The sequence below is a fragment of the Helianthus annuus genome, chromosome 9 (genome assembly GCF_002127325.2).
Source record: "Helianthus annuus cultivar XRQ/B chromosome 9, HanXRQr2.0-SUNRISE, whole genome shotgun sequence".
Taxonomy (NCBI): Eukaryota; Viridiplantae; Streptophyta; class Magnoliopsida; order Asterales; family Asteraceae; genus Helianthus; species Helianthus annuus.
The window spans coordinates 106,005,343-106,077,431 of record NC_035441.2 but is presented as its reverse complement, the minus strand read 5'-3'; the positions used below and the strand labels follow the sequence as shown (position 1 = coordinate 106,077,431).

The 72,089-nt window shown below is 36.4% G+C and overlaps 2 protein-coding genes across 2 annotated transcripts; both read right to left on the bottom strand.

Moving 5' to 3' along the window:
* Positions 1-39,379: 39,379 nt before the first annotated feature.
* Positions 39,380-43,587, bottom strand: LOC118482043 (CBL-interacting protein kinase 2-like). The gene is made up of 2 exons (XM_035977485.1): positions 43,308-43,587; positions 39,380-41,167 (listed from the first exon to the last, which is right to left on the bottom strand). Exon 2 carries the CDS (start codon positions 40,815-40,817, stop codon positions 39,528-39,530), a length of 1,290 nt encoding a protein of 429 aa, XP_035833378.1. The 5' UTR covers positions 40,818-41,167; positions 43,308-43,587; the 3' UTR covers positions 39,380-39,527.
* Positions 43,588-64,714: 21,127 nt separating this feature from the next.
* Positions 64,715-67,370, bottom strand: LOC110874457 (HMG1/2-like protein). The gene is made up of 7 exons (XM_022123102.2): positions 66,980-67,370; positions 66,715-66,864; positions 65,690-65,777; positions 65,514-65,606; positions 65,357-65,401; positions 65,195-65,267; positions 64,715-64,894 (listed from the first exon to the last, which is right to left on the bottom strand). The coding sequence occupies exons 1-6, from the start codon at positions 67,054-67,056 to the stop codon at positions 65,199-65,201; spliced, it is 522 nt and encodes a 173-aa protein (XP_021978794.1). The 5' UTR covers positions 67,057-67,370; the 3' UTR covers positions 64,715-64,894; positions 65,195-65,198.
* Between the last annotated feature and the right edge of the window lie 4,719 nt (positions 67,371-72,089).

Genomic DNA, 72,089 nt, shown 5'->3' with positions numbered 1-72,089 from the left:
GCAAAGAGCCAGGTTCTCGGTCCTAACATGATTAGATATTCTCTCATATGTGTTTTGAATTGTCATATGACTGTAAGTCAAGTTTCAGATCCTAAAAGCTGAGAGCTTAACGCAAGGGGGAGTCTGGAAAGAGAGTATGTCGAAAGGGGGAGTTGAAGCAGGAAGCAGTTCCAAGGGGAGTCTGTTAGAGCAAAGGGGAGTCAATGGTGCTGATTCTGTCAAAACTTGCTAAAGACTAAGAGAGAAGGAAAAAGCTACGAGATTGGCTGCAGCAATATCCAAGGGGGAGTCTATGAGTGCATATGTCTATCGCTTCTGTCAATCACGTATCATAGCTATCAGATGTTCAAGACAAGGTTGTTCAAAGTTATAAACATATCAAATGTGGGTTCGTATGAATGGACAATGTCCATCCTTAGTTAAGAGTCCATTTCAACGAAATGTCCATTTCCACGAAATGTCCATTTCCATGAAATGTCCAGCCTTAGTTAGGGGTTGTCCTATAAATAGAGGTGGGGTCTTGTTCATTTGTAACTTTGAGCTTTAGAGTAATGAAACTCTGCTCGTTTGATTTCACGGTTCTGTAATTCTCAATCAGTAATAGAAATCAAATTTAATTAGCTTGTTTGTGTTCGATCTACTCTCGTACTTGGATTTCGCACAAGATACGAGATATACGCAGTCAGCGGAGTTACAGAATCGGTCCTAACACAAACTCACATGTACAATGGTATGTTAAAAACTAAGGAATGATACGATAGATCATGTGCGAATAGGGTATACATAAGCACCGTTAATCTAAGTTTAGACCAAGGAACAAAGGGTTAGATCTAACGGGTTTTGGCATCCTCACTCTTGGTCCACATTGACACATACGGAAGAGTGCTTTTGGGTCACAGTCGAAGGGTAATCAACGTATAAAATCGCCTAGGTTTGGATGTTTCCTATGTCGTTACACATGTTAATGTCCTCGCGAAACATTAGTGATCTCGATTTCCTTACATTTACGATTTACAATTTACACTTACAACATACATTTTACAACTACATTTTTATAATTACATACCATGTTTCATACAAATACAACTTATACATTTTATATAATCTGCATGAATTCACACCAACTTTGTTGACGTTTTTCAAACTTACATGTATTTCAGGAAACTAGTAGAATGCTTTGCGGTTCTTTGCTTCAAGAAGTCATGTGTCGTCACTCCATGCCACTTTTGTAGGATTTATCATCATATCCTGCCTCTTCGTGGCGACATGAGGAATAAATCCTTGATCATTGAGAATTTGAAATATGTTGTAAACTTTTAAACTTGTCATCTTTTGAAGTGATGTAAATATTTTACTTAACTTATGTTTTGAAACTTGAAACTATGAATGGCATATGGAGTTTATTTTAATCATATATAATGTTTGCTAAATTCATATGCAATGCGAATCAATCACGATCACACCTCGCGCTTCCGCCTCTGAATGTGGTGTGACATTTTCTATCAGGAAAGGGACTGAAAAGATAAATACCAAAGGTGAAAAACATATTAAGTATTACATGTGTACGAGATCTGGCGTATATAAGGACAAGAAGGTTGATACATTGGACCCGAATAAAACGGAAAGGATTGTGCGATCCAACTTTTCAAAGTGGACTGGTTATGGAGCACATTTATGTGTAATATTTGACACTGGATCATGGAAGGTCTATAAGTTTGTTGAGGAGCACACCCATGATTTTTTCAACAGCCTGATAAGCATTTTCTTCCATCTGAACGACACCTTACTCAGCTCCAGAAGCATGTTATACATAGCATGTCTAAGTTGAATTTCGGACCGGTTAAGGCATTTAATGTTATGAAGACTTGTTTTGGTGGTTTTGAAGACGTGGGTGCAAGTAAAGTTGATTTTAAGAACTACAAGAGGCAAGTTAACTTATTTATAGGGGAATACGACGCTGAGATTGTTGTGAGACATTTGGATGAGAAAAAACAGTCCCAGCCTAATTTCTCGTACGATTACTTCACAGACGAAAAGAATCGTTTGAAGGGACTTTCTTAGTGTGATGACAATGCAAATGTAATTACCACGTGTTTGGTGTTGTGATTTCATTTGACGCCACGTATCGTTCCAACAAGTTTCTATTTTTTTCTTTTTTTGGTGTTTTCACTTTTTACATGCATTGGTGTTTTGTTCTCGTTTCATTTTTCAATGGCGTTTTCATATGCAGATATTCTATGGTGTTGGTACCGTTCACTGGTAAAGACAATCACCACTGCAGTGTTACATTTGGTGCTGCATTATTGGCGTCAGAAACTGCTGATACGTATATATGGTTGTTGAGAGTTTTTCTAGAAGTTGTTGGTTCTCAATCAAAAGTTATTGTCAATGACCAAGATCCAGCAATGAAGAAGGCTATTTCTGCTATATTTGTTGAAACGAGGCATCAAACGAGTTTGGTAATCAAACCACATTAATATTAAAAGACGGGTAAAGTACCGTTAGTGGTAAAAGTAACCCGGTGAATATTAGGATTTTTAAATAAATAAACCTAATATTAAATAAAGTTGTATAATGTCTTTTGTGGAAATAAAATTCATAGAAGGCTCGTGTAACGCCCAGCGTCCCTAAACTTTAGACACTTGGCAAGATCAGTCCCTGAACCTCTGTCGATTGTCAATTTTGGTCCCTGTGTTTTGTGATATTGATACTTTGGCACTTTTGGATTGATTCTTGATACATAAACTATGAGACTTGATACTTGACTCTTGATGCTTGACTCTTGATGCTTGACTCTTGATGCTTAATCTAGATACTTGATTCTTTATACTATGAAAGCTAGATTCTTATTGATTCTTGATACTTTATACTTGGACTCTTGATTCTTGAAACTTGAGAAACTATGATTCTTGACTCTTGAAACCTATTTGGTGCTTGACTCCTTAGACTCGTGAAACTTGATTTTTGGAGGAACAAGAGACTGGAGCCTTTTCATTGGCGGAATCTATGAAACTTTGAGACTTTGGTGTTTATGATGTAATCTAGATATGAGATACTTTTACCCAAACTATACGCAACGCAACGCTTAATCTAACTTGCAAAATGAATCAAAGACAAGGAACGCGGAAGGGTTGGATTGGCCAGAGTGGCAATCCGATCGGATTGCCACCCGATCGGATTGTCACCCTATCGGATGACCACCCGATCGGATGGCCATCCGATCGGACTGCCACCCGACCCGTGCACACCTTGCCTCCTTCACACACTCTCACACTATAAATAGACCTGTCACATCACCATTTTCAGTGATGTGACAGCTCTGCTCGACCAGACACGCTATCTCCTAATTTCTCCATTTTCTTGTTGATTTCGGTACGTTTTGCACAAGATCTTTGTACTTTCTCGCTCTACACATCATCCTCTACGTGATTCTCACTTGAAATCACACTTTTCACCATGAAATCTCTCGGATCTGAGTTCTTGAGGGTGATGTCATCATGGGGGTTTGTACAAACTGTCATGTGATGTCATTCTGAGTAAGATCTAGCTCAGATCTAAGATATTTCATGTGTTTTCACACTAAATCTAAGCTAAATCTAGACTTTTTCCTATAAAACTTGAGTATCTTCATCTTTTTCTCAAACTTTCACCTTAATCGGTGGAACCCGGGTCTAAACGGGTTGTGGACTGGATGAATACTCTAAAGCCGGCCTGGATCGGAGCTAATACCAGTGCAGACGAGCACGGAACAGATTCTGACATTAACTCATTACGAACAAACGACTGATCGGACAAGCGTGATTCCCACCCGATCAGAAAGGCGGTGTGCTAGTGAGTTTACTGTTGTCACGGTACGTGCCGTACCGTCACCGTTAAGCTAGAAACTTAGAATTTTTTACAAAAATGGTAAATAAGAACAAGGGTCGCCCGATCGAGCGGCAACCCGATCGGACAGCCGTCCGATCGGACAGCCACCCTATCAGGTGACACTTGTCCTTGAGCCCTGAAACTTGAAACTTTCCAACACTTAGTCACTTTTTCAGAAACTTGGAAACATTGGAAACCTTGATCAAGTGACGACCCAATCGAGCAGCCACACGATTGAGGTGACTAAGACACTTACACCCGGATCGAGTGGCAACCCGATCGAACAGCCGCCCGATCGGGCAGCCACCCTATTCTCTTCTTTGTGAATTTAAAAACTAGTGATAACCCGATCAGATGGCCATCCGATCGGGCAGCCCTCTAAACTCCTCATACGCATAAGTCACCTGACCGGCTGGCAATCCGATCGAATTGCCATCCGATTGGACAGCCATCCGATCCAGTGACTGATTTGACACTTATGCAATCTCGTTATTCTACCCGACTCTTATCCTATTGTAATCTAATCAGGCTAATTCTAAAAGAGCTCCCTTTGATCCAATAACAGTTGCGACTGTTAAAGCAATCACTGTGAGTATACTCGATCCCCTTTTACTTTAAACTTTTGGGGTGTAACATGTATTCTATGAAACTTAAACTTGAATCTTTTGAAACTTGAACTCTATCCTATGTGAACATGAAACTTGTGATTCTTGATTCTTGATTCTTTGTGCTATGTGACGTTTAATCCAGAGTGTGTAGTTCCGCCTTAACAATAGTAGCGCTATAGGAGATGCACCTCTCCCATTATTCTCAGGGGGTATTGTTAGGAGGATTCTAGTTTGCCTTGAGTCTTGGGTAAACACTAAAGCATCGGGATATTTGGGCTATCACTGTGTGGACTGCGAAACTAGCACGACTGAAACTATTTTCATTGCTTACATTGTGGATATGAGTTGTTTTTAATCTATTATTCTATTATCAAACTTGTATACTCGCCAATACTTTTGTATTGATATTTTAATACATGTTGCAGGCTAATAGGTTGCTTTGGAATGCATGGAAATCAAGCTAGGAGATGCTTAGAAACGTCGCCTAGTTAATTTAGACATTTTGGAATATCTGAAACAATGTTGTGATGTTTGATGCTTGACATTTGTGATGGTTATTTTAGACAATTACTATGAAATTTATTAATGTCTATCGAAAATATTTAGTGTTATGGAATTCTCATGAGCAATCTGAACGATTAGTGCTCGCACCCTGATGTTTCCGCCATCGGTTGGGGTGTGACAGATTGGTATCAGAGCCATAACTATAGGGAATTAGGATAAGTAGGAATACTTGCCCTAGTCTATAGTTCTAGGAATCTTGACTCTTATTTGTTGTTTAAGACTTATGTATTCTACCATATCTGCTTCCTAGCAGCACTTGTTCCTGTTAAACTTACAAGCCTTTCCTAAGGCTAACACAATATACACTTGATGCTTCGAAAGCACTGCTAATCAGTGTTTGTATTTTGCATGAGAATTGCCCTCAATGCAGGAGTGACATCCAAACCATGACGGAATTCTCCATATTAATCTAGTAGGTCTTGTATGCGGATGAGTACCAACTCTATTAGGGTATGATGTTGTCAAGCTAGAGGTGAAACTCAGATCTTGATAACTAGTCCCACTCCTTGATTTTTTATGTCTCGCCAAAGTCTCGTGACTTCCAATAAATTGAGTACGTGAAATGACTAAAAGGACGAATATCGTAGGCCTAACATCCGATCGGACTGCCACCCAACCCGTGCACACCTTGCCTCCTTCACACACTCTCACACTATAAATAGACCTGTCACATCACCATTTTCAGTGATGTGACAGCTCTGCTCGACCAGACACGCTATCTCCTCATTTCTCCATTTTCTTGCTGATTTCGGTACGTTTTGCACAAGATCTTTTTACTTTCTCGCTCTACACATCATCCTCTACGTGATTCTCACTTGAAATCACATTTTTCACTGTGAAATCTCTCGGATCTGAGTTCTTGAGGGTGATGTCATCATGGGGGTTTGTACAAACTGCCATGTGATGTCATTCTGAGCAAGATCTAGCTCATATCTAAGATATTTCATGTGTTTTCACACTAAATCTAAGCTAAATCTAGACTTTTTCCTATAAAAATTGAGTATCTTCATCTTTTTCTCAAACTCTCACCTTAATCGGTGGAACCCGGGTCTAAACGGGTTGTGGACTGGATGAATACTCTAAAGCCGGCTTGGATATGAGCTAATACCAGTGCAAACGAGCACGGAATGGATTCTGACATTAACTCATTACGAACAAACGACTGATCGGACAATGGTGATTCCCACCCGATCAGAACGGCGGTGTGCTAATGAGTTTACTGTTGTCACGGTACGTGCCGTACCATCACCTTTAAGCTAGAAACTTAGAAATTTTTACAAAAATGGTAAACAAGAACAAGGGTCGCCCGATCGAGCGGCAACCCGATCGGACAGCCGTCCGATCGGACAGCCACCCTATCAGGTGACACTTGTCCTTGAGCCCTGAAACTTGAAACTTTCCAACACTTAGTCACTTTTTCAGAAAATTGGAAACCTTGATCAAGTGGCGACCCGATCGAGCAGCCACACGATTGAGGTGACCAAGACACTTACACCCGGATCGAGTGGCAACCCGATCGAACAGCCGCCCGATCGGGCAGCCACCCTATTCTCTTCTTTGTGAATTTAAAAACTAGTGATAACCCGATCGGGCCGCTGGTACTTCCTATATATAAGTGTTTCTGGCATGTTACCAAACCTTCGTACCACGCGCTAAGTAAAATTTGTAGTTTTGTAGGCTCGGGTTTCAGTGAGTGTATCTACCTATCTATATGGTTGAATCTATCTGGTTAACCTATGTTTTGAGAAGTGGGAAATCTAATGTGGTGGTTAACGAGGCACGACACCGATGACGAGACGGACGTGGCATGATTGAAGCATGGTGGATACGCCGCTGGTACTTCCTATATATAAGTGCTTCCGTCATGTTGCCGAACTTTCGTAGCACGTGCCATGCGGGATTTCGTTGTTTGTGGATTGTTAACACGAATCTATGTGAAACTATGTGAATCTATTGGAGTCTATTGAATCTATTGAATCTATGGGAGCCTATTGAATCTATTGGAATCTATTTGAATCTATTATAAACTATGTGAATCTATGATGATGATGATGATGAGTGTGTTCTATGACACGTAACATGACACCGAGTACGAGGTGGAAGCAATGTGCCCGAAGCGTGGTGGATACGCCGCTGGTACTTCCTATATATAAGCGTTTCTGACATGTTACCAAACTTCATACAACGTGCCATGCGAAGGTCGTGGGTTTTGTGGTATTGAAATCTATGTGAAACTTGAATCTTGATCTGTGTGAATCTTGTTGATGTTTTAGTCTATTATGTGTGAATTTATATTGTGAGGCTTAGTTGATTTAGACTTATACGATCCTCTTATTGGATCTTTAGGATGTCTTCTCGAAAGCTATCCGACACTCTCAGGAAATCCAGGGAGAAGTCTCAGAAAAAGATGTTGTCGTTCATGGCTGACCAGATTGCTCGAGTCGTGCCAAAGATCGTCTCTGAGCTCCAAGGATCAAACACACCTCCATCCTCTGTGGACTCAAAGGCTGAGAAGCAAAAGCCTACTAAGTTCAACTATAAGCATTTCATCTCTTGCAACCCTAAGTCTTTCACGGGCAGTGATGGGGTGACTGCTATGCTCGAGTAGTTCGACAGCATCGAGGTTACCTTCATTAACAGCGAGTGCCCGGACCATCTCAAGACTAGGAGTGCAACTGGAATGTTCCAAGGCAGAGCGTTGGAATGGTGGTCGAATGAGAGAAACATCCGTTCTAATGAAGAAGCCTATGCTCTTCCTTGGGCCGAGGTGCGAGAACTAATGATGCTTGAGTTTTGCCCTCCTCATGAACAATTGAAGCTTGAAGAAGAGTTCTGGCACTTGAAGCAGATTGGTGATGATAATCTGGCTTATACCACCCGTTTTAAGTAGCTCAGCTTGATCGTTCCTCACTTGGTTTCTACTCCTAAGAGAATGATAACTAAGTACATTAATGGCCTACCTCCAGCTATGCGTGATTCCATTGAAGCAGCTCAACTGGAAACTATTGAAGAAGTCTATCGTTTGGCAGCAAGTTTGAACAACAACCGTGTGCGTGATAAGCAGTTTGCTACTCCTGCTCCCTCTACGTCTGCAAATCAAGTTACCCAGTAGCCAGGCGGCAGCAAGAACAAGAAAAGGAAATCTTAGGGTTCCAGATGTAATGCTATTACTCCTGCTGCAAACCCTGCTGCTAAACCCGCTCCTGCTACTGCTGCTGCTGACCCTGCTGCTCCTGAAGCTAAGAAACAGTACACTGGTTCTCATCCGAAGTGTACCACTTGCAGCTACCATCATCCTGCTACTTTCGCATGTCGTCTGTGCACCAACTGTAATCACTATGGTCACATGACTCCTTATTGCCGTCAAACTAACCCGGCCCAGCAAGCTCAACAAGCCCCAGCTCAGGCAGCGTTACCAGCACCTCCAACTCCTCTGCAAAACCCCAGGCCAGTTAATGTTGTTCGTGCATGCTACAAGTGTGGAGATACTACCCACCTTCGTAACCAGTGTCCTCAGCTGAACCAGGACTAGCAGCCAGCCGCTCGTGGATGAGCGTTCAACCTTAACGCTAATCAGGCTCGTAATGACAATGACGTTGTCAATGGTATGTTCCTTGTTAATAACCTTTATGCTTCGATTCTATTTGATACTGGTACCGGTAAAAGCTTTGTGTCCGTGGAATTTGAGTCTTTGATAAACTGTACACGCTCTAAGTTACCTAACTCGTTCTCTGTTGAGGTCGCCAATGGTAAGTCGATCCTTGTTAATTCTATCGTTCGTGATTGTTCGCTGACTCTTAATGATCACATGTTCTCTATTAATCTCATACCCATGCGTTTGGGAAGCTTTGATGTTATTATCGGTATGGACTAGTTACGTAAGAACCATGCCGAGATTGTTTGTCTTGAGAAACTCGTTCGTCTTCCTCTTCCCTCTGGTGATACTTTGATCATCTATGGAGACCGACCTTCAAAGGGACTGAGATTGATGTCATGCACACAAGCGAGCAGAAGCTTACGTAAACAGAACCCTGCCTTCTTGGCCCACTGGTGGAACAAAAAGGCAAGGGGAAGAACATAAGTGACGTTCCAGTGGTGTGTGATTTCAATGATGTCTTTCCTGAAGATCTTCCTGGTCTTCCTCCGCCTAGATCCGTTGATTTTCGTATTGATCTCGTACCCGGTGCGACTCCTGTCGCCAGGGCTCCTTACCGTCTTGCACCTTCTGAGATGCAAGAGTTATCTAGTCAACTACAGGAATTACTCGATAAGGGTTTTATTCGTCCAAGTACCTCCCCGTTGGGTGCTCCCGTATTATTTGTCAAGAAGAACGACGGTTCGTTTCGTATGTGTATCGACTACCGTGAACTTAATAAGCTTGCCGTGAAGAATCATTACCCTCTACCTCGCATTGATGATTTGTTTGACCAGCTACAAGGCGCGTCCTGCTTCTCTAAGATTGACTTACGTTCTGGATATCATCAACTACGTGTCCTCAAAGATGATATTCCGAAAACTGCGTTTCGTACTAGATATGGGCACTACGAGTTCGTGGTCATGCCTTTTGGCCTGACCAACGCACCTGCAATGTTCATGGACCTCATGAATCGTGTTTGTAAACCCTATTTGGACCGTTTTGTGATAGTTTTTATTGATGATATTCTTATTTATTCTAAAACTAAAGCCGATCATGCTCGCCATCTACGTCTTATGCTGGAAATTCTACGTGGTGAACGCTTATATGCTAAATTTTCTAAGTGTGAGTTTTGGATTGATGAAGTGCAGTTTCTTGGCCATATTGTTAGTAGCCAGGGTATTCATGTTAACCCTTCTAAGATTAAGGCAGTGAAGAATTGGTGTACGCCTAAATCTGTGTTCTAGATTCGTTCTTTTTTAGGATTGGCGGGTTATTACCGCCGGTTTATCGTAGATTTTTCAAAAATGGATGTTCCTCTTACTACGCTAACCCAAAAGGAGAAACCTTTTGTTTGGGGTCCCGAACAAGAGGAATCATTTCTAACTCTTAAGAACATTTTGTGTAATGCTCCTGTGTTAACTCTACCTGATGGCAATGATGATTTCGTGGTATATTGTGATGCCTCGAACCGTGGATTGGGCTGTGTGCTCATGCAGCGAGACAAGGTTATTGCTTATGCCTCTCGTCAGCTCAAGGTACATGAGAAAAACTATACTACTCCCGATCTGGAGCTTGGTGCGGTTATTTTTGCGTTAAAGATCTGGCGACACTACCTTTATGGTACTAAGTGTGAGGTCTTCACCGACCATAGGAGCCTTCAACATATATTTGACCAAAAAGAGGTGAACATGCGATAGAGACGTTGGGTGGAATTGCTCAACGACTACGATTGCGAAATTCGCTATCATCCTGGCAAGGCGAATGTAGTAGCCGACGCCCTTAGTCGTAAAACCCATTTCAAGGCTATTCGTAGCTCTAGTGATCTGCATGCTTGTATTCGTGAAGCTCAGTTTTCGTCAGCTAATGAAGGAAGTCTAACTGTTGAAGTTCATGGCGCTAATGTGAATCAGCTCGAAACTAAATCTGATGGTCTTCAGTATTATCTAAATCGCATCTGGGTGCCAGATCGCGATAATCTCCGTGAGCTCATTATGACTGAGGCTCACAAATCCCGTTACTCTATCCATCCAGGTGCCGATAAGATGTACCAGGACTTGTGTACGACTTATTGGTGGCCTGGCATGAAGAGGGACATTGCTGTATATGTGTCTAAGTGCCTTACTTACTCGAAGGTGAAGGCTGAACACCAGCGTCCTTCTGGACTTTTAGAGCAACCTAAGATCCTAGTTTGGAAATGGGATAGCATTGCTATGGACTTTATTACTAAACTACCTCGTACCTCTAAAGGTCACGACAGTATCTGGGTTATTTGTCACACCCCGACCACGTAAAACATCAAATCGTGGCGGAAACGTCCGGGAGTGTTGTAACAGAATTATTGTTCCACAACCATGGTAATTAAAATTTCATTTTATTCAATAACCAAAGGTGGAATACATTGTCTCAAAACAAGAACCAAGAGTACATAACATAATTAAACTAGTCTATCTTTATTTTAAGTCTCTAAGGCACAGGTCCGCCCTAGTGTCACGATCATCATCCTAAGCAACAGCTCCTGAAAACACATGTGAAAATAGGTACGTCAGCATAAAAATGCCTGTGAGATACATAGGTTTTTTGAAAATAGGATTCATGACTTAAGTTTGAGAAAATGTTTAATAAAATTCAGTCATGAACCTTGTAAAATTTGTTTTGTTTTGTAAATCATTTGAAAAGCAAAAAAATCAGATGATATGTATAAATAAAGAATAATGTATGGTTAAATGAATAACCAAGTAAAATAAGTTGTATAAAATAAACTGTTTTGTAAAACAAAGTATTGTGACAAATATGTTATTTATGTAAAATGTATAAGTCCAAATTGAATGATTTAAATAACGCTACGACATGTAATACAATACAAGCACTTATATATAGGAAGTATCAGCGGCGTATCCACCATGCTTGTATCATACTACACACGTATCGTTACTTAAGTCACTTAAACAAACCACTAATGTATAAAGTTCATGTTTAAACCAAATGTCAAAAGTTCTTGTATAAACCATGTCAAATGTTTAGAAGTCAAAATGTAGTCATGTATGTGTAACAAATGTTATGTATGGTAAGTAAAGTGTTGTCACATAAACCAAATGTAAAAATGTACAAAACAAAGTATTTTGATTATATCAAAAAGTTATGTTTTGCAAAGTAAATGCATGTTTTATTGATACAAACACTTATGTGGTAAGTTAACGCATACATTCAAGCCTTGAGACAGACGGATAACCCTAAGTCAAAGTTATCAAAAGAAATGTTATCGGATTCAGTCATTCCTTCCACCCAAACAAATCTAGGATGTCAGGAACGGGATTTGTCAAGTCCTATGGTACCATTACTTACTACCGAGCGGCGTAGCTAATGTTAATGAATGTATATGAGTCCCGTATGTACAAACCAAATGTTATACCAAATGTAAACATGTTATATGAAAACAATGTACTAAGTATGCTAAGTTAACATACAAAGCAGAAAAGTCATGTAAATTAATTGTGCTAGCATGCTCAGTCAACATACATAGCAGAAAATGTAATGTAAAACAATGTGCTAATATGCCAAGTAAACATATATAGCAAAACAATGTAATGTAAATCAATGTGCTAGCATGCTAAGTTAACATACATAGCAAAACAATGTAATGAAATCATGTACTATATGTGTACTAATGAACATAGCAAGTATATGATGTGAAAATAGGAAAGCACGAAAGTAACAAGTAGGCACATGTGTTTCACCCCAAAATGTTTGAAAAACAGTAAAAGAGGGGACTATGTACTCACTTGAGATTGCTCAATAGACTTTAGATATCCACCAAGCAAGCTAGAAGATCACGGATTCAAACGGCACCTAATATAGGTGTCTACATTAATAAACGGACCTATTCGGAGGATCGGGTAGTACGAGGGTTTGTAAACCAAATAAGTGTGGGAACTTATGTAATATGGTTTGACAAAGCCTACATACTAAAACGAAACCTATCCTAAGTGCTTTTGACCCATTACGACCCGTTTAGGTAGCTTATGCTACTTTAACTTGTTGTTCGCGTAAAACGCATTCGAAACGCCTAACTAGTCCTATGATAAGCAAGATATGCCTTAACATGTTTAATATTGTTGCTAAATCAGTTTAGATGTCAAAAATTACGTTACATAGGCTTAAAATGAATTTTGGCACGAAAAGGGTATTTTAGTAATTTTCCTAAGGCATAAGAACTACTTATCATACAACTACTTAAACGACGTGACCATAAGGTATAACCTCGGGAGGTTATTCCCTATACAACTACGGTCACCTAAAGTGTTAGGTCGGATCCTAAAGATCGACCAAATGGGTCGGATTCGAAAGTATAAGCGATCGTTTAGATCGCTTACCTTTACGACCCTAGACAAGCATAATTCTAAAAGTGACCAGCTAAACATGCTAGAACATGTTTAGTTAAGTTAGAAAAAAGGTTTGGTATTAAAACAAACGGTTTTAATACCCTAGAGTAGTTTGGTTACAAAATACGCGAGAATACGTATTTTGGCCGAAACTACGACTCGTCATTGAGCCTAGATAACATGGTAATCAGTAGGTATAGTCACTAGGGACTATAACCATCGTGATTACGCTCACGTTATGAAGTTCAAACGAACTTCGGGATGACCATAAACTGGTCAATGCAGAAAGTCAAACGCAGTTTGACTTTAATGCTAAAACGAAAGAAAAGCACGAAAGAAGACTTACAGAAGGTCCCTACAAGATTGATTCCCAAGTATTTCTCAGGTATGAAGTGTTTCACACTTCAACTTAGAGAAAATCTCAGAAATCAAGTGTGTTGGGGGTGAAAAGGGTGGGGGTATTTATAGGAAATGGACCACCGTTAGGATCTTTCATCGAATAACATGCCTCGATCTCAACCGTCCATGTGTGCCCCTTGTTTTGGGAAACCTTGGGCACCCATAGAATGGCCCCTAGTTTTCAGAAATACCATTTGCAAGAGGGTTTGGAGTGCATAACAGCTGTTAACAGTTGTTTACAGCAATTCTGCACATCTGGGAGGGCCTCGCGGCCCGCGTAAGTCATAAGCAAAACTTACGCGCCCCGCCTGGGTGTCCCAGTTCAGCAACAAGTTTGCATAATGACAGTTTCAGTCCCTGTTGGTGTTTAAAGCCATTTCCAACATGTTTAAGGCCCGTCAAGCCAACTTTAAGGCCCTAAAATGATGTCTAAATATTGTGGACATGAAACAAGCTCAAAAATATTCCGGATGTCGGTTCATTCGGTCGTACGATCGCGATGTTCGCTTAATTACGACGAAATGCGCATAAGCGCGAAAAACGATCCAAATTGCGCGACGAATGGATTTTTCTCATGCCAAACATTAAAATAAAATATTTTAATGCTTACATAAATTTTTGGATATCCGGAAGTATTCAGAACGTAAGTTATGCGCGAAAATGCAAACTTATGCACTTTTTGACGCTTTTAGTCCCTGAATGAGCATAAAGTTTATTTTAGCACACCGAACCCCTCCAAGCCTATTTCTAAGCTATGTAAAGGATATTTAGGGTGTGTTTAACTTATGATCATGTTCCAGAATGTTCGTTACAGTTCAAATTGGCAAACTTCTTCAGTTTGTCAATTTTAGTCCCTGTAAGCGAATTAACTTGATTTTGCCATACCAAAGCCTTCAAAACTTATTTCTAAGTTATGTAAAGGTTATTTAAGGTATGTTAAGCATAAATTGATGTTCCGGAGTATTTGTCGCGTTAAACTGATTACGTTCACGCACCAGTTTGCCTATAATTCTCCAGAAAGCGATATAGAGATTAAAATCGAATAAAAGTCAAAACATGAAAAACATCAAACATAAACAAACAAACACTGGGATCAAATAACTTTATTTCATTGATAACTGAATTGTTTACAATGATTACAAGCACAAATGTCACATTATTATCGATCGTTTGACCAAATCAGCCCACTTTCTTCCTATTCGTGAAGATTACAGAGTGGAGAAACTTGCTAGAATCTATACTGATGAGATTATAGGCCGTTATGGAATACCTTTAGATATAATCTCTGACCGTGATGGTCGCTTTACTTCACGTCTTTGGAAAACATTTCAGTCCGCTATGGGTTCGCACTTGAATCTTAGCACGGCCTTTCATCCTCAGACGGATGGACTGACCGAGCGTACTATTCAAACCCTAGAGGACATGCTCCGTTCTTGTGTCATCGACTTTGGTGGTAACTGGGATGTACATTTACCATTGATAGAATTCTCGTACAACAATAGCTACCATTCCAGTATTCAGATGGCTCCTATCGAAGCTTTATATGGACGAAAATGCCGATCTCCTCTCAGCTGGCATGAGGTTGGGGAAAAGCAGTTCACTGGCCCTGAGATTATTCAAGAGACAACGGATAAGATTCTTCAGATCCATGACAACTTGATCAAGGCTAGGAGCAGGCAAAAGAGCTATGCTGATAAAAGGCGCAAGCCTCTGGAATTTGTTGTTGGAGACCGAGTTCTTCTCAAGGTATCTCCCTGGAAGGGAGTAGTTCGCTTTGGTAAGAAGGGAAAGCTCGCTCCTCGCTATGTGGGTCCTTTCGTGATACTTGAAAGGATTGGCAACGTGGCGTACAAACTCGATTTGCCACAGGAACTAAACAATGTACATCCAGTGTTCCACGTATCTAACCTACGAATATGTCTAGCCGATGAGGAACTGCATGTTCCTCTTGAAGACTTGCAAATAAATGAAGTTGTCCAATTTGTGGAGAAACCGGTCGAAATCATGGATCAAACTGTCAGGCGTCTGAGGCGCAGCAAAATTCCCATTGTTAAGGTTCGATGGGAAGGAAAGCGTGGTGTCGAATTCACTTGGGAGCTGAAAAGTGATATAAAGGCCAAGTATCCGCAGCTCTTCGAGCAGTCTTCATCTAAGATTTCGGGGACGAAATCTCCTAAAGGAGGGGAGACTGTAACGCCCAGCGTCCCTAAACTTTAGAAACTTGGCAAGATCAGTCCCTAAACCTCTGTCGATTGTCAATTTTGGTCCCTGTGTTTTGTGATATTGATACTTTGGCACTTTTGGATTGATTCTTGATACATAAACTATGATACTTGATGCTTGACTCTTGATGCTTGACTCTTGATGCTTAATCTAGATACTTGATTCTTTATACTATGAAAGCTAGATTCTTATTGATTCTTGATACTTTATACTTGGACTCTTGATTCTTGAAACTTGAGAAACTATGATTCTTGACTCTTGAAACCTATTTGGTGCTTGACTCCTTAGACTCGTGAAACTTGATTTTTGGAGGAACAAGAGACTGGAGCCTTTTCATTGGCGGAATCTATGAAACTTTGAGACTTTGGTGTTTATGATGTAATCTAGATATGAGATACTTTTACCCAAACTATACGCAACGCAACGCTTAATCTAACTTGCAAAATGAATCAAAGACAAGGAACGCGGAAGGGTTGGATTGGCCAGAGTGGCAATCCGATCGGATTGCCACCCGATCGGATTGTCACCCTATCGGATGACCACCCGATCGGATGGCCATCCGATCGGACTGCCACCCGACCCGTGCACACCTTGCCTCCTTCACACACTCTCACACTATAAATAGACCTGTCACATCACCATTTTCAGTGATGTGACAGCTCTGCTCGACCAGACACGCTATCTCCTAATTTCTCCATTTTCTTGTTGATTTCGGTACGTTTTGCACAAGATCTTTGTACTTTCTCGCTCTACACATCATCCTCTACGTGATTCTCACTTGAAATCACACTTTTCACCATGAAATCTCTCGGATCTGAGTTCTTGAGGGTGATGTCATCATGGGGGTTTGTACAAACTGTCATGTGATGTCATTCTGAGTAAGATCTAGCTCAGATCTAAGATATTTCATGCGTTTTCACACTAAATCTAAGCTAAATCTAGACTTTTTCCTATAAAACTTGAGTATCTTCATCTTTTTCTCAAACTCTCACCTTAATCGGTGGAACCCGGGTCTAAACGGGTTGTGGACTGGATGAATAATCTAAAGCCGTCTTGGATCTGAGCTAATACCAGTGAAGACGAGCACGGAACGGATTCTGATATTAACTCGTTACGAACAAACGACTGATCGGACAGGGGTGATTCCCACCCGATCAAAACAGCGGTGTGCTAATGAGTTTAATGTTGTCACAGTACGTGCCGTACCGTCACCGTTAAGCTAGAAACTTAGAAATTTTTACAAAAATGGTAAACAAGAACAAGGGTCGCCCGATTGAGCGGCAACCTGATCGGACAGCCACCCTATCAGGTGACACTTGTCCTTGAGCCCTGAAACTTGAAACTTTCCAACACTTAGTCACTTTTGAAGAAACTTGGAAACATTGGAAACCTTGATCAAGTGGCGACCCGATCGAGCAGCCACCCGATTGAGGTGACCAAGACACTTACACCCGGATCGAGTGGCAACCCGATCGGACAGCCGCCCGATTGGGTAGCCAACCTATTCTCTTCTTTTGTGAATTTCAAAACTAGTGACAACCCGATCGGATGGCCATCCTATCGGGCAGCCCTCTAAACTCCTCATACACATAAGTCACCCGACCGGCTGGCAATCCGATCGGATAGCCATCTGATCCAGTGACTGATTTGACACTTATGCAATCTCGTTATTCTGCCCGACTCTTATCCTATTGTAATCTAATCAGGCTAATTCTAAAAGAGCTCCCTTTGATCCAATAACAGTTGCTACTGTTAAAGCAATCACTGTGAGTATACTCGATCCCCTTTTACTTTAAACTTTTAGGGTGTAACATGTATTCTATGAAACTTAAACTTAAATCTTTTGAAACTTGAACTCTATCCTATGTGAACATGAAACTTGTGATTCTTGATTCTTGATTCTTTGTGCTATGTGACGTTTAATCCAGAGTGTGTAGTTCCGCCTTAACAATAGTAGCGCTACAGGAGATGCACCTCTCCCATTATTCTCAGGGGGTATTGTTAGGAGGATTCTAGTTTGCCTTGGGTCTTGGGTAAACACTAAAGCATCGGGATACTTAGGTTATCACTGCGTGGACTACGACGCTAGCACGACTGAAACTATTTTCATTGCTTACATTGTGGATATGAGTTGTTTTTAATCTATTATTCTATTATCAAACTTGTATACTCGCCAATACTTTTGTATTGATATTTTAATACATGTTGCAGGCTAATAGGTTGCTTTGGAATGCATGGAAATCAAGCTAGGAGATGCTTAGAAACGTCACCTAGTTAATTTAGACATTTTGGAATATCTGAAACAATGTTGTTATGTTTGATGCTTGACATTTATGATGGTTGTTTTAGACAATTACTATGAAATTTATTAATGTCTATCGAAATATTTAGTGTTATGGAATTCTTATGAGCAATCTGAACGCTTAGTGCTCGCACCCCGATGTTTCCGTCATAGGTTGGGGTGTGACAGCCCGAGTTAACGAGACTTAAAATATACTGAGTCATAAATTCCCCAAACCCAATAAGTTAAGTAGGAATGTTTAACCTAGTTAATAAGTGGGAATATTGTTAGAAATAAGTAGGTTATGGCCTACTAATTAACTAACTAAACAAGAGGGGCTAGATTGGGACAATTTGAAAGTTATAGTATAAAAATGAATTAAACAAAAGATCAAACACACAGAGTGTGTGTTCTAGACTTCTGTTCGACCAGAAGAACTCCCCAGGAGCCAAAACCCTAACTTCTAACAAAATCATCAAATTGGAAGCTTAAACGAAGCTCAAATTCACAATTGAACGTGAATTAATGATCACCCAAGCTAGGGGATCATTAGGTATGTAAAATTTAGATGATTTGTGAAGTTGTAAAAATTGAAGAAACATCATAATCACGAATTATGGATGAATTATTAAAGCTATGGTTAAATTGTGATGTATAATTGCTTAGGAACAAAACCTTAAGTGAAAATTATACATATATTGCCATGAATTGAATGTTTAGATGATTTACCACACTAGGATAAGTGGGCTTTAATCATACGATGAAATTGATGATATAATTGTGATTGGAATCATCATACTTGATATTAATAAGATGATACTTGAACAATTTAGGTGTTTAAGTATATAAATCATACTTGCTAAGAAATGAGTTTTGTATGATATGATAAAAATTTATGATATGTTCATGTTAAATGATGTTTACTATCATCTTGTATTAATTCGGTCACTTATGATTACAAGAACTTGGTTAATAAGTGATTAAAATGGTAGCATCAGAATGATGCTTACCGGATAATTTACCAAGTAATTAAACGAGTAGTTGAGCTACTTCAAGTAATTATTTACTTTAATAGGCAGTTGACTTTAAAAAGTCAAACTGACCTTTGTTATGATTGAACGATAATTTCGATATAAAAATTGTAGGATGGAATAGTCGTGAATGATTATGACTAATCTAACTATCTTACAAATTACAATGCTAGTTTGACGCTTGACAAGCAAGGTGGAAGCTTGGGAAGGAAACGGGTCAAATAAATCAAGAATGAAGGAAAAGCAGAATCAGGATGCAAGGTAAGTAAAGCTTACACCTTTTATTGAATACCTATTTGTTTTATAGGTTATGAATAATAGAAAGTCATGTTTGAATTATGATATTCCGACGTGACATGATACGGATCAGAACAAAAGACAGTAATAATAACCATGTTTAAGCTTCAATGAGAGTTAAAAGAAGTAAAAAATGGACATTTAGTTACCTTATCAGGTAAACCCAATAATTTAAACTATAGTCATTGTGTTTTTAGAAACATAATGATTTCGAAGCAAAATTAGAGTTACAATATGGGATTTTGGTCAAACATATCAATAAAAAGTCCATCGTCATAAAAGAAGAGTTAAAGATGACCAAAATGCCCTTGTAAGCTAAATTGAGCAAATAACCCTTAAAGGTTGTTTGGAAACGAGTTTTATGATCAAATAAATACTTAGAATAAGTACAAAAAGTGAAAGGTGTGAATCTTTGGGTGAAATGACTCTATGTGAGTCTTTGCCGTAAAATGATAATCTGAGGGGTAAAACTCGGAATACATAGATTACCACATTGAATCCACCACAGATATAGTTGTGGTGGAAAATCAATTGACAAGAAATGTGGAAATATGATGCTAGAAACGAATGAAAGTGATTTGTGCTTAAAAGTACTTAAATACCCTTAACGGGTCAAAATAGGTATATAAGCAAAAACGGGTTAAATATGCATATAAACCTGTGATTTGCACCTAATACAATAGAAAATAGTTATAACATAAAGTTCATGATCATTGGCATGCAACAAACAAGTTTGCTTGATAAAATCAGGAACGGGTCAAAAGTTTCCTAAATATATATTAAGCCGAAGGCTTAAAAGTCTCAAATTTTGTTAATCCGAATATCAGATTTTAACTCAATATGATGAAAAATCAATTTACGATCACGTAGGAAGAAACATGACTTAAATCGGATAAATAATGAGCGAGTTATGTTCGTTTTTGTAAAAATTGGTTTGGCTGGAAAATGCAGGTTTCAGAATGAAACCTGCTTGAAAAATGTACCCCTCGCGCCATGCGACGGGGAAGAGGAATTCCTGCTCGACACGCGACGGGTTGTCGTGGCCTGCGAGCCGGGCAGGTCTCGTTCGCGCCCCGCGAAAGACCCAAGAGCTGGCAAAAATGTTTTTCTTGTTCGTTTTAATATCCAGACTTGATCTAAACACTTATAAACTACGAATAACTAACTCATTTCATGGTTTATGAAATGTAGGTTTGCTTTAAGGTGCCGGAAGAAGATCAAGCTCGACAAAGAACCGAACACGATCAAGAATTCAAGCTTCCGCTAAATGTGTCGCCGTCATGGTTTAAACGGCAAATATATTTACAACATGTTGAAATGTTTTATTTCTTAAAATGTTTTAACAAATTCATATTTTCAAGCGTATGTTTAACCGTAAATACACTATTATAGTTGAAATTTATATGATTATCGTATAATTTAAGTAAGGGTCTTACAAGTTTGTAATCAGAGCTCAAGGTTAAAGAGCAAAGTGTTCGGTTCGAGACTTGATCGCATAATCCGGTAAGTTATTAAGTACATAACGGTCTAGCATGTTAAAGTGCTGAAAACAACACATAGGGTTATCGTGTAAAACACGTTATCCTAAAATAAATTGATAAAAGACCGATGTAGTTAACGAATTACGTGTGTTAACACATGTCGTAAAAAGCCTTGTGGTATAGTACGAGCGCTTATTAATGTCAAACGTTAGTAATGTTTGTATACGTTTTAGTTGAAGGACCCTTGCATCTGAAGATGACGAGAGTCTAAATAACTGTCGATACGATAAAGAAATAGTCTGAAGAATGACAAGTAAGTCATACACGCCAAGGATATGAATCAAGAAAGGATCTCGAATGAGAGATCGAACAACAAAGAGAGTTTATCAGGGTTAGTATCTACAAGGTACATGTCTTAAACTTATAGTATAAACAGTGATATGCAATAAATACATAGAGAATGACAGTTGCATATAGAATAGAAACTTGGAAAAACCTAGATAGTTACCTATCCAAGATGACGTTTCCAAGAGAAATTCAGTAGAGCTACGTATTATTCACAGTCGTGAATAACAAGACAATGACTTAATTTAGTTTAAATATAAACTTGGACGAGAGTAATCATCCAAGTAAGCATTCTCAATATAAATCATATTGAGAAAAGTAATGATCACATCAACGAATGTGATTGTATAAATGGTTATAAAAAGGGACATTTTATATGTTCAAAGATAAAACGGGTAAAATTAATAATTATTAATTGACAATTAAATAAAGTTTTACTGAATGAAATCATAAATATGGAAATAAATTGAGAAGTTACTTACATGGAACGTGATGTGGTAATTATAATAAGGTCATGCATACCATGTGTTGATCGCTTACTCTGGCCAAGTAAGTAGTGAACACATGATACCATGAACTTCTTATAATGAGCTCAGTTATGTCCGATGTGGTAAGATTGAGACGAATGAAAAAGTTAAAAGAACCTTGGGGTCAAGAAATCTTATGGACATACTCGTATAAATGGTTTAGTAGGAACCATAAAAACGATATGGCGCACATAGAAATAAATGACCCAAGGGAATTCGTGAAATAAGTCATTATGAACGAAAGAGCCATGGTTGACAAAAAGGACATGTAAAACCAAAGTATAAATGACCCGTGGGGTCATAAAAACGAAGGTATTGCCCATATAAAAAGACGATCAAAGTCGTTGTCTTTGGTCGTAGTAAAGCAAGGATGATGATGATAATCATCATTTGGAATTTATAAGACCGTCAAGGATGGTCAAATAAATAATAAAAGTTTGGTTGAATAAATCAATGGATTTCGCTAAGACAACCAAACAAGTTAAAACGAAGTATTAATGCATACCGGAATGGATGCATCGACGATGACTTCAATAAATTACCTGGATGATGGGTAGGAATTTAAATACATGCGTAAACCGAGAAACAGGAACGCGGATTGAAAGTCAAGAGACTCGGATTATGAGTTATGACTAAAAGGATGATAAAATTTCACAATTAGAAATTGTGATTTATTTGTTCAACCATTTCAAGGTTGAACGGGTTAAATAAAGAATAAAGTTTGACTGTTCAAAAGTGATGGATTTCACACTAACAAGTCAAACGAGTTAAGTAAAGCATAATGCGTAATAGTATAATGAACCGATGTAATGGGTTGTGAATAAATATGAAAGAAAAATTCAAACCAGGTAATGGGTTGCAAGGAAATATATATGTAAACCGGATAACGGTAAGCATAAGACAAACCGACACATAAATGACGTGAGAAGTCATAGAGTCAGGAGGATGGTCCAAAATAAAACGATTGTAGTCACGAACTACAGTCAAAGTTAACGGATTTTAAACGTAAAAACAAATGATTTTCAAACATAAACAGTGTGTTTTGACACCAAACATGTATTTTAAAAATGACATGAGTAAAAGAAATGATCTACGGGATCATCATAACCTCTGGGTTATAAACAGTGTAAAGGTCTACGGGACCAAAATGACACTCGGGTCATGATTGAAAAGAAAAGAACTATAGAGGCCTCGCCTTGAAAAGGTGAAAGCATAAAGAAATAGCCACGAGGCTAAGTGAAAGAACCTACAGGTTACTTAGACAAAACGAAGAAAATATTTGAGAATTCTCGCGTAAAACAAGGACTGTAAAGAAATATTTTCAATAATGAAAGAATGATATAAACTTAAACAAGAAGTGACGCGATCACGATCAAGAAAAGTAATGTGAAGTATAATCACATGGTAGCCTGAGCAATGGGTATAAAGTAACTGGACTAATAAGTCTAGTCGGTGAGACCGGTTAAGGTCAAAATTTAAATTAAGAATTTGTTTAATACGCTATTTATTATGAGGTTAGCGTGGAATAAACATAATCAATAGACTTATATGACCAAGTGGCCAAATTGGTGACTCGGTCAAATAAAACAATAAAGGAAAAAGGGGTACAAAACAAGAGTGACGGCCCATGAGGCCTTACTAACGAAGAATATTGATCACTCATACTAAGCGATCATAAGGCAGCACAAGTAAAGTGTCGGGAAGTCAAATCGAGCAAAAGCACGATTGAAGGATAAAGCTATAAGGTATGTGGTTATATGCTTTGTAGAATTTCGTTAATAGTACATACTGATAGTGTTATATAAATAAGATAAAATCAGGAAATTCGGCTTGTTCTTAAGCGGTGGATTCCGTATGAATGAACCGAATGAATAAATTCGTAATTAAAAGAGTTTGTTTGTCAAAAGTGAAAGATATCACTAAAACATTCAAACAGGTTAAAACAACGGATTCATGAAGAGTTCAAACGAATAAAAGCGATGGATTTCGCTAAGTTAACCAAGCTGGTTGGAATAACGGGATTACGTTGTTATGATATGTTCATGTTAAATGATGTTTACTATCATCATGTATTAATTCGGTCACTTATGGTTACAAGAACTTGGTTAATAAGTGATTAAAACGGTAGCATCAGAATGACGCTTACCGGATAATTTACCAAGTAATTAAACGAGTAGTTGAGCTACTTCGTGTAATTATATACGTTAATAGGCAGTTGACTTTAAAAAGTCAAACTAACCCTTGTTATGATCGAATGATAATTTCGATATAAAAATCGTAGGATGGAATAGTCGTGAATGATTATGACTAATCTAACCATCTTACAAATTGCAATGATAGTTTGACGCTTGACAAGCTAGGTGAAAGCTTGGGAAGGAAGCGGGTCAAATAAATCAAGAATGAAGGAAAAACATAATCAGGATGCAAGGTAAGTAAAGCTTACACCTTTTATTGAATACCTATTTGTTTTATAGGTTATGAATAATAGAAAGTCATGTTTGAATTATGATGTTCCGACGCGACATGATACGAGTCGGAACAAAAGACAATAATAATAACCATGTTTAATGGTTAAAAAGGACTAATACGATTATTTAGTCATGCAATGACTAATAGATAATGAGTTTTGAATGGTTACCTTATAGGGTAAACCAACATAAATAATAAGGGTAACACGGTAATTCAGTCACTCGTTGACGCTAACCTTTAGTTTTTGAAAGTCACTTTATGACGTAAGCCTTAATGGGTCAAAAGAATTAAGAAGTGGTTTATAAGTAAAATGACCGTACGGTGTCAACCGGAGCGAGTCATGTAGATGAGATGGTAATAAATATCATCTCGCAAAGATAAATAGTCACTTAGACCAAACAGGTCAAAGGTGAAGATATCACCCCTTGACAATATCGACTAATGATTATTTGTCGAGTTATATGCTTAGAGGAGTAGATATCTAATGGATATTAGCATCACTATTAATTAGCGGTTATTCAAGCAAAGTATTAAAACGGGTCAATATATTGATCCGAGCCAGGTATGCGTAATAGGTTAACTACTCATTTAGAACTTAAGGTTCAATGCGAGTTAAAAGAAGTCAAAAATGGACATTTGGTTAGCATAATAGGTAAACCCAATAATTTAAACTATAGTCATTGTGTTTTTAGAAACATAATGATTTCGAAGCAAAATTAGAGTTATAATATGGGATTTTGGTCTAACATATCAATAAAAAGTCCTTCGTCGTAAAAAAGGGTTAAAGATGACCAAAACGCCCTTGTAAGCTAAATTGAGCAAACGACCCTTAAAGGTTGTTTGGAAACGAGTTTTATGATCAAATAAATACTTAGAATAAGTATAAAAAGCGAAAGGTGTGAATCTTTGGGTCAAATGACTCTATGTGAGTCTTTGCCGTAAAATAATAATCCGAGGGGTAAAACTCGGAATAAATAGATTACCACATTGAATCCACCACAAATATGGTTGTGGTGGAAGATCATTTGATAAGAAATGTGGAAATATGATGCTAGAAACGAATGAAAGTGATTTGTGCTTAAAAGTACTTAAATACCCTTAACAAGTCAAAATAGGTATATAAGCAAAACGGGTTAAATATGCATATAAACCCGTGATTTGGTCCTAATACAATATAAAACAGTTATAACATTAAGTTCATGATCATTGGAATGCAACAAATAAGTTTGTTTGATAAAATCATGAACAGATCAAAAGTTTCGTAAATATATATTAAGCCCAAGGCCTAAAAGTCTCAAATTTTTTTAATCCGGATATCGAATTTTAACTCCATATGATGGAAAATCAATTTACGATCACGCATGAAGAAACGTGACTTAAATCGGATAAATAATGAGCGAGTTATGTTCGTTTTCGTAAAAATTCGTTTGGCTAGAAAATGTAAGTTTCAGAATGAAACCTGCTGGAAAAATGTACCCCTCGCGCCACGCAACGGGGAAGAGTAATTCCTGCGCGACACGCGACTGGTTGTTGCGGCCCGCGAGAGCCGGGAAGGTCTCGGTCGCGCCCCGCGAGAGACCTAAGAGCTGGCAAAAATGTTTTTCTTGTTTGTTTTAATATCCGGACTTGATCTAAACACTTATAAACTGCGAATAGCTAACTCATTTCATGGTTTATGAAATGTAGATTTGCTTTAAGGTGCCGGAAGACGATCAAGCTCGACAAAGAACCGAACACGATCAAGAATTCAAGCTTCCGCTAAATTTGTCGTCGTCATGTTTTAAACGGCGAATATATTTACAAAATGTTGAAATGTTTTATTTTTTAAAATGTTTTAACAAATTCATATTTTCAAGTGTATGTTTAACCATAAATACACTATTATAGTTGAAATTTATATGATAATCGTATAATTTAAGTAAGGGTCTTACAGGTTATGCATGTGGCACGTGATTCATAAACTTCTCTAAATGTTGATTTTCTTATTTTCATGTGTTTGGCGTTTTAAGATATATGGCGTTTTGTCATTCATAACTGTTTTTCATGTTATTTTGTTATTTCTAATGCATATATTTGCATGGCGTTTTCGTGTTATATATAGGTTGGTGTTAGGATATGCAATTCCACCAATTTTAAAGAACGTATTTATGGTGTTGTGTGGACGGATATTCTTACACCCGAAGAGTTTGAATCAAGATGGGAAGATGTTATTAGAGAGTTCAATTTAGATGATAATGTCTGGCTTTCTGATATTTTTGCACTTAGGGAATCTTGGATCCCTGCATACTATAGAATGGAGGAACTGTCGGGCCTTATGCGTTCGACATCAAGGTCGGAGAGTGAGAACCATTTTTTTAGTCAAGTGTGCAATTCAAAATCTACTCTTGTTGAGTTCATGATTCATTACGAAACTGCAATAGAAGCACAATGTCACACGCACCAAAAAAATGATCATGAATCTTGATACAAACACCCCTAGTTGAAAAGTAATTATAAAGTGTTGGAGGGCCAAGCTGCTGACATATACACAAAAAATATTTTTTGTGACGTTCAAACTTAGCTAATCGGGATTGAGGATTGCTTAAATCAATGTTATAAAGAGCAGCCTGATGGGTTTTTTGTGTAATTTGTAATTTAACATTAACTAGTATTAAGCCCCCTGGGTTGCTGCGAGGGCCTAAAACCGTGTCAAGTTGCACCAATATCACACTATAGCCAGCGACCAGCAACACCGGAACAACTCATATTAAAAAAAATTAACAAAAAAAATAAAATAAAACATAATGAAAAGAAAAGTAGACGTAAAAACTTTGAACCACACACATGAAATGTAAAACACAGAAAACTATAAATAAGTCGATTTAAGACCTGCGCATTGCAACGGGGTTGTTAAACAGGAAAATTAGGCGTAAAAACGTTGAACCACAAACATGAAATGTAAAACATAGAAAACTATAACTAAGTCGATCTAAGACCTGCGCATTGCAACGGGGTTGTTAAACGGGAAAATTAGGCGTAAAAACGTTGAACCACACACGCACGTTGTGATGTGCTAACTCGCAAAATTTAGACCCAAACGTTCAACGAAAAATTTGTAAATGGTGAAAAGTAGAGGGACCAAAGTTAAAAATAAAAAATATTGGTATTAAATTGTAAAAAATGTAAAAGTACCGGGTTAAAGTAAAATAAAAGTAAATCAAGTAGGGTACAACTATTTATGCCAAAATTACAACCAACAATGCAACAAAACGTTGCAAATTAATATATAGTTATGCCAAAGAGTAAATTGCCATTTTAGTCCATTTTAGTCCCTAAGGTTTAGTCCAAATTGTCATTTTAGTCCAAATTGTCATTTTAGTTCAAATAGTTTTTTTTTTCTCCTCTAGGTCCCTGACTTTTCCATTTTCTTGTCATTTTGATCACATTGCTAAGTTAGTCTAAAAATTTGGTTATAACCAGGGTAGTGTTTGGTATGAAGGAATGAGAGGTGGAATGGAATGAATGATTACGAGGGAATGAAGAAAAGAGTGTTTGGTTGGTCAATAGAATGGAATCACCCATTCCAAAAGGCATTCCATTCCCTCAAAATCATTCCTTCCAACCCCCATGTTTTTTTCCATTCCATCCCCTCTTGCACAATTCATCAACAACACCACAACCCACGGCCTTCGCCACAACCCACCACCACCACCACCCACCACCGACGCCATCGCCGCCACCCGCCACCACCTCACCCCGACAGCCACCGCCGCCGCTGCCACCCACTCGCCACCGTTATCACCTACAGTTGCGACCAACCGCCAACGCCACTCGCCGCCGCCGCCCACCACTATTGTTGACGCCACCACCACCGCCACCATCAACCGCAGCTGCCGCCACCAACCGCCACCTTTGCTGCCACCCACCACCAACAGCCACCTTGTCTCCACCACCACTCGTCATCACCGCCGCACCACCACTCGTCATCACCGCCGCACCACCACTCGCCGCCACCACCACCACCTATCGCCGCCGCCGACACCCACCACCGCCACCTATAACCACCCACAATCACTATCACGGACCACCACCACCACTCACCGCTAATTTTATTACTCCATTTTTCTTGCCTACCGAACAATACACAATAATAATTAATTTCATTCACATGGTAACCAAACAAGACATGGAATGGTAATGGTTCATTGCATTCCCTCGTCCACTCCATTACCTCGTTCATTTCATTCCTTCGTCCATTCCATTACCGCATACCAAACAGACCCCAGGGGTATTTTTGGCATAACTGTTGTGTAGTGATAACCAGAGGTATTTTTGGCATAACTGTTGTGTAGTGATAACTAGGGGTAGTTTACAACATAATTTATAAACCTCATAATAATTTAATGCCAAAAATACCCCTGATTATAACCTGGTTTTAGACTAAGTTAGACAATGTGATCAAAATGACAAGAAAAAAGAAAACTCTGGGACCCAGAGAAGAAAAAAAAACTATTTGAATTAAAATGGCAATTTGGATAAAAAACTCAAAGACTAAAATGGTAATTTACTCTATGCCAAAAGTAAAATAAAAGTAAATCAAGTATGATACAATTATTTATACTAAAATTACAACCAACAACAACGCAACAAAATGTTCCAAATTAATATATAGTTAATAATTTACTAAAGTATATAAACTTAAAGATAAGATACTAAGAATCCTTTAGGAACACACCATTGAATTCAACGTATTTAATGGTAACAACAACATCAAACAACCCACCATTGACGGATCATATTCACGTTTCATGCCAATTTATTTCTCCATTTGGGCAAACAATTTGACTTTTTACCATTTGACTTTTCATCCATATGTAAAGTTTGTATTCGTACACTTAAAAACATTTTTCTTTTTTTCTTAAATTTTGGTTTATTTCTATAGATAATTTTCGATTTCATTTTCTAAGGTGTAACTTATGAAGAAGATAATTATTCTTACTTCTATCTTCTTTATATAGTAAACTTCAAAAGTTATATTTTACTATATCATACTTTTAAAAGTTACATGTCAAAATTGCAAGAAATCTAAAAATGTCGCATTTAGCGTTCTCATTTAAACTTTCCCCGTTTAAGAAATAAAATAGTTATTTGATATGGATTTAAGAGATTCTTAACACTTGTTTACTGAAAATGATCGCAATTGTTGAAGTTTAACAAATATCGAGAGCCAAATTGGTGAGGAACATGTGTTCTTCAATGATGGTGTTATTGACAAGTGTGATCTTTTTGACATATTTTCTGCGATACATAAAAGAAAACTCTTGTATTTATCTACTTTTAACAATCACTATATTTTATATTAAGTTTGAAACATATGTTATAGCCTTTCTTTACAGCAAACAATCATAACAAAAAAATAAAACAAAAAAATTATCATATCCATAATACTATACATTGTTAGTTTGAATTTTACGATCAAATGTGTTGTTCTTTCAATTTTATTAGTATAAGGTGCTACTTTTTTAACACTTACTTATGCTCCTTTTTATTTGTTTCTATTATTGCCTTATGCATTTGTCAAGAACAATGCTTCTTAAAGATGAAACAAGGAATTAGTTGTTAATGAAGTCTACTCAAAACGAGTGAAGATCACTAAAGTGGGGAAACATTATGCAGTTGCGTTCTTGGAGATGAATAGAAGAAAACAATAGATGAGAAATACAAATTTGCATATCTTATGTGCCTATTTAACATTATGAATTGTAATACATACTTAACTTTTTCTGTATATAATATAATATAATATGTAAATATGTCCGTCTTTGTATTAATTCATTTATGTCTATTTGGTATCTAAATGTGTAAATGAATGTTTTCGTATTTAATAATATATAAATGTGTAAATGAATGTTTTCGTATTTAATAATATATAAATGTGTCCATCTTTTGTTTGCAACTAAAAGAAATATTTAGAGACTTAACTATTGTGTAGCTTATATTATTCAATTCATGTAACACATGACACAGGTTGTTCATATATTATTTTTTTATATACATAAGAGAGAGGAGAAAGAAAGTTTATAAGAAGTAAATAAAATTATCAATATTGGTCGGTTTGGATCTATAGGTTATACTTTATCTTTATGCATAAGCATAATGCTACCAAATAAATCAAATTTGTTTCCATTCGTTCATTTCATCCAAAGCCTATATTTAATAAACACACTTTTGTGTTGTAATTAACCTCCTTTTGACTTTAATATGAGAAAAGTAAAAAATACAAAATAGGGGGAACAGGCCAAAGTGGATAATCCCATAATCCTGTGTTGTATGATTTTAAAAATACAAGGAAAAAAAACGAGATGTTGGTTCATATGATTTTTCTAACTTTTCTAAGTTGAAATAGAATTATGGGGATTTGAATGTATTTCTTTGGTGGGCAGTTTTGGTTGTTTTAACTTTCAAATATCAAATGATGTGTATATATTTTTATATAGTATAATTTGGAATTCTAGTTATTATAATAAATGTTGGGCCATATATGTCAAAGTTTTATTTGGTCTACGTGATGTGTATGTTTCATTACGAATAGAGATGTGGATGTATTTAATATACCAAAATTATAACAAGGTTGAAAGTGGCTTTATATATTTAATTTATTGTTAACTAAAGCCAGTTTTCAATAGTTAGAAACTATGCATTTGCTAACATATTAATATACTACTCGTGTATCATTTTTTTAATACATAATAACATATATGGGATAACGAATAAACAAAAAAGAATCTCAAGTATTAAAAATTATGAATCACAGTTATAATTTATTATGGGATCTTGTCATGTGAAGATAAATAAGTGCCCTAAATATCCAATATGTTTATGCCTGGTTTGTTTCATAATGACATCAAAAATGAGCAAGCAATAAGGATTGGTACATATATGTCATGTTTCCCTTCTAATGTTTTAACAAATAAATATGTTAATAATCAATCTTAAGCCTATAATTAATGGTTTAATTAACTAATACCAATTGGATCAAAGGAAATCAAACCATGTTCCATATACCATCAAGAAATATAATAGGACATGTTTCATATACCATCAAGAAATATAATAGAAAAAGGCAATTGGTTTTCGGAGACAACATTATTTGGGATGAAAAAAATTTAATATTGAAGAACCATCATAGGATGCTTTCTTGTACTTGTGAATGTCAACCTTTTGGTTGACCACCATCAAATAATTGGCAAGTTGAATTTGATAAAACTAGTAGTGCTACATGAATGTGTGTGTATAGCCCCATACCCATGTGTTACTTATTTATTTACTTATTTATTTATTTATTTTGAATGGCAAACTGCATTTTCATTCAACATCAAAATTTACAAGACAAAACAAACCAAAAATTGTTAGTAAGCTACTAAGCCAACCATCAAAAATTTGCTCTTCACCTAGACAAGAAACATGAATTAAATTAACAAAATAGTCCCTATTCCGACACCTCAAACCTCACACATTTGTTCCATTCCAAATTTATAAGCTTCGCCCAATATCTGATCCACAAGTATGTTGTCACTTGCATCTCTCCAAATATTGCATCGATTTTAACTCGTTTTCCCCCGAAAACGCATTCATTCCTCGCCTTCCATATTCCCCAACATTTTGCTAGAATTATAGTTCGTAGGAAGTTACGTTTATATGGTTCAATCATTGGATGTTTATGAAGCTCCAACAAATCTTTCATAATGAATGCGTGGAGTTGCGGAATTTTACACCACCCACTTACGTTGTGCCATAAGATCGACGCCACATAGCATGTCGTGAATAAGTGATCTGCATACTCCTCTTGTTCTTCACATAATTTACAAATTGTTTAGCCTTGAATCATGCCTCGTTTTTTAATCCATTCAACGTTGCTAACCGATTCTGAACCCCACGCCACCCAAAAACATTTACCTTTTTTGGTACCCATTTATCCCAATCTAATGGATAATACGGCACTACGAATCTGGATATAGCATTATGGGTTGCTGATACCGAAAACAAACCGTCATTTGCCTGCATCCAATTCCATTTATCGGTCCGATCTTGAAACGAGACTAAGTGAACCAGGTCTAAAAGATTCCGCAGCTGACTCGCTCTTCCGTTGAACTAGGCGGTTGTCTCCAATTCTATTCAATCAATCTTTCTTCGACTATAGCTCTTTTGTGTTTTTCAAGCTTGAATAACTCCAGAAATTGATCCCTTAGAGGCACATCTCCAACCCACCAATCCAACCAGAACCGTATATCTCTACCATTCCCCAACACACCGTGTATCATTGTTCTGAAATTGAGATTGTATGATTCGAGCTCCTTACCCATTTTGACGATCCCGGTCCATGTGCCTGAGCTACCTTCCTTAACCGAGATATAAGAAACCGAGTTTATATTAGTGTGAATGGCCGTTATTGTTCTCCCCTAAAGGCTTTCTTTCTTGTGCTTGAACCGCCACCACCACTTCAATAATAAACTCACGTTCATATCTCTAAGCGAGCCCAACCCTAAGCCCCCTTTTTTTTCTAGCAGACCAATTACTCGTTCCCAACATATCCATGCAGTTTTAGATTTCTCATCATTACCCCCCCCCCAAAAAAAAAAAGAACCTTCGTCTAAGTGCCTCTAAATTGCCCAAAACGCCGTGTGGAGCTTTGAACAATAAGAAGAAATATAGAGGTAGACTATCCAAGGTTGCTTTCAATAAAGTTACCCCCCCCCCCACCGATAACATCTTGGACTTCCACATAGATAGCCGGTTTTAAAATAGTCTATGATACTTTTCCAGTGTTTAATTTGGTTCATATTTACCCTCACAAGAATCCCAAGATATTTGCATGGGAATTTCCCCACCTTGCATTTGCGATGCCATCTGATTCACCACATTTTCCCCCACCCCAATCCCAAAAGGTTTTGATTTTTTATAGCTGATTTTCAGCCCTGAAATGTAATAAAAACATCCCATAAGCCGGATGATATTACGAATAGAATTTTCCTCCCAACCCCCCATAAAAACTACATCGTTCGCGTACATCAAATGTGTTAAGACCGGACCGTTATTTGGTAGAGAAATGCTTTTTTATCTTGCCATGTGATGATGCTTTGATCATGAAGCCAGTTAGTGCTTCCATGGCGATTATGAAAATAAATGGGGATAAGGGATCACCTTGGCGAACTCCTCTATAGCGTTGGAATTCTAAGGTCGGAGACCCATTCATTAATACCGATGCTCGGGAAGAAACCAAAATACCCCTTATCCACATCCTCCAAACATTCGGAAACCCCATTTGTTAAAGTACCCGATCTATAAAATCCCAATTAATGGTGTCGTAAGCCTTTTCAATATCAATTTTTTAAACAAAAGCGTTCTTTTTTTATTTTTTTATCCCATGAAATCACTTCGTTTAAAATTAAAGGCCCATTAAGAATATTTCGACTAGATAAAAAATCGGACTGATATTCTGAAATAACCGACCCCACAATCACTTTAAGTCTATTGGCTAGAATCTTGGAAATAATTTTCGAGATATACCCAATAAGACTAATAGGTCTATAATCACTAAAAGAAGTAGGATCCGTACCTTTCGGGATTAACGCCAAGAAAGATTACCCGCAACCTCGATTAATGGTGCCATCAGTGTAAAAAGCTTCCATGATTTTTGCCAAATCCTCCATAAATGTCTCCCAAAAATGTTTTATGAATCCAAAGTTGAAACCATCCGGGCCTGGGGTCCGATCGCTATCACAATCCCAAACCGCCATTTTGATTTCTTGAATCGTGAATGGCACCACCAGCCTGTTGGCCTCATCGGGTGATAATTGTTTTATGTTGGGGATGAGAAAATTAGGTCTTTGAAGCCTAGGCTCTTGAAATTTAAATGCAAAAAACTTTCTAACTTCCATTTTTATTTTTCCCAAAGCAGTTACCCAATCCCTATTATCCACGTTATTTTTATTTATAAGACCATAAAAAAAAGTCGAGTTCTCACCACCTTCCATCACCCACTTTTAACTCTAGATATATAAATTATTGGTTTAAGACTGTCCCTAAAGTATATTTATTTTTAAATATATAAGGTTTGATAATAAGCAAGACAATTTTGAGCTCTTTCTCTATACATAGGTGACTTTATAAATATTTTCTAACGAATAAAATGGATTAACTTCAAGAAAACTTTAGCAAAGATCCTTAAAATTTTGAATACGAATGAGTCAAAATAAGGGCTCAATACATTTAACTAGTTGATACCCCGTCCGCGTTGCGGAGCGATGGCCGAATAGTTCTCAATCAATTAAAAAAAACACTATTATAATTTTGCTAGGAAAAAAACTAAAACAATGATAAGATCGTAATTTTGGGCTCAGGGCAAAACTGTAATTTTTCAGGACTAATGAGTGAGTGTTAAACAACTCATTCAGACGGAAAAAAAATTGAGTCAACCAATTAAAACAAAAAACTTTTATAGTTTTACTAGAAAAATTAAAACGATGGGGAAGATGTAACTTTGAACTGAGGAGGAAATCATAATTTTGTTTCAGGGATAAAATCGTAAATTAAATGGACCAATGGGGAAGTGACAGGCAGCTACCGGCATAACTATAATTTTACAATGGGGGCAAAATTGTAATTTAACCAGGAGAACAAACAAAAACGATGGAGAAAATGTAAATTTAAGTTGAGGGCAAAATTGTAACTTGGCTGTGAGAGAAAAAAACTAATGGCAAAACTGTAAATTTAAACGGGGCAAAATCGTAAATTTGAACCGAGGGCAAAATTGGAATTTTTAGCTGGGAGCAAAAGCGTAAATTTATTTTTACATGGGGGGAAAACATAATTTTGAACAGATGGCAAGATCGTTATTATAAGGAAATTGAGGGCAAAATTGTAACTTGACTGTGAGAGGGAAAAACTAATGGCAAAACTGTAAATTTAAACGGGGCAAAATTGTAATTTTGAACCGAAGGCAAAATAGAAAATTTTTAGCTGGGAGCAAAAGCGTAAATTTATTTTTAAGTGGGGGTAAAAGCATAATTTTGAACTGATGGTAAAATCGTAATTTTAAAACGGGATAAAATCATAAATTTGTTGAGCCAATAGAAGAGTGTAATGCATGAGTATAAATATAAACAGGACAAAAGCGTAATTTAAAAAAGAAAAAAAAAAGTTGTGGGTGAGAGTAGCCGCCCAACTCAACCAATCCCACAAACACACTATTCCCGGATACCCTTTTTGTATATGTTGAATAATATATTTGATAATATTTTTATACAAGTTAAAACGTTTCATGTTACACTAATCAAAACCAACATGACCCATTTTAGTTCGTGATCTTTTTTATTAAGTTTAACTCATTTGTCCATTTACTTCCACATCTACTTTAAGTAGAAAACAATTTTAATAATTCTTGACAGAAAATGATGTTAGTGATATGTTTGCAATCACAAGGGTAAATCATTTAGAAGGTATTTTTGTTTAAGGAAATGCAATAGATTAGTTATATAGTTAAAGAAACTTAGGTTTTTGACTCCGGCAAAGTTATCGATTTGAATTTAAGTTTATGACGGAACTAGACGGGTCAGGTATGTTAACCTTTCGACCGACTAAATTTCCATCGATGGAGATATCCAGCGTTGTTTTTAATATAGTTTTCACTCCTGAAATTATTGTTAGGAGAGTAATTAAAGCGAACATAAAAAATATTATTGTGGCCCCTCTTCCACTAATAATCTAATATAAGCCTAGTATCAAATATTAATTTTCGAGCTACTCAAACTTTATAGCCTTGCCGACTTAGAATACACAATAAGAATACTCGCGTAGCTATTAATCGAGTTCAAATTTCACATAACATCATCAAGCTCGATCTCAAATTCCGCTCAAAACATTCTTGATAGTTATGACATAAGGCTGGAGGGTGTGGTTGGAGCCCCCTAGGGGCTTTATCAGGCCACCTAAGCGACACGTAGGATCCACGTCAGCCAGGGAGCTTTATCACGCCCCCTTTTAACTTGCAGGGTGTGGGATGGAGCCCCCTATTAAACAAAATTAAAAAAAAATTCATTGGATTAAATCAAGTGGGCCCCACCTGAACATCTAATTCTTGGCGTTAACATGATGGAGCCCCCTCCTATAACGCCCCTTGTTAACATGGTGGATGTGGGTGTATGGCGCCCGTAGACGCTATAAGTGATGAGGTGGCACGGTAGAGCCCCCTACACCCTCCGGCCTAATGAGTACATAGTATATTTGAACTAAAAACCATTTTATATTCTAACCATGAAACAAGCCAACTAAACCGTTCACAAAAAATCTAGAGTTAATTTTTATTTTGCTCACTGTGATTTGGTTATTTTAACGGTTTTGCCTCAATAGTTTAAAAATAGTCATTTTCCTCCCTGATTTTTCTAACTTATTGTCATTTTGCTCCCTACCTCTAACTCCATCCAAAAAATCCATTAACTAGAAGGGTATTTGGGTAATTTTGTAGATAAAAGCAAGGGCATGTAAGTCTTTTCACCTAAATAAACATATAACATGTTTATTTACATGTATATAAGTAATTCTTTACGGATCCCCCATCTTTCCAACCACTCTTTCTACCGGCTACCACCATCCACAACCGTCCACCACCACCTGCCAACCACGACTACCGCGACTTTTAACTAAATGTTTTAACTGAGTTAAAGCCAGGGAGTAAACTACCGAAATACCCCTACTTTTAATTGAACGTTTTAACTGAGTTAGAGCCAGAGAGCAAACTGGCAACAAACTCGAAAGATCAGGGAGAAAAATGACTATTTTTAAACTATTGAAGCAAAACCGTTAAAATGACTAAACCACTAGGAGCAAAACAAAAGTTAACTCAAAAATCTCTAAACTCATACTAGTTAACTATGGTTTTATTAACTGACCCTCCGGTGTCCTGATAGTCTAATCAAAGCCTGAAGTTGCCTAGACAAAAAGGAAAATTGTTCCAAAATGATGGGCCAAACAATGTTATTTCAATCAATAGAGACCATTGGGTTGGGTCAACACTTCTCCTATGGTGGGATATGAATGGTTCTCAAGTAATGAAAGCTACTTTTGTTGCTTTTTAACATTGTATGTGTTAAGGGAAAGCTATTTCTTTTGTCTTCTTTCCTTTATAGTTCATAAAGATGTTAAACTCTTTATTTTAAATCTTTTGTGTATCCGGACCCTAGACGTTGATTCATAGGCGATGCTACATCTATGTCTATACGACCAGATGGATAAGAAGCGTATATCCATCACTAAATTTTTGGCGAACATTTGTCATCGCATGTTATGGTCAATAAATATTTATTATAGTTATATAGTTTTGGATTTTTATGATATTGGGATGTGAAAGATGAGATATCTTTGAATATAAGTGATGCTCCATGGGTAACAAGCCCTTACCACTTGTCCAAAACTTGTCATGAATCTTGTGAATATATTTGTACTTTTCAAATGCTTTTTCCATCTTTTATTTTCATGGGGCACTTTCCTCACTTGTGAATGAGTTTATGAATAGAATAGTGTTGAGTGTAGGATGGGGTGGGGTAGGGGGGTGGGTAAACAAAGCCTTCTCCTTTATTCTTTGTTGGTGTGTGAGAGGGCATAGCTTTTAAGAAAAATGAATGGCCTAACTTGGCCCACATCATGAATAATGGTAATGCAAATGAGAATCAATTAGTGCCACAAAGGGTCCAAAATTAGGCATTGCTTCATATTGTATGTCAAAAGAGTTTTAGTTCATATATCACAATCATTTGCTATAAAGAGAGTTTAAATTTGAGATTAGGTTCCATGTAACGACTTGTCAATTTTAGAATAATGCCAACCGCACTTTAAGACTAGTTTTTAGTAATCAACTTCACCAACCAACTTGTATTACGTTACACCACTTGTAATATACTTATATACCATAAAGCGTTTAAATTGCCACTTGGAAAGTTACATAGAGACGATGCCCCTACGCAAGGGAAAAATTCCTCACAAAACTATAAACCTCATAGTTAGACCGGAACAAGGTCACACCAAACAAAAAAAGGCATACTCAATCTAGTTCGGATAGCGTAGAACAGCTTTAAGATTTTTAAGTGATATTGGTTAAGTCTAACAAAAATATTTTTTTTTCTTTAAATTTTAATGAAACGTTGTCTTTTAGACAGTAAATTTCGCTTGAATCACTGGCGAAGGGTACTATATAATCAATCATATTCTATGTTCAATAGCTTCATGATTTTTAAGTGATATTGGTCATGTCCAATGATTACCTTTTTTTCTTTCAAGTATAATGAATTACACATGAATCACTAAGGATACAATCTGGTCATATTATACGTTCAATTGATCATGACTTTCGGTTGTAAATCCTAAACGTATGTTGTTACGTTACGCTCGTTTTCAACCATAAGAGAGAAAGATGCACTGAAGTAAAATGTAACATGTACACTTTGCATATTATGCATCTTTATTTGTTCAAAGTTAAGAGAAGGGACAGTGACATTTGCAAGCATCTTTGTTCTATTCTCACACCCAAAAGAAAACATTGAAGCATCCTTTTTGCTCAACCCCCTTTTTTCAAGTGCATCTGCTGCGTGCAACTTACTGTGTTCAACCCTTTGTTCTTTCAAGATAAGAAGGTGACATTTACGTCATAGCTTTGCAACTTCCTATGCATCAAGTACAAGCTTAAAAGCATTGATGAGTTGTATCTTTTATTATTATACCAACTGGATACATCAGAAAAGAATCTGTCTCGATCATCCTTTATGTCTATCCATTTGGTATATGCTATGTTGGTGTCAATTTGTAACACGATAACGAAAATAATCAAGCTATGTGTTGTCATGTCGAAGCTGTTTAATAAACAGGTTGTGTTCAAGTTGACCTGTTTAACACGTTTGGTTATATAAGTCTACCCGTTTAAAATTAGAATAAAAAAATAACTACTTTATAAGGCCAAACCCCCACAACCCGTTTAACCCCATTATTCCAACTCAATGACAACACGCCAACCCGTTTAACATATTTATTACAACCCAACATATTTATGATCCGTTTACGACCTATTACAACTCTCAATCCGCCAACTCTTTACAAGGCATCAACCCGTTTGACTCAATTAGACGTGTCAAAGTTAGGCTTGATGTCTTTGACACAAGTAAATATATGGGTTATATTCGGGTTCATCTGTTTAACCCGCCAATCCATCACTATGCAACACATGTTGAGAGAATCATAGATCATCAGACATCTAAAACAATAATAATCTTCATAAAAAGATGTTCATGGCACAAATTAGGGATTATCCTGAGATAAAAATGATAAAAGATACAAATGCAACAAGAAATCTGGAAATGCTGGAAGATAAAATCAACGGTTTATTCTACGGTTGGTTACTCACCATGCCATGCCCACACAAGTTCTTGGAGAGCTGGTTTGACGTCTTGTTTAAACAACTTCCGATATTCAAACGCATCACCAGATGATTTCTTCAACTCTACCAAATGAAAGGATGATGTAATTTCAAAGATTTCAACATCAATTAACAATGGCCCGTTTTGACTTCCACTCGGTTTCTTTAAGTTCAGCTGGCCATCCTTTTTCGTGCATACTTCCATCTTCAAACTTGTAGCAATTTGTTCCATTTTCGATATGATATCAGAAGCAGGTTTTGCGGAAGTGAATTTGACTTCTTCCTTTCGATCATTTTCAACGAACAAACCAGATAAATCGAATCCAGTTGATAGAGAGATGATATCAAAAGCATTAAAACTAGAAACCTTACTGGCATGACTGAAATCGGGTTTTTTGGGCTCAAAAAGCGGTTGGAAATCAGGATTAACAGAATCTTTCATCTGCTTAGAGTTTAAGTTTAATCCTTTCTTAAACCACGAATTTTCCATTATCTTTTTCATGGAAATACGAGTATTAGGGTTTGGATCGAGAATTCTTTTGAGCAGCCGACGAACTTCGGGTGGAAATGAATGCGGGCACTTGTACTCAGCCTTGCTTATCTTTTTATACATCTGCATAATGTTCGAGTCGTTAAACGGAAGTTTACCGGTCAAAAGAACGAATAAAATCACCCCACAAGACCAAATGTCCGCTTTAGCACCATCATAACCTCGTCTACCAATTACTTCCGGCGCCACGTAGGCAGGGGTCCCACACGTCGTGTGAAGTAACCCATCTAAGCGAGTGCACTCCGCGTGAGCACTTAACCCAAAATCCGTCACTTTTAAATTCTCATACTCGTCTAGCAGCAAGTTTTCCGGCTTTAAATCGCGATGATAAACACCGCGATTATGACAAAAGTCAACCGCACATATTAACTGTTGAAAGTACTTTCTAGCAACGTCTTCTTTTAGCCTTCCTTTAGCCACCTTGTCGAAAAGCTCACCGCCTTTTGCGTACTCCATTGCGAAATAAATTTTGGTTTTCGTGGCCATAACTTCGTAAAGCTGGATTATATTCGGGTGTTTAACCATTCCCATAAGCGATATCTCTCGTTTCGTTTGATCGATTAGCCCGACTTTCAACACCTTTTCTTTATCAATCACTTTGATCGCGATACTTTCGTTTGATTTCACGTCCCGTCCGTGATAAACTTTAGCAAAATTACCTTGACCAAGCATTTTCCCAACTTCGTACTTTTGCATCAACACATTTCCCATATTTTCCATTTTTTATTATTTTTTTATTATAAAATTTTAGTTACGTACTACAACCCTATCTTATTTCCTGCTAGTATTGACTAGTTTATATACCCACAAGCAGGATGTTTTTAAACGGAAGAACTAACCGTCTTCAACAAGCTCGTGCTTTAACACGACAGGAGTACCGGAAATTGCGGAAACATTGTGCATTTGAGCATGATTATTGAATGTGTTTTGATGATTGAACCCGACTTCATCGAGGAGCACAAGTAGCTCGTATGGAATTGCAAATGTGCATGTTTTAGTGAAGAAATTACCAACGTTTGAACCCATCATTCCGCATTCCCAGGTAGTTGGCAGTTGCTGTGTGTGAATTTCTGAAGGAAATTAAAGACGTATCGAGTCAGTATCTTTTTCACAAAGAAGTGATAGATAAACGATGATTAAAGCATATTGACACACCCTAATCAAGAAAATGATTTGTATCTAACCACTATCAAAGTGTTTCTGGTTCCAAATCGACATGACATAATCTCCAATGTATGCACAAGCCATATACATCGTTTTAATGTAAAAGAAACATATTAAATATGCTTACACAATATTTTCATATTTTGTACATAAATGTATCTACACGAAGTAATTTAAATATATTCACGATTTCACACCATTTTGGTGGCTTGGTGTTGGTTCAAGGTGCTTTACACTACAGTTGACATATTTTTTATGTTTTAACGTATTCATTGGAGATTGCATAGAAGAAATAAACACAATGAGCCAACCAGTAAGATACAATCTCGACATGTGTAAAAATTGATAACAAGAAACATCTGGATAACCAGTGGCACCAAAAAGGTTATTTGTAGGAGGTTCAAAGGAAAATCTTGAATAAAATTCGGAACTTTAAAACCTAACACTAAGCTAAACAATAAATCGATAACAAACTCTTAAAATTTCATAAGTCAGTTATATATTTACTTCTGCCAAAAGGTCTGCATAATTCAATGGCCAAAGTTGAGCACCATCTATTGCTTTAACAGGGTCTCAAGTTCAAAAGTTCTCAGCTTAAGGGGTGTTTGGATAGACTGTTAAAACTGTTTATCTGCTTGTTATTTCTGATACAGCAATGAACTGTTTTGATGGTGTTTTGGATTACTTATCTGATTGTTTGGTAGTAAAAGCAATTTCATATATATTCTAAGTCACTTCACCTTAATTGATCCCAATAAACTGCAAAATCTCGATGCAAATCAAGCATGAGATGCATAATTCATCTCTTCAACACCCAATGGCCCAATCAAAATTCAGTATAACTCTCATATCTAGAACCACATATCATACAAAGCTTTCACAGAACCAAATTTCTATATTCACAGCTCACATCATCCTAAACCAGAGACTATGATTGATTTACATCTGTGTAAGCATACAAACATGTAAGCATTCACTTGTTTCTAGTTTCATACAATGAATTGCTCTCACAAACACTGTTCTAATGCAAAATTGAATCGAATTCTCAACTACAATCATTTCCTCTCTAAAAGAGTAACAATTAACCATTCAATTTAAACAAAAACAGTGTTCAAATTGCATCAATTGCATATAATTCAAACAATCAAACCTACAAATTTCTTTATCACAGCTCACATCATCCTAAACCAGAGCCTATGATTAATTCAAATCTACGTGTAAGCATATAAACATGTAAGCATACGTTTGTTTTTAGCTTCTAGTTTGATACAATGAATTGCTCTCACGAACACTGTTCTAACGCAAAACTGATTCAAATCCTCAACTACAATCACTTCATTCCTAAAACAACTAACAATCAACCATTCAATTCAAGCAAAAACAGTGTTCAAACTGCATCTAATGCATAAAACTCAAACCTAGGGTTCACCAAACACTGTTTCGATACAAAACTGAATCAAATCCTCAACTACAATCACTTCATTCCTAAAAAACTAACAATCAACCACTCAATTCAAGCAAAAACATGCTCAATCTGCATCAAATACACATAACTCAAACCTAGGGTTCACAAATCACATCATCTCATTCTCAACACGGATTCACAAAAAATCGCATAAAATTCACAAAAAACAACTAACAATCAACCATTCAATTCAAGCAAAAACAGTGTTCACCAAACAACTAACACTGATTCGAATCCTCAACTACAATCACTTCATTCCTAAAACAACTAACAATCAACCATTCAATTCAAGCAAAAACAGTGTTCAAACTGCATCTAATGCATAAAACTCAAACCTAGGGTTCACCAAACACTATTTCGATAAAAACTGAATCAAATCCTCAACTACACCACTTCATTTCTAAAAAACTGACAATCAACCACTCAATTCAAACAAAAACATGCTCAATCTGCATCAAATACACAAAACTCAAACCTAGAGTTCACAAATCACATCATCTCAACGCGAATTCAGAAAAAAAATCGCATAAAATTCACTAAAAATTCACAAAAAAAAAAACAAGATCGAAAGTAACCGTTACCTGTTAGGACCTCAAATTCAGATGCGAAAACTGCAAAAACACGATGAGATCTGATGGAGAGACTGCAAACGTATCTCTAGTGCGAGATCCGTATATATGAAGGAAGATAAGGGGAAATTATTATATGGTGAAAGGGGGATGTTGGGATATTTAAGTGTGCGGGGACACGTGGCGGTAGGGTATAGGTTGTATAGTGACGGGAGAATGTGATTGGTGCAGGTGTATGGCAATTAAGGTGGGGGTGGAGCAGAGGAAATTGACCCGTAATATTCGATGGCATCACAACTACCACGAATATGCTTGTAGTTTAGGTGGCGCCTCCAGTATTGATTTTTTTTGGTTTTGGGCTAAGCCCGTAGACGTCACGTGACTTTTGTAGGGAGGATGCAGCCGTATATCAATTGGCCTAGTAGAATAAACAATTGTTGTAAATGAGGTGGTGTTGGAGTGGTAAGAGAAAGATATTTTTTTTTTTTGAAAATAGACTTTCATTCACACCAAACCGACCCGAAGACCAGGCCGGCAACCAAAAACAAAACACCAAAATAAAGTTACATAATTACAAATTTACACCATTCGTTCCATCCTATCGACTGAAAATGAGACCTATGTTTAAGCCAAAAATATCCCATGGATCTTAACTCGCCGAAAATATCCTCCACTTTTGCCCGATAGCCTTCAAAAACCACTTTATTTCTTGCCGACCAAATGCACCAACAGGTTATGATGATGATGTCATGAAGAACCTTCGAAACCGAGCGACCCATTTTACTGAACTTATAAACTTCGAAGAGATCCTTCACTGAGAACGCGAAAATCGGCGGGATCGACACCATCTACTAACCTTTTGCCAAATTAAATCCACAATACGACATGAGATAAAAAGGTGAGGAACGGATTCGTCTTCATCGCCGCACAAGGGACATACCCCAGGATGATTGACAATGCCCCTAGAAAGGAGCGCGTCATAAGTCGGGACACGATTCAGCTCTAATCTCCAAGCCAAAATGTTACACTTAGCTGGAACCCATTTGCACCAATCAAACACAAAAAAATTCAGATCACCTCTACCACGAACCAGCATATGTTTTGCAGACTTCACCGAGAAAGTACCCGTAGTATCGCCCGCCCATCTCCATTTATCTCTGCCGACACCAAGAACAAACGAGGATAACATACCCAAAATCGAAGCCAGCTCCTGAACCTCCTCAGCCGTGTCCGGATCGTTCTTCCATAACCACCAAATGCCTCCAGACAACCGATCATTCACCGAACAATTTTTAACCACTTCTAGCCGAAAGAGACAAGGAAATAACTCTTTGAGAGGCACCTCGGAAAGCCAGGGATCCAACCAGAAAAAAATATCCGTGCCCGAACCAACCTCAGCTTTGAAAAAATTGCGTAAAGGCTTATTATCAATAACTGGTTTGCTAATAATGTTGCATATGTTAGACCATACTCCTCTAATCGCTTTATTATATGGTAAAAAGGCCCACTCCGATCTCCCCGAATGAATAGCATAAATAACTTTAACCCATAAACTATCAGGTTCGTTCTTGAACCTCCATCCCCACTTGCAAAGCAACGCCAGATTAATATCCGATAATTTACTCAAACCCAAGCCTCCCGCTTTCTCAGGAAGAGCCACCCTATCCCAAGCCACCCAATGCATTTTCCTCACATTATTCGAACCGCCCCATAAGAACTTTTTTATAATACTTTCCAAATCTCTGATAACCCTTATAGGAGCTTTGTAAAGGGACATAAAATAAGTGGGCAAGCTTTCAAGAACCGATCGAACTAATGTAACCCTTAATCCAATGGATAACATAGCTGCCTTCCAAAGAGATAACCGTTTCTCGAAAATATCATATACCGGCCTCAAGTTATTGATATGATTCATGTTGGCACCGACCGTTAACCCTAGGTACTTAAAAGGAATGGAATCGACCCTACACCCAATCCAATCCGTTGTCTCCTCAATCTCCTCCACTGAAACTCCAATACCAAAAATGCTAGACCTATTAAGATTGATCTTCAAACCCGAACACACATGGAAGCACCTCAAGATCCTAATGACGTTAGAAATATTCTCTCTATCCCATATCCCCATAATCATAGCATCGTCGGCAAAAAATAAATGAGAAACACTAGTGTTGTTGTGGGGAAGATTGATACCTTTAAAGACATTAACCTCACAGGCCTTATTAAAAAGGCAAGAAAGCGCCTCCATCAACACTACAAATAGAAACGGGGAGATTGGATCACCTTGCCTCATTCCTTTACTGCACCCGAACTCGAAAGTGGGCGAACCATTAACCAACACGGACACCCTAGCCGAAGCCAAAATGCCCGAGATCCAACCACACCACTTCTCCCCAAACCCCATTTGATGAAGGATATCCAGAACAAAGCCCCAGTTCACATTGTCGTAAGCTTTCTCGAAATCAACTTTGAGAAAGAAAACTTGTTTCTTATTCTTTTTTGGCCCAAGAGAAAAACTCATTAATGATCAAAGGACCATCCAATATGAATCTACCCCCTAGGAAAGCCGATTGAGAATTTGACACCACCTCCTCTAGAACCGGTTTCAATCTATTAGCAAGCCCTTTAGACACCACTTTGTTGATAACACCAACCAAACTAACGGGATGATAATCATTCAACCCAAGGGAATCTCTTATCTTGGGGATAAGAGCAATAAACGCCGACCCACATCCCTTACTTAACTTCCCCGAAGCAAAGAAGGCATCCAAAATGTTATAGAAATCCGAAGCAAAAAGATCCCAAAAATGGGTAAAGAATCTAAAATTAAAGCCGTCGGGACCAGGAGCCCGATCTTTACCACAGTCGAAAACCGCCACTTTAATCTCCTCCTTAGAAAAACGAACCTCTAAGCTAGCCGCAGTCGACGCAGAAATCTTCTTAATATTGGAGCACAACATATGGGGTCTACTAGTGGCTTCCTCCACAAACTTATCTCTAAAAAACCGAAAGACTTCCTTTTTCACGAGAGATGGTTTGGAAGTCTAAACCCCGTTCACTTCAAGACCATGAATCGTGTTGCTGGCTTTCCTGTTATTGATCATAGTGTGAAAAAATTTATAATTTTCGTCTCCTTTTTTCGCCCATCTTGTCACACCCCAACCAATGGCGGAAACATCGGGATGAGACGAAGTGTGAAGATTGCTCGAGACATCATAACACTATTTGTGACAATAATTTAATAATCCAAGTTTCATTTCATAACTTCAACTAGTCAACATTACAAGAAATTCCAAATACAACAAGTTTAACCAATACAACATGATAACATAACAAAATTTGATACAACATATTCAACCCTAACGTCTATATGTGTATCTAGGCATCAACGCTACTTCTTTTATAGCATCATCATCAACCTGTAACATGTTTAAAATACAATTCAATGCAAAAGCAAAGGCGAGTATACAAGTTTGGTACGTACATAGCATAAGATAAAAAGTGTGAACAATTCCTCATGGCAAGCATATGATTCAAGATAAACATTAAATATGGCATGTGTCTAACATATCAAACCAAGAAAACGCAATATGCTCAAGACATAACCTCAAGTTTACGGGCGGGTCGTTAATCCTATAGCGCTACATATGTCAAGGTTTGGCTCGTACGAAGTTAATGATAAGTTCAACACATAAGAATAACCCAAGTTTAAAGTATCAAGTCATCACGTATACAAGCATGTTATAGGAACGTTCATGTGTTTAATAAAGTGTTCATGTGTAAGTTAATAGGTAAACATGTTACACCCCAAAAGTGGTAAAAGTAAAAAGGGGGAAATACGAGTATACTCACGGTTTACAAGTGGTGACTTGAAGTTCCGAGAGCAAGTTTGTGGATGAATTAGTTCGGAGCACCTTGTCCTTCTACACAAGGAAACGTAGGTGTGTGAGTTTGGCGTATAACGGAAGATTATAGATTCGGGGTTTTTAAAATATAGAAAGTAACATAGGTGAAAATAATCATCTTGTACACATAACTCTTGTTCTTGACACCATTGAAACTCAAAAGAGTTGGTATGATTTCATGGATTCTAAGATCCATTAGAGTCGTAACAAGGGCATGGTCATAGATGATGTAACGTCCACTTAACAAATAACTATTAAGTCATCATCAAGTCTTAGTTACTTAGATGTATACATATAGAATAACTTAGATATTATATAGTTTACAAGTCTTAAGATTCAAGCATGAGGTAGGAGATTAATGTCTCCATTTAGGTACCTCTTTGTGTCATAGAATACATACATGAGGTAGGAAGAACAAGCTTCCATTTAGGCACCTCTATTGTTCACCACTACACTTGTTGTTATAAACAACAAGGAGGGTCATGAACATACAAGTATCAAGGTATTAACAACAACTAATCTATAGCAAAACATCAAGTAATGAGTGGATTCTTATGAAGGATAGCCCAAGCTAATCCAACCATCACACATTCAACAAGTTTCACACTTGAACATTACTTGTGGGTAAAACCCTAATTAAAAACAGAAAGTTTATGAGGTTTTAACCTCTGATTTAGATGTCTCAACCATGTTTTTAAGCTTAACCAACCATAAGAGGGGTTGTAAGCATTAGGACATTGGTTTGAGATGTGTTTCACACAAGTTAGATGAAGTTTGCATAAGTTTGAAACAAAACAGAAAGTTTTTGGTCAATTTCGGAGCAATTCCAGGTCTGATTTCTCCAAGGAGAAGTCTAGGAATCGAACCCCATGATTATACAAGCAAGTAGGAAAAAGAATCGAGTGAATCGGATAAGAATTGAGTGAGTTATGCTCATTTTCGTGAAGGGGTGTCAATCTACTCGAACCTTTGCTTTCAGCTACGGTTTGGAGGATGTTTTGAGAGTTTTTAGTGTTGCAAAAGTGGTAGGGAGGCTGGTTATAAGTGGTATTTATAGGGGGAAGGATTAGGGTTTCAATGGGTTGGGCTTTGGAAGTGTTTAGAAGGGGTTACACCTTGAAACTAGCCCACAAAACCCAACTATATGGGCTGAATTTTGCTGAATTGGGGCTGCCATATTTCTTTATTTTTTTATTTTTTTAAAACATTATAATGAGTAATTTTGTTAGTTAAGTTGTGTAATAATGTGCAACAATGTTTCCCCTAACTTGTAACAAGGTGAAATATGAAATAAAACATGATTTAACTAGATAAAAAGTGTAATGTACAAGTTTTATTTACGAAGCAAGTTCCGTATTTTACAACGATTACAATGAAAGAATGGTTATAAGAACACAAGATTTCCAAATTTTTCTAAATGTAGGAAGTTTGAAAACGCAGGGCGTTACAGTCTCCCCTCCTTTAGGAAATTTCGTCCCGAAATTTATTTAAGAGGAAGGCTTGAAAGAGTTTTTGGCATAAAGGTGATCATTAAGAATTGAAACTTGGGAAGTTTGAAAGTTTTGAAAAGTACCAAATTTTGGAGAACATCAAGGTAGATTTGCAAGGGGAAGTTTTTAAGGATAGTATAAAAAATCATACTTTCGTAAAACCTGTTTATTGAGAGGAACGGAAAGGTTTGTTACTTTAAATAAAGCAATAGAGAGATACTAAGTATAGTTACACAAGAATCAAGAATAGGGAGGCTATTTTATAGGTAATGAGGTAAGTTAGGACTCAAATGTTTAAACAAGCTGGATTGCGAACGAGTTTTGTATAAAATAATACGAGTATAGAATGAACGAATGGCTCTTAAAGAGTACAAGTATGTGAATAGCATAAGTGTTGGATAGATGAACGTAGTGTGTTAAGGATGAAGTCTCGTCATGAATAATCGGATATAATGCGTTTGTGAGTTGCGTGAAGTTGTATTAGGTCCAAAAGGTCTGCAACACACTGAATTTCTCATGGCACGTTTTACGAAAGTTTGGTAACATGGTGAAAACACTTATATATAGGAAGTACCAGCGGCGTATCCACCATGTTTTGACCACGTTACGTCCGTTTCGTCTTCGGTGTCATGTTACGTTTCGTGTATTACCATACGCAGTAGCACACTCTATGGTTCTCATACGCCTATCACTATAATCCCGTGTGCACCCGTGATTATTTTGATCGTCGCATGGTCCGCATAGCTTGTACTAGTTGTGTATGAATCAGGGTATACATAAAAAGTTTAGAATGTGTACGTACAAGAATATAGTATATAAGCAAGTCCATGTTCAAGTATGTGTGGGACCCACGCAAGCGAATCCCTCAGGTTACGCTCGCGTATAGGTACGAATGTATGAACCATGAGTAAGGATGAAAGTATGAGCATAAGTTTAAGTATGAATACGCATGTATGTATGAGCATAAACATAAAACGTGTAAGTAGTATGTGTATAAGCAGAAGCGTAAAACGTATAAGTAGTATGCGTATAAGTACAAGCATAAAACGTATGAACATAGGTGTAGTTATAAAAAAATAAATATTGCGTATATAGTGTACGTTGAGGCATTGCGGATTAGAAAGGCTAAGTATGTAGATACGAACGATATAAATGGTGTTATCGCGAGATATCGACTAAAACGTGTATGACGATGTGCATGTATAGTTGTTCCAACAAAACGTTGAGTTTATCGAATCAAAATTAGATTGAGCCTGGTTTGAAAGGTAGAATATAGTTTGTATATGTAAAGGAACATAAAGTACTCGTTGGTTATGCAAAACGTATTTTGTAACAAATAGAAATGCTAATTTTGTTTAAAAGGTTTACGTAATCCGAAAAAAAATGGTCGGTCCCTATGAAGTCTTCTTGCGCACGTGTTTTGTAAATTGGTGTAGGAAAAAGGTTTTCGTTAAAAAGTAAGTTCGTTTCACCAAAGAAGAAATTATGAATTTAGGAGGTTCTTGTGAAAACTAGGATCCTTAGAAGAGAAATATAGCAAAAGGACTTAGTGATTAAAAAAATTAACAAATGATTTGTTGATGTTGAAAAGGGTATTTGGTAAACGGGCATATAACATCTATGAGGTCTTATAAGTAATTGAGAAATGTTAGTTTGATTTCGATTAAGAGTGGAAGTCTCTAGTATGATGATATAATGTGAACGTGTTTCAGTTAATAAATCAGATGTGAAGTTCATGGGCAAGAGATTCATTAGACCGATTAAATTGATAGGTAGCATTTCGTAAGGTTTGGAAATTCGTGTAGTAAAACGGTAAAGACATGATTAAGAATCTCGTGTATATGATTTGAGTGAAAATGGATGGTAGAATAAGAAGTACGTTTGATAAACAATGTATTTTGAAATCGGTATAAGTAGGTATTTTGAATAATGATAAATGATTTAGGTATAAAACATGATCGGGTTTGCATAATAAAATATTTTGAAAGATAAGTTTTGGGTAACGGTCACCTAAGTAAGGGAATCACCCCTAACTCGTTGGTGAAGTCGTTTTAAGGGAAGAGGGGTGGAGTCAATCGTCAAGGTAAGGAAGTCACTCCAATCTCGATGATACATCTCCACTAGTTGTTACAAGGAATATGAATTTAAATTATATGAAAATCATGCGTATATAAGTGTATCGAAAAGGTTCGATATGTTGTGCGTGTGAAAAGAGAAATCAAAGGTAAACTCGAGGTTGAAAGATTGCATCGTATAAAATGAACAATAGAAACACATGTTTGACCAAAGTTTGGAGTGTTCCAAAACAGAACTTTGACTAACCAAAGTGGTCGAAAAGTCTTTTGAATTTGAGGAGCATGTTTTGGCCTAATAGGTAAAATACTCTCGCCGACAAGTCGGTTAACGGTATTTACCCTTCCGGTTACTACATGTCCCAAATCAATCGAAATTTCAAGACTTGGCGGGATTTATGAAAAAAATGCCAAGGAGTGGAACTAGTCGACAAGGTGCGGGTTTCACCCCTAACTTGACGATTTCGTATCCTAAGTGTGGTTGGTACTCGTCGGGTCAAAATTTAATTTCGACGTGTTGACGAGGGTCCACTAGAACTTGAAATTTGAGATTTACCATTAAGATGTGGATTTCACTCCTAGCTTAATCGCGATATCTCGTGTAAAAAAAAGAATAGGTAGATTGAGAGTCGTTCACCAAATTGTGGGTTTCACGCCTATTTTGGTGAATTCGTCTCATTTGTACAATATGAGTGTTGTCGGATTTAGAATAATCGAGTAAAATGCATGAGGGAAGTGTATGTCGAAGGAGATACACAAACAAGTATAAACACATAAGAAAGCATATCAAGGATGATACTTAAATAATGAAATAAAACAAGTATTAACACATAGAGAAATATGTCAAGAATAACACATAAAGAATCGAACAACGAAACAAGTGTTAACACATAATAAAACAAGCATTAATGCGTAAGAATAACATGTCGAATATTACACATGAGTAACATACATGTTTAAAAGAGCATAAATAAGTAACAAATAAAGTATCATGTAGTAGTCCAAGCAAAGCATACGAATAAGGTTCTAAAACTATAGACTAGGCTAAAGCATTCCTACTTTTCCTAATTCCCTATAGTTATGGCTCTGATACCAATCTGTCACACCCCAACCAATGGCGGAAACATCGGGATGAGACGAAGTGTGAAGATTGCTCGAGACATCATAACACTATTTGTGACAATAATTTAATAATCCAAGTTTCATTTCATAACTTCAACTAGTCAACATTACAAGAAATTCCAAATACAACAAGTTTAACCAATACAACATGATAACATAACAAAATTTGATACAACATATTCAACCCTAACGTCTATATGTGTATCTAGGCATCAACGCTACTTCTTTTATAGCATCATCATCAACCTGTAACATGTTTAAAATACAATTCAATGCAAAAGCAAAGGCGAGTATACAAGTTTGGTACGTACATAGCATAAGATAAAAAGTGTGAACAATTCCTCATGGCAAGCATATGATTCAAGATAAACATTAAATATGGCATGTGTCTAACATATCAAACCAAGAAAACGCAATATGCTCAAGACATAACCTCAAGTTTACGGGCGGGTCGTTAATCCTATAGCGCTACATATGTCAAGGTTTGGCTCGTACGAAGTTAATGATAAGTTCAACACATAAGAATAACCCAAGTTTAAAGTATCAAGTCATCACGTATACAAGCATGTTATAGGAACGTTCATGTGTTTAATAAAGTGTTCATGTGTAAGTTAATAGGTAAACATGTTACACCCCAAAAGTGGTAAAAGTAAAAAGGGGGAAATACGAGTATACTCACGGTTTACAAGTGGTGACTTGAAGTTCCGAGAGCAAGTTTGTGGATGAATTAGTTCGGAGCACCTTGTCCTTCTACACAAGGAAACGTAGGTGTGTGAGTTTGGCGTATAACGGAAGATTATAGATTCGGGGTTTTTAAAATATAGAAAGTAACATAGGTGAAAATAATCATCTTGTACACATAACTCTTGTTCTTGACACCATTGAAACTCAAAAGAGTTGGTATGATTTCATGGATTCTAAGATCCATTAGAGTCGTAACAAGGGCATGGTCATAGATGATGTAACGTCCACTTAACAAATAACTATTAAGTCATCATCAAGTCTTAGTTACTTAGATGTATACATATAGAATAACTTAGATATTATATAGTTTACAAGTCTTAAGATTCAAGCATGAGGTAGGAGATTAATGTCTCCATTTAGGTACCTCTTTGTGTCATAGAATACATACATGAGGTAGGAAGAACAAGCTTTCATTTAGGCACCTCTATTGTTCACCACTACACTTGTTGTTATAAACAACAAGGAGGGTCATGAACATACAAGTATCAAGGTATTAACAACAACTAATCTATAGCAAAACATCAAGTAATGAGTGGATTCTTATGAAGGATAGCCCAAGCTAATCCAACCATCACACATTCAACAAGTTTCACACTTGAACATTACTTGTGGGTAAAACCCTAATTAAAAACAGAAAGTTTATGAGGTTTTAACCTCTGATTTAGATGTCTCAACCATGTTTTTAAGCTTAACCAACCATAAGAGGGGTTGTAAGCATTAGGACATTGGTTTGAGATGTGTTTCACACAAGTTAGATGAAGTTTGCATAAGTTTGAAACAAAACAGAAAGTTTTTGGTCAATTTCGGAGCAATTCCAGGTCTGATTTCTCCAAGGAGAAGTCTAGGAATCGAACCCCATGATTATACAAGCAAGTAGGAAAAAGAATCGAGTGAATCGGATAAGAATTGAGTGAGTTATGCTCATTTTCGTGAAGGGGTGTCAATCTACTCGAACCTTTGCTTTCAGCTACGGTTTGGAGGATGTTTTGAGAGTTTTTAGTGTTGCAAAAGTGGTAGGGAGGCTGGTTATAAGTGGTATTTATAGGGGGAAGGATTAGGGTTTCAATGGGTTGGGCTTTGGAAGTGTTTAGAAGGGGTTACACCTTGAAACTAGCCCACAAAACCCAACTATATGGGCTGAATTTTGCTGAATTGGGGCTGCCATATTTCTTTATTTTTTTATTTTTTTAAAACATTATAATGAGTAATTTTGTTAGTTAAGTTGTGTAATAATGTGCAACAATGTTTCCCCTAACTTGTAACAAGGTGAAATATGAAATAAAACATGATTTAACTAGATAAAAAGTGTAATGTACAAGTTTTATTTACGAAGCAAGTTCCGTATTTTACAACGATTACAATGAAAGAATGGTTATAAGAACACAAGATTTCCAAATTTTTCTAAATGTAGGAAGTTTGAAAACGCAGGGCGTTACACATCTGATTCGTGATTTCTGTCTAAGATCCAAGGCTTGGGTCTCTTCCGCGTTACAAATAATACTCTTGTTTTCGTAAAACATCCATTCCTCCTCCTCGGTAAAATCTCTATGGTCAAGAATAGCTTCTAAAGTCTCGAGTTCATTCTTAACGGCTTCCAATTCTTCACCTTCCTTCCGATTTAAATCATCTTTCCACGCTCCCAACCGGTCTCTAATGAAACTTAGCTTTCTAACCAAAGTAATGTCAGTATTAACATCAATTAAATCAAACTCAGAAACAGCTTTGGTCATGACATCATCAAAGCCCGGTTTACTAATCCACGAATTAAAAAACCGGAAAGGGCGCGTGCCGAAGTTCCTCGACCGACACACCAAAACAATAGGATTATGATCCGACCAAAGTCTTTGAAGAACCCGACAACTAGCCGCCGGCCATGAGTTAAAGAAGTCATAATTTACTAAGAACCGATCAAGTTTGCTGCACTTACTGCCATTATCGGAGAAAAATGTGAACTTCCTGCCGCTCATACTGTACTCTAATAACCCCGAGTCAAAAATAAATTCGTTAAAATGATTAGCACAGTTCTGCTTGAAAGCACAATTTTTCTTTTCCTCTCTGAACCGGACTGCATTAAAGTCACCTGCTACGAACCATAAGCCATCGTTCAAATATATTTGTTTTTTAGCTCTCCCCATAAAGACTTTTTAGCCGACACCCCCTGGGGCGCGTAAACATTGAGAATATTGAAAGTAGAACCACAACACACTAAGGTTCCTCTAACATGCAAAAAGTGCATGTTTTTAGAACCACCGACTGTCTAAACAGCTTCTCATCCCAGATGCAAATTAAACCTCCAGACAAACCCACAGACTCTACAAAATCCATCCCAAAATCCTTTTTACCCCAGATCATAGCAATATCGGAGCGAGAAATAATTGAAGACTTAGACTCTTGAAGAGAAAGAAACGAGATGCCATGCTCATTAACCAGCTTCCTCACCCAACCGGATTTATTAGAACCCCTAATTCCCCTAAGAGCATCTCCAATAGTCATTTTTTGTCATTTTTTCTTGCCTATGTGGACATGCATTTCATTTTTTCTTATTGTGGGAAGTGTTTGTAACATCCATTTTTTCAAGTATGTACGTGAGCAAGAACTAGAAGAAATGAGAAAAAGGTGGGGTAGTGTGCAGGTGGTGGGGCCAAGTGGAGGGTGATGAAATAAAAAAGATAATATCAAATATAAAAAGATATGTATTATTTGTAATTAATACATATAATAAAACTAAATATTCTAAAACTATTAATATAAAATTAAATACTGTAAAATTTAAAACTAAAGTTTTAAACTTAAAAACAATACCTTATTAGCAATTATCAAATAATATAAAATTAAATATTCTAAATTTACTTACAAAAATATCTTTAAATTTATAAAGTTATAAAATTTATATTTCAGATTTTAAATATAACTTTTAAATTTGAATTTTTAAAATTTTCCTCCAAACCGCTATATTTTCAAATTTCAAATTTAAAAATTTCCCACCCATAAAATTAAATATTCTAAATTTACTTACAAAAATATCTTTAATTTTAATTATTGTAAGGTTTAGTTTGTAATTTTAATTATTGTAACGTTTAGTTTGTGTAATTTTAACTATTGTAATGTTTAATATAATGTTTTAACTTTCGAAATGTTTTTAAATTTCAAATTTTATAATTTCCCCTTCATAAAAGTATCTAAATATTTCGTATATTTTTTTGTTAATGTAAAAAACTGATAACTAAAAATAAATTTAAATTTTTAAATTTTTATCCATCAAAATAATTTAAAGGATTCTTAAATATTTTATTGAAAGAAAAAGATAGGTAATTAAAATTAGGCGAATAGGTGAAGATTGCTAGTTCGATCCTAGGTGAGGGTTTTCCCCGATTCGAAGTCGAGTGTATCTCGATATGGTGAATTTCGCCAATAGCCCATTTGAAGGATTCGTTGGCCGTTAAAAAAAAGAATAAACACTTGTTTTTAATTTTGAAGAAAAAATAATAATCATGTTATGGAAGAAAAATTATTATATGTATATATAGTATAGCCAACTTAATTGAAAAACCTAATATGTACTTTGACTCATTTTGGTTAAGTTAACCATTTTGTTTAATTATGGCTACTAAACCTGAATAAACATTACTTAGGAGGTGTAGAGTTATAGTAGATTGTTCTGATTTTCAGCACTTAAACATTACTTTAATGAGAAGTTATTGAAGGTTGTTTCGGATTTGCATGATTGATATAAATTCAATAAAATTAATCTCTAGTTGGAACTGATTACCGGTAGTAACTTGCTTCTTTTCTGATCATTGGTAGCTAAGATCAGCTGCAACTTGGCCTATTAGTGCCAAGGATGATTAGTACTAGCTGATCAACAACAACTAATGAGTAGTATTCGGTCAAAAAAAAAGTTGGTCATCAAGGACGATTAGGCCATTGTTAGCAATTAGGAAGATCAGCGTCAACCTTTAACCTACAACCACTAGTCGAAACATTGTGATGGTTCCTTAAGTATGAATGGAGAATCTTTGTTTTGATTTTGGTACGCCGTTTCCATAACATAACTGCATATTTGTTCTTGTTTAGTCGGTAAATTCCGATTGAACTTCTCCTTGTCATCCCTAATCAAGACACCAGGATATTTTGATATTTTGAGATATGATTAAATTATCTTAAGACATCAAGCAAAACAACCTAAAAATGCTCCCATGAACCCTGAGCCCTATATAAATCTACATGTTCATAGCTTACTTTTTTTATCTTTGCGTGCCATTTCAAATTCTTGACAAAACTTATCAAACACATGCCTTAATAATTCTCAAATGTGTCAAATTACATAGAGCTCAAAGTGGTGATCACAATATTTGGAACGGAGACTTGATCAATACACACAATAAGTAGAGCCCTAACCACTATGTGTCATGTAAGTGTTATATATTTAAGAGTGTGTTGGACTCTTCGATTACAAACATCACAATCGACATCTTATCACTTGTGTAAAATTAGGGTTTAGATTGTTTGAAACATACAAGGTTTATTGATGGAGAAAATTCTAAGGTTTATTGATGGAGAAAATTCTATCTTAAAAACATTCAAGAATAGTTCACCAAATTAGGAGATAACCCCCACCCCCTCCCCCCAAATGGCCAAGGTTTCAAGTTCAGGCGGTTTGTCTTTAGCTCTAGGTCCAATTAAAGCCAATACTCATGCATCATACTACCCGAGTTAAAAAAAAATCCTCGACCTTGAGTTTTTTTATGTAAAATTGACAACACAAATCTAAACCAAAACCACTTGGATTAAAAAGAACATCAACCTAATTGCTATTCTTGCCCGACTTTAGACTCGTACCACGTCTATATGGTTACTAGAATTCTTCAAAAAAACATAGCAACATTGATCAAAATTTTAAGTGGGATGCGAAAACATGCTCAGATCTATAACTAATAACTCTAGAACAAACTATACTATTATGTTGTTTAATATCCTCTTGATGCGCACGTTGAACCCTCACAACTAGGGCTGTAAACAAACCGAACGTTCAGCGAACAGTTCGTGAACCGTTCGCCGGGAAGTTCGTTTATGTTCGTTCGATTAGCTTAACGAACGAACACGAACAAAAAATTCTGTTCGGTTAGCTTAGCGAACGAACACGAACACATGTTTCGTTCGTTCAACTGCGTTTGTGAAGGTTCGGTAATATGTTCGTTTACGTTTGTTCATTTTCGTTCGTTCGTGTTCGTTTGATTATATTAAAAATAATAAATAATAAATCTTTTATCTAAACATGTTGAAAACTTGAAACCCTGTCTTTTTCTAAGTTAGCTAAAATTTGGACACTCGAAGACTTCTTGTGTTTTGATTTATCATTTGACTTCTTGTGTGGTGTAGTAGACTTCTTGTGTTTTAATTTATCATTTAGTGGTGTAGTAGACTTCTTGTGTTTTGATTTATCATTTGATGGTTGTATTTAACTACTTATATCCAATGTTTAAGGATAACAACGTTTTTTATTTTTATTTTCAAGTTAAATGTTCATTTACATTCGTTGTTATTTGCTTGCGTTCATTTGTGTTCGAGACCAGTGTTCACGAACTGTTCGTAAACAACTGAATTTCCTTAACGAACGAACACGGACATAAACTTATGTTCGGTATGCGTTCGTGAACAGTTCGCGAACATGTTAATTTCCTTAATGAACGAACACGAACATGGCCTTGTTCGTGTTCGTTCGTTCGGTTCGTTTACAGCCCTACTCACAACACCCTACTCATTTGATTGGTGGAGATGAAGTAATTCTAGAATGAATATTTAAGGGAGTAATTAATGCTTATAAAAGTGCGGAGTGTATGTTTTTTTTTTAAACGGCTGATTTCTTTAATTCCTGTCGTCTGTGGGACTTGAACCCAAGACCTTCTCTTTCCCAACCTAGATGTTTTAAAGGCTTTGTCTTTGCTAATTGACCACCACCCCATTTAGGAGTGTATGTAACTAAGATTTGAAATCATAGAGTGATTGTGAGTGACTAGTTAGGGGCCCTTTCTTTACCTCTTAATGAGGCTTTTAATGGTTCAGAGCTCTTATTGTTTTAACATTTAATGGTTCAGACTGTTTGTTTCGTAAACAAATGTCTGAAGGGTACAAACATTTGACTCTAAATGGTTAAGTATTATACCAAGTCTGAATTGGTTAGAAATTTGCCTCTGAATGGTTAAGCATTATGCTGGCTCTTAATGGTTCAGACCTCTTACTGGTTCAGCACTTAATGATTCAGTCCTCTTACTGGTTCAACACTTAACCATTCAGAAGTTGCTAAATAGCCTCTTAGGTTATGCGGTATGGTGATGGTCCTCCCTTGGAGGATGATCCGTCACGTAGGCGCCACGTAGGATGGGTGTGAAGATAAGGCAAAGAAGATGGAGGTATGAAAATTGAGGGATAGACCTAAAATGTATATGTTTACAAATTTTGTAATTAACATCTATGTTTATAATTTTGCAGTAAATTCAGTACCCCATCCTATGTTTTTAGACAAAGTATCACCAATATATTACCTTCGTGACCCACTTTTACTAAAGGGTTTTCAATGAATACGTTTGTCATCGAAAACCCTCTCTTTTGCAGTAAAAATAATTTGTTTGACAAATTTTGTAATTAACATCTATGTTTATAATTTTATTATAAATATTACATCTTTTAACATGAAACAAAAAGAGTAAAGTATGCTCTCATGTCAACATGAGAGATTTAAACCAGTTATTTTTATAGTTAGTTCATTCATATTAATTGTTTAGGATCATAAACAAAACATAACCCTTAACAACGTTGTTAGGTTACCTACAAAAACATAAATAAAAATTAAAAAATAGTAAAGGCCGTAGACGAAAAACAAAATGTTGTTGAGTGGACAAAGACGACATTATTGTCGTTAGTAAACCTAACAAAACATATGGTGTGTGGTTGCATGGGACTTGCAACCGTATGTTTTTTATAATCTTAATAACATGATGGAGATGTGTTTTTTTATTGTTTTCAAAAAATATTTAATTGGTAAATTTTATATTTGATTATTAAAAAATTATGTTGTTGTATAGCGGATTAGCGGGCATCTTTAGGAAAAAATATTGTGCATAATATAACTAAGAGATATGCATATAATAATCATGTTAATAATATAAAATTTTAAGAAACACACATTTCTAATTCTATAAACAAATATATAAGAGTAGTAAACTGCGAAAATCATCGTTAAGGTTTCAACTGGACCACTAAGGTGTTATAAAAGTTGTCTGATCCATCGATTTCTTTAACACGGTTAAAAACTAACATTAAATTTGGATGCAGTTTCTTAGTTTTAATGTTTCTCTAGGTTTGTACAAACGTTTCTTATACTTCATACTTAAATTTTATGTTCCGTAAATATAATATTTTAGAATTCCTTTTAACTAGTTAATTTATTTAAACTATTTAATTTATTTATATATATTATTTTTAAAGTTAAATGATAACTTTCTAAAATTAGAGTTGACATTTTTTTTAACAACTAATTTTTCCCCTTAAATACTTACATCTCACAAGGATTAAAGCTTGGTCTCCTCACAAGAAATAATTCCTCTTGACATTTAATATCTAATCTATCTATTATTAATATAAGCAACCTTTATTCCACACGAAAAATGGCAATTACAAAGCAATGGCAGGTAGTCGGGCAACAAGTCGCGCCGCCACCCCCTTTTGAATAGACATCGTTCAGCAAACAGTTTGTGAACTATTCAGCAGGAAATTCGTTTACGTTCGTTCGTTTAATAAATGAATGAACGAGAACATAAGTCTCGTTCTTTCAATTGTGTTCATAAACGTTCATTCTTCTTCGTTTGTTTATGTTGTTCATGAGATTTTGGTACTTTATTTGTTTTATCTAAACTTTTGATATTGTTTAACAGTTATTTTTTTTATTATCCTAAATTTTAAAATAAGAAACCCTATTTCCACCGTGGTTATGCATCATTTCTCTATCCTTTCTTAATATTCACATTGATGAACACTATCGACCTTTGTTCCATGATTATGACTTCAAGTTCCAGCTACTCCCTTCACCATCCACCTCTAGCATTTGTCGCTTTCGTTAGTGGTTGTGTGTGTGAACACGTTCATTTTCTTAATGAACGAACACAAATATAAAATCTTATTCGGTAAATGTTCATGAACTATTCATAAACACATTTATTTTCTTAACGAACGAATATGAACAAGACCTTATTCATATTCGTTTACAGCCGTACATCGGTTGTTTACCAAACAAGAAGAATACTAATTTCCATCAATAGTTTATTAGATTATTAGTATTTAATTCAACAGTTTACATTATTGATGAGTAAACTCTGTAGGTTTTTGTCGTGTGTAATGGGGACCCCTTCCAGATCCCTCTACGATAGTCTGCTGATATTCCTTTGTAAGTCTTGTTTATTTTATTCTTTAAAATAATATTTGTAACAGATTCAAAATCTCAAATATAAATGTGTCATACCATAGTTGATTTAATATCCTTATTAATCAAATCTTAAGAGACAAACATAAAATTAGTATTATGATTTTTATTAACAACAATCTCTAAATTATTTAGGATAAATACACCACTACAACCTACATTTTATAGGATTTGAACCTTCAACTTTTTATTTCGTAAGTTAGCTCCCTTAACCACATGATATCCCTTCATTAACATGAAAATATTAAGGAGAATAAAAAATCAAAATCGTATGTTTTTTTAGGATGTGGTGTGTGGCTCGGGGAGAGCCACTTGTGTCGACGCCGAAGTGGAACACCCCCTCCCCCCATTTGGTTTCGGTGGGCTCGGGGAATTCTCCCCTTTTTCCTCGACTGCATTCTCTCTCCCCCTCTCTCTCTTGTGCTGATGGGTTCGGTGAAGGACCTTGATGGGATGGAGAGAAAGGTGGTGTGAAGTGGAGGTAGAGGTGTACAAATCGGTTTTTTTAAAAAACCGGTTTCGGTTATTAACTGAACCGGTTTTTTTCACCCAAAAAGAAAACCGGTTTTTTTATAACCGGTTTCGGTTAGTAACCGGATTTTCAAGTCCAAAACAATAACCGGTGTAACCGGTTGGGACCGGTTTTTAACCGGTTTTTGCCAAAAAAACCGGTTTTTTAAAACCGGTTTCGGTTATTAACCGGTTTTTCAGATCAAGATTAGTAACCGATCACAAACCGGCGGTTCGGTTATAAAACCGGTTAAAAAAACCGGTTTCGGTTTTTTTCCAGTTTCGGTTATAAAACCAGTTTTTTTGTACACCTCTAGGTGGAGGTGATCGGTGGATAGCAACCACACCCCACAATCTTGTAAGTTTATGTAATAATGAAACCTAGTGCCCACACTTATCATGAAAAAGTTGTGAACTAGGTACTATTAGTTTGGCAATTTTTATAGGAAATAATTGAGGTCCAATAATTTGTAAAAAAAAAATAAATGCAAGATGAGTTAATTAAAAAAACATGGTATATTTTTGTGAGTTAGCTTTTGGACAAATGGGTATTTTGGTAACTTTTTTTTTGCATCTCCAGGTTGGAGTCTTATGTGCCACAAGTTCATATTTGGTTGTATGGATTAAAACAGAAAATAAAAATCCATTTGGAAAAAAAAAACTTATGAAAGAAATGGTTGCTTCATTTGGTGTTTTAATGAAAGAGTTACTAATTTGCTTATATGTCAAGAGTACGCCTTCTAGTTATAGTCTTGATTGATACATTCATGAAAAGTAACGTAGAGGTTCATTAGTTGTTTTACATAGTAGTACAACACGTTTTGTAAGGTAACAATAACGTAGAAGGTTCGTTAGTTGTTTTACATAGTAGTACAACACGTTTTGTAAGGTAACAATTAAGAAAAAAAAATGTATAATAGTAAGTATGAATATAAACGTTCGCTCTTTTGTAAGGTATTATTATCTATATAATACAAAAACTAACTTGGGTTATGTCTCTTTGTTTAAACATTATGTCTTTTAAATACTAAAAGCCACTATATAAATATGAAAGTGTATGTCTGTTAGTGTTTTAATTTTACCTAATCCAATACATATGTTCAATTAAACTATTCAACCATCACCCCGTTCATTACGTTATCACATGGAAATCATCCATTCATTTTAATTAACATTGATCTTCATATAACTTCCGACGATCCCTGATTTGGCGCCGGTTAACATTTGAATTTCAATTCCCGTATCATCAAAAATCACGTAATCTCAAGCTTGCATCGAGAATCAGCACGTGTTCGTCCCGTTCGCTTTCGATACATTTGGCGCTCTCGCCCATGACGTGGTGCGGTTCCTAAAGCGGGTTCAACAGGTGGTAAGCAGTAACACCGCACATGTTAAGGGGCAGAATTTTGTGTTTAGCAGGGTAGGGTTTGCTATTCAGAAAGGGGTAGCGGCGCAGCTTGTTGCTCGTCTACCTGTCATTAGTTTGTAATCGTATTGCGTTTGTTTATAATAAAAAAAATAAAAAAAAAATTCCATATACATATCTTCAAATCGGATTTTTTTTTTCGAACCACATCTTCAAATCTGACATATATGTTCATCACAAGAACCAATAACGAATCAAATTTTGGTAGTTCTAGACCGGAATCGGTGTTTTACATATGGGAATCTGGGGCGTCAAGTTTCTGTGCAGTCATGGCTTAGAAAAGGATATGAGGGAAGAGTGAAGTTTCTGTGCAGACAAGAATCAAATTAGGTTTTCAGATTTCCTCTATAGATGTTTTTAAGAGTTTATTTGGGGAATAATTTGTTTCGAGATGTAATTTCTTTAGTATCTATCTTATAAATTAATAAATTTAAGTTTCACTGGAATCTTGAATCATTACGTATTTATGAACAAATAGATCGAAGAACAACTACTTTTAATCAAATAAACGTTTTGAGTTATAGATTAGTTTTTATGGTTATCAATTTTCTAACTTTGGATTCGATTTACTTACAAGTATGTTCAATGGTGAAATGATCCTCAACAATTAATTGATGCCAGAGGATTTTGAGTTTAGATTATAATGAAATCCGTTGAAGATGACCGCCACATGATTCGCAAATTCGATTGGCATGGACATGTAGGAGGGCCGAGAGTATGCGCCTTCCTTTCCTGGCGAACCTTATTGTTACGGTTAACCATTCAGGATCGATTGATCGTCTTTCGTTTGAGAAAAATACATTAATTCCATCAATGGCTTTGTTTTTCAGCCATCACCCGTCGGACCACTTGCTAGCAGTTGTGGCCCAGGCCCAGAATCACAAGTGGTTGATACAATCGGGTCAGATGTTCTACATCAGGTTGACAAACCTGGGTCACGAATGCATATTAACCGGAATCTGGAGCTCCATGATAAAAGAAGAAATCCAACAAAGATCTGAAGCCCGACCCTTTGGAACCCACGATGCATGCCATCATTAAACATTTTAAAGTTTATGATATTTTATTTCATGAAATTTTATTTCCATGTATTTAATTCCCAGTTATTTGACTTTTTCTCAAAGTAGTTTTCTCCACTTTCATAGGATGTGGAAACATGGATTCTCTTCAATTTCCTGTATGTATTGTTATTGAATGAATAGAAAAGGTGGTAACTTTATGAATGAATATTTTTGTGTTAATCATCTTTGTGTGTGGATTAATTAGTTGTTTATGCTAGGCGTGACATGTTAGGTGGTGTTCTTAAACACAATTTCCAACCGAGGTTGTGAATCTGTATCTTCAGTTAGCATCGCAACACTACGATTCGTTTGGTGGTCAATCTGTATCCAAGTGAGTCGTAGATCTATCCTTAAATTTTATAGTTTGTTTTGAACCAGTACCGTTTGGTCTAATTCCTATCACCACTCCCGGTTAATAAGAAATTACATTGCGTATACTATATAATTTTCGGAACTCATATAACTTATTAAAGAAATTCATAATCAACATCCCGCGACAACGCGCGGATAGGCGTCAACTCGTTGATTACAAGCGTTAAAGTTACATTTTATGTATGTTATTTAGCACTAATTAGTTGACGCTTGTTAACGTACTAGTGAGTAGACAACCTCAAAGTACCAAAAATATAAGCATAGACAACCTTAACATTCATTCATCTTTCCCACAAATCCTATAATTACACTAAAGATAACCATTTTTTCCTAACATAATTACAGGAAACAAAATATAGCTCCTTGATTATACTATACAATAGCCAAAATGACTTGCCAGTTGCCAGTGCCATCAAGAACCATCCTGTAAAAACCAGTAGACCAAACACCAAAGTGGTCAATCAAAAGGGTTCAAGCCAATGAGCCCAATGCATCTGGGTCAGCCTAAAGTGCTCATTAGAGAGAAATGGGCTCAAAGTTCTAACCATTTTTAACTTTTTATGAAAGGCCCATTAAGAAGTGTTCAATCATTAATGTTTATGTTTCTCTCCTTGTTTAAGGGTGAAATAAGTTGATTTTAATAAGTCATATGATTGCTTAATGACCACTTAAAAGCTTCAAATGCGCAGTCTTAAAAGGAATAAACAGAACATAAAGTTCTCACCTTTCTAGTAGAAATAAGAATCCGACCCGTAAGAATCTGAATCGTAAGAATCATCATTGTAGAATCTATCATTCTGTAAATAATTTTAGTACAGATCAAGATTAGTCAAATATATAAAAGAAAATTATAAAAGTTTTAAGATTGTAATAAGCAAATACAAACCTTGTCAATTTTCCCAACCTCTGCAGAATTCACCTCCTCGTCGACCTACTCGCAGTGTCATAAATCAAGATAAATGTTTACAAATCGTAAATCTTAAAAAAATATATAATAATTCAAATTAGCATTTAGAATCCCAGCCAATCTTCATAACACTTACACAAGAACTCATTTGATCTTCAGATTCTTTAAGTAGTTTTTCATAATAAGCATTATTCACCAACTTAGCTTGAACAACATACGGTAGCCTTTCCTAAAACGACATAACAAACGTGTCACAGATCAAAGCAAACCATGGATAAAACAAGAAAACCAAGATAAAAAAAAGATTGGTACCTCGGAAGACATGTTTTTCCATGTTTCAAACCCTTTTCGATCAATTTCAATGTAACTTTTAGCATCACAGTTCTTCACAAAACTTTCCCTACAACCAACAACACATGCTACATTATAGATAACCATGTTACCACGACAACATAGTACGCGATGTTTCAATGTACTTTTCTGGGGATTTCCTTTTCAATGAACTCGCAGACTACTTATTTAAACGGCTTTATTTCACCCTAAAATGGTATATAGGAGTTTTATAAACCGAAATCTGACCCAATGAACGGTAAAGATCGATACTGATAATGTGATCAATGACACTCCGAACTATCACTTTCCATGTTAATGGCAATCTCACTTTAACTGAAAATTAACTCCTTATACACCTAACCTTCATTTATGTCATTTCAAAATAACTTTCAACATGTTCAAGATGATCACATTACCATAATGGATTATCATCGGTCAAAATGTGATAGTTTGGTTTAGAGTTAAATGCCATTTTAGTCCCTGTGGTTTAGGTCGTTTTGCCAGTTTAATCCAAAGGTTTGAAATGTTGTCATTTTAGTCCAAATAGTTTCAAACGTTGTCATTTTAGTCCACTAGGTTAACTCCATCCATTTCTTATGTCAACCAGAAGGGCAATTCCGTCATTTTATATGACCGAATGTCCGAATTCCCCTTCTAGTTAACATAATTACATATAAAATGACTGAATTGCTCTTCTAATTAACAGAAAAAATGAATGGAGTTAACCAGTGGATTAAAATGTCAACGCTTGAAACTATTTGGACTAAAATGGCAACGTTTCAAACCTTTGAACCAAACTGGAAAAAACGGCCCAAACAACAGGGACTAAAATGGCATTTAACTCTTTGGTTTATTAAAATCCAACTTGCCCCCTAAAATTAGATAATCATATCCAAACACCCCATTTTCCTTGATTCTAAATCAAAACATGCTGCAATTCATGGATTCCTAAACATTGAAAAACCAAGTTAACATGAAACTTCAAAAGGAACAAAGAACATTACATGAAAAATCGAAATTCTGATCTGGGTTCATTTTGAAACCTCTGTTCTACCTCAATCTGAAATTCCACTTTCGGTTTCTTCACATCCCTTTTGGATTCACATTCATGCATATCCGCAAGTGCAATCGCTATCGAAACTCCACAACTTCCACTACCAAAAAATAATAGAAAAAAACCATAAACGTGTGTGTGTGAGTGTATATATATACAGAGTACGGAGATAGAGATAGAGGTAGAGATGAAGGGGGATGAATGATGAATAATACCAAGTTTGAAAGGCGCTGCCATCAGGAGCACGACGCAATGCATTGACCCGTTTTCGAGTTCTTGATTGATACGCCATGAATGGATGCTGTTTTAAGCTTTCTGCAAATCTTAATGTTATTGCCTTTTAGGGTTTAAACAAAAGCCTTTAGCTTTATTAAACAAAGTGCGCAAGATAGTGGGAGGGGTGTTATGTGGCTAAAGTGAGCTGGCGGTTGAATTGAAATGGGAATATTTTTTGCCGGTTAAAAAAGGGTGAAACGTATTTCCCGCGGTAAAGTTATTGGTAAACAGCTGGCGTGATTTGATTGGGTCAGGGTTTTGTAGCCAATTGCACGCCACGGTTGCGCCGTCGGTTTTCTACCTCGTACTACGCTACATAAACATATTGATATATTTTTAATTATCGATTATCGATAATTAACATACCAACATAGAACATTCTTGTAAATGCCAACAAAGAACATTCTTGTAAATATGCTACGTTTTATCATGGGCTAACAAAACTATCATTCCATAAAAAATACAAGTAGGGAGCTAGTATGGATGGATTAGGCCATATGCCTTTGTAGTTGTTTGTTTGTGATTCTAACGCCTTTCCTTTCTAGTTGGTTAGTGAAGTTCGTCATTAAAAAACACTGAAGATCAGTGAATCAGATTATAATGAAAAATAATATTTGATTGCAGATACAAAGAGAGAAAAACTCTTATTTTTCATATCACCAACAAGTACATGGACACCGAGTATAAATACATGAAAAATAACAAACTGAAGCGAAAAACTGGAAAAGACCTAACAGTCTAAAAAGACTTATTCAAAACAGCATAAAGCATAAAGTAAACGTGCGCAGAAAACTCGGTCAACTCTGCCCATGACTTGATCCTCTCAACTGCTTTAGCCACTTTGTACGGAAACGTTTGGAGCACTTTCATCATCCCCCCTTGCTCCAAAGCCCTCAATTCCCAAGAGACGTCTAAAATGAGCAAACTTTTCACGTCCCAGAGCTTTAGTTAAGACATCTGCCAGTTGCATATTGGTTCCACAATATTCCAATGAAATTTCTTGCTGAGCCACCATATCCCGAACATTTTGATTTCTATGTGTTTTGTACGACTATGCAGGACTGGATTTCTAGATAGATTTATGGCAGAATAATTGTCACATAAAATGACAGTGGGTAACTCCTGAACCACACCCAAGTCACATAGTATTCTTCTCAACCACACAGCTTGACTGGTTGCAGCCGATGAGGCAACATATTCAGCCTCAGTGCTTGAAAGAGCAACCGTGCTCTGTTTCTTAGAACTCCACGTAACTGCACCACTCCCAAGACTGAATACACTAGCTGACACACTTTTTCTGTCATCTATAGAACTTGCCCAGTCACTATCAGTGTGTACCCAAGCAACCGAACTGGAACACCTCTCTCATACCAGATGCCAAAGTCAAGAGTTCCTGCCACATATCTCATGATTCTTTTAGCAGCTCCAAGATGAAGCTTTGATGGGCTTTGCATAAAGCGTGAAATCAGACTAACAGAATATGCTAGGTCAGGTCTTGTGTGAGTCAAGTAAATCAGGCCCCCCACAAGACTTCTGAACATAACCTCATCAACTTTTTCGGTCTTGTCATCTAGAAACAGTTTCTCGTTAGTATTCATGGGTGTCGCTTCTGCCTTGCATCCTTCCATACCAAACTTGGATACAAGAGATTTTGCGTACTTTCCTTGTGACAAGAAAACTCCCTTTGGTGTTTGCTTCACTTTTAGGCCCAAAAATAGTTTTAATAACCCCATATGGCCATATCTAACATTTCAAACTCCTGCTCCATGCATTCCTTGAACTCTTTTATCAGCTTAGCAGACGAACTGGTGTACACAATATCATCGACATACAAGCATACATATATAATATCACCATCCACTTTCTTAACATATAAAGTTGGTTCATTGATGCTTCTAACATACCCGTTTTTTTGTAAAGTACCCATCAATTCTTGAATACCAAGCCCTTGGAGCTTGTTTGAGGCCATACAAGGCCTTTTTCAACCGGTATACCTTCTCTTCGTTGCCCTGCTTCTCAAAGCCTTCAGGCTGATTGACATAAATTTCTTCTGTCAGCTCTCCATTTAAGAAGGTTGTTTTTACATCCAACTGATGTAACTCCCAACCACGTTGAGCTGCAACAGGGATTACCACCCGTATAGTCTAGAACCGAGCAACAGGAGCAAAAGTCTCCTGATAGTCGATTCCACGTTGCTGAGAATAACCCTTGAAAACTAACCTGGCTTTATGCTTCACAATCTTTCCATCAGCGCCAATTTTCAACTCTGCCCATGACTTGATCCTCTCAACTGCTTTAGCCACTTTGTACAGAAACGTTTGGAGCACTTTCATCAACACACATCAGAAATTACACCAAGAAACAACCAAAACATGAAAAAACCAAAAAGGCTAAACCATAAATGCCAACGCCTAGAAAAAACCCCCTAGAGCTCCTGAAACGAACCACGGAGGATAGGTTGGACATGGGATTGGTACAGTACCCGTACTGATACCAAAAATACCAGTATCGAATTTGAACAAAACTGGGTACCAAATACTGTACCAAATATATAGGTACGGTACGGTTATGAGTACGGGTATTTTCGGTACGGTACCCACTTTGGTACCATTTTGTTTTTGAGCACTTAGACAAGTATTAAATAGGTAAAATTGACATGAGTACCAATATAGTACGAGTACCAAATAGGTAAAATTGGTACGAGTACCAATACGATACGGGTACCATATAGGTAAAATTAATACGAGTACTATAAATACCATAATACGAAATAAAACATAATAAAAAAATGTTTTTAAAGGTCCACATAAAATTCGGTACTAGTACATGTTTTTACCCGTACCAATACCGAAAGTATCGAATACCAAAATCAATAAAACTGGGTACCGATACATGTACCAAATCCCTAAAATCGGTACGGGTACGGATACGGTACGGGTACGAGTACGGGTATTTGGGAAAAAAAAGCTCATCCCTAGGTTGGAGGTAGGGGTGTTCAAAACCGGATATCCGAAAATTCGGATATCCGAAATTTTCGGATACCTGATTTCACTATCCGAATCCGTATCCGAATTTTTGGATATCCGAAATTTCGGATATCCGATCGGTTAGTGAATCGGATATCCGAATACCCATTAGTTATTTGATTTTTGTTTTTTTATTATTTTTTTAATATTCTGGATAGTTTCGGATATTTTTCGGATAGGTTCAGATATTCGGATATCTGATAAAAAATAAAAATTAAATTTTTGGATATTTCGGATATCCGAAATATCAGAAAATTTTCAAAATCCGAATCCGAATCCGAAAATTCGAATATCCGAGTTTCGGATATCCGAATTTCAGATGTTTTGGATTTGGATACCGGATTGTTCAGATCGGATTTTCGGATCCGGATACTTTTGAACACCCCTAGTTGGAGGGAATGTGAACATTGGACTTGAGGAAGCAATGCCTTGATCTGATCCCCTTCATCCTTGTGGTACTTGGTCCTTTTTTTTTCTAGTTGGTGATGAGACCGAATGTTGTGATTATCATGGGCGGACCTACCCACAACCGTGGGTGGGCGTGCACACCCCTTGAAAAAAACAAATTTAGTGCAAATTTTCGTCGAAAATCCTAACCACACCCCTTGAAAAATTTCAACTGTCCCCCTTATAAAAAATATTGTGAATTTATAAAAAAAAAGTAAACACTGATTATAATGAATATGTAACACAATTTATATAATTATTTTTAACCACTTATTCACTTAATTACGTCGGAAAATTGACCTAGAATGAACATCCTTTCTTTATTGATTGTTTTTTATGTGGTGATTAGAAGAAAATATAGATGTATAAGAGTTTGATTTTTTAAAGTTTTTTGATAATTTTTTATTGTTCTAGACTTGTAGTTAATGATTTTGTTGTTTTAGTTAAAGTTTTGTTTGTTTAAATGATCACTAATAAACATTTAAAACTAGGGCTTGAATTTTTGAAAATTAAAATTGAAAATTATGGACTATGGTATTAGTTGAACCTGATTGTTTATCTTTTTTAAGTGTTTAGTGTTGTTTTATGAACTTATGGAGCGATTTATATGTGATAGGAACATGAGTTGGGAAGTAATAGCGCAATTTCTCAAGAGGAAATAGGTTGAACCACTTTTTTTTCCCTCTGGATTCTATAAATTAAAGACCAAGGTGTGTTTTAGATAAGTTTTTTGTTTGTTTTATTTAATGATTAGGAGAAATAAAAGTTGGGAGCGTTTGAACTTTGATGTTTTTTTTGTTACTTTACTTATGATGGTTTTTTATGTTGTTTACTTGAAACTTTGTTTGTTAATGTGATAGGAAGTTAGAAACTAGGGTGTGAATGTTTGAATATTTAAATTGACCCATCCCAGTTCGATCTAATCCGACCCGCTATAAAATTTTGTTTGTTTATGTTTAGTTGTTTTACCTTTAAGTACATCAAATCTTTACCCATTTCATTTACATCTCAACTCTAATAATCCTCTACTCTTCTATATTTTGTAGTTTAAAAAAAATACCTATGGGGGATATAGAGTACTCGAGTGCATTTCTGCCCGACTCGTCTAGTTCGTCGGAATCTACGGGTTGTGTTTTGGATTTTTTTTGAAAAGATGTCTTGGCTCGCAGAGCTTGAAGATACGGGACGGTTAAAGAAAAAAACTGTTTGTCGCGATTGGGAAGAGGCTAATGAAGTTCTAATGAATGGTTACTTTGTTGAAAACCCAAAAAATAATGGCAATACGTTTAGAACGCGGTTTCGTGTGTCGAAAGAATTATTTTTAAAGATTGTTGGAGGTGTTCAATTTCCCGATTCCGACGGAGAGTAGTTTTTTATTTTAGTTTTGAAGTATTAGTAATTATTTTTCTTGTTATTTGTATTTTTTTTATTTTAGTGCATTTTATAAATATTGATTTTTATTTGTTTTTAATTTTATATCTTATTTGTTTAATTTAAAAAAAAATGAGTGATTGATAAGTGATGAGTGATGGATGAATGATGACCACCCCTTCTATGATAGATTGAATTGCGATGG

Bases quoted from the DNA above. Each gene is read 5' to 3' on its own strand.
- LOC110874457 (XM_022123102.2), bottom strand. From the start codon at position 67,056: ATGGCGTATCAATCAAGAACTCGAAAACGGGTCAATGCATTGCGTCGT. The intron at 65,778-66,714 runs GTAATGTTCTTT...TGTTGGTTGTAG, and splicing joins TCAGAATTTCGATTTTTCAT to GGAAAGTTTTGTGAAGAACT. The intron at 65,607-65,689 runs GTACCAATCTTT...ATGTCGTTTTAG, and splicing joins GGAAAAACATGTCTTCCGAG to GAAAGGCTACCGTATGTTGT.
- LOC118482043 (XM_035977485.1), bottom strand. From the start codon at position 40,817: ATGGAAAATATGGGAAATGTGTTGATGCAAAAGTACGAAGTTGGGAAA.